At 39.5% G+C, this 60,948-nt stretch overlaps 2 pseudogenes; one reads left to right on the top strand and one right to left on the bottom strand.

Annotated features, from left to right (window-relative positions):
• Positions 1-4,100: 4,100 nt before the first annotated feature.
• LOC149991856 (SPARC-related modular calcium-binding protein 2 pseudogene) lies at positions 4,101-14,698 on the bottom strand (annotated as a pseudogene).
• Positions 14,699-18,469: 3,771 nt separating this feature from the next.
• Positions 18,470-39,499, top strand: LOC149991855 (keratin, type I cytoskeletal 18-like; annotated as a pseudogene).
• Positions 39,500-60,948: the final 21,449 nt, after the last annotated feature.

Below are 60,948 nucleotides of genomic sequence, written 5' to 3'. Positions count from 1 at the left end.
TCCTCTTGGGGCCTTAACCACCAGATGGTGATATCTGAAGGGTGCCTGGTCCTCCTCCCCAGGGCCTCTAAATGCATTGCCTCTTTTTGGTGATGCCCAGTTCCTTATTTTAAAATCCTGGCCCTACAAGCAACTCCTGGCTCTGAGATAAGAATTTATTTCTTGCTCGTATGATACTTACTGTGGAGCATGAAATTCAATTAGTGATTTCTCTTTTTCCTCCAGCCCTAGCAGCTTATAAGGCCAGAGGCTCATGTGAGATAGAATTGACCAATAAATTTGATAAACATCATTTTACCAATGTTTTCAAAATCAGGCACATTGATTACACAGATCTCTAAAATGTTTTTGACAGACAAAACTACGAGATATGTCCAGAAGGTATCCAGCCATGTACTACAAAAAATAGAGACATTTATTGAAGAAGAGACAAGATACAAGAAATGTTGCACACAGGACAATGACACCTCAGTCCCCTTCAAAGTCAGCACCTTGGGACCTCCCACAGTTCTCCCAGTTGCCATCAGCTGCCATATTGTATTTTCCTGAATCTCATCGATGGTTTGAAATCTCTTTCCTTTCAAAGGTAATTTCAGTTTTGGAAAAGCCAGAAGTCACAGGGCACCGAATCTGGGCTGTAGGGGGCTGAGTCACCTGGGTGATTTGATGTTTCACCAAAAAACTCTGCGTGAGACCTGATATGTGAGCAAGCACATTGTCATGATGAAGCTCCCAATCATCAGTTGCCCATAGCTGATGCCTTCTGAATCATCTGAATAGTTTCTGGGAGGAATGTTTAAGCTTAATGCAAAATTTGATGCAGGTTTGTTGCTCTACTTGCTCAGTCACTTTGAATGCAGTGGACACGCAGTACACATGCTCACTGACAGGTGTCTTTCACCCCCACTGACTAGTACAGTGAAGTCATCATTGTTCACGCATACACATTTCAGTCCCCTCTCCTTGGCTGCCAGGTTACATCAGTGTCTCACAAACCATTCTTATTATAAAAACAATGGCTAGACTTTTACCAGACAGACCTCATATTTCCAGGTAAAATTAATCATTATTATGTGCCCTCTTTTTATGGACATAGAAAATGAATCAGGCCTTGTGGATACAGCACTGTGACACACAGACTCACAACTGCTTTCCAGAACAACCTGATTTTGCAGGAATGTAAAGTTTATGATAACTATTTTTAGAGCACTGAAATGCTAAAGGATATTTTACATTCAGACATGACTTAGCCCCCAAAAAGTGAGTATTATTATAGTATTCTAAATTCTCATTTATCGTAAAAGAAACTAAACCAGAATTAGCTAAATAATAGACATACTTCTCAAATCGAGAAGTTATTTCCCAAGTTCTAAAAGGAGTAACTGGAAATTATGTAAGAAATATGAGTTTTAATGTGGTTATGTAAAAATGTTCAAGATAAGAATAGTTGTATTTGGGAAATAAAGACATTATGAATAAAAGATGTTTACACCATTATCACAAACAAGCTAAGTGTGGAAAAACTCTAAGAAAGAGGCATTGGTATGTACACCATCAGGAGGAAATCAGTAAGAGTGAAAAATATCAAATTGGAGAACAGTCTTTGGTACAATTTCTCCCTATCTGAATAGCCCAGAACCAAATGAAATCTTTGAGAGAGAGAGGATATGGCACTCAGAATAAATGTGAATTTATCATGACGGTTGCTTGTAATGGTACTTTTGTGTCTGTTTTTATATTATTCATTCTCACCATTGCTATATTGGACACCGGATGACACACTGGTACTCACAGGGTATATGAGCCATTATGAGAAAGCTGAAGTGAAATGATGAACAGTTGATGGCTCTTTGCATTTTTAGGTGGCAAAAGCTACATTACTTTCAGGCAGAGAGAGAAATATTGTGAAAGATATCGTATCTGTCAAAAACTTTCAGTTGAAGGTCATAGAAACCCAACTCAAAAGAAATGGGGTGCAGTAGCTGAAGTTACAAAGAAGTTAAGGAATATAATTAATCAGATCCAGGGCTCAAGTGATGTCATCTTCATTCTGTCTGTCTCTCCATCTCTTGAAATCTCTCCACATGCATAGGTCAAGATGGCACCTGAAAGTCAAGATTCATGTCCTACTAGCTCAGTAACATCAGGAATGGGAAGCAGTTTTCTCCAGTCATCCAAGGAATATGCTTATTAACCTGGCCTGGGACGACATGCTTATTCCTGGATTGAAGGACAGTTGATGCGACTGGGCCTCTTGAGAAGACATTCACACAATTGCCAGAAAGTATGGAATTTAATTATGTTTAATGAGAAGTAGAAAGAAAATTTATTATTGCTGTATAAAATAAGGCAGTTCACGGGAGAACCAAAAGTGTATGGAAGGAAAAGTAATCATATTTTACTACAAAGCTCACCCATGTGTAGAATTTCTATAGTCATAATAAGGTAAACAATAATATTGGTCTAACTGGAATTAAGATATAAGAACATGGAGAAAAGGGGAAGATGTTAAATGCTCATTTCCACAGTTGGAAGTTGATTAATTTTGCCTGAGCTAAAAAATGAAGAAGCAGCAATTATTGAGAGAAATTATTTATTTAGAGAAATAGAATAGTTAAATAAAAATAAATCAGGTAGAAGAGGAGAAAGTAATTTTCTCTGGAAGGGGCCAATGGCAGGGTGGACAATCTGGTTTTTATATAAATCTGTAAAAACATTATATATGCATTTTAGGCACATTATAATTTTGAACATAAAAAAATGTAACTTTGATCAATCTAGAACTATAGAGAATGAAGTCGTTCATTCTCTATTCTTAGAAACCAGAACTCTAAATATTTTTGGAATTGATAGTTTTCATGTCAACAAGTAGGTAAAAGAAGGTGACATCAAATGGATATGTTTTCTTTCAAGATGTAAATTTGGTAAGAGTGACATAAATCAAAAGGAGATTGAATAAAATATTGTTGACAGCAAAAGAAATCATTTTATGCTACAGCTCATTTATTTACACTAACACCAAGCCTTATTTTTTAAAAGACTGGTTTCCATATTAGATAAAAACTATTTTACTTTTCCCATGTGGGCAATCTATAATTACCTTATAGTAATTACTTAATAACTTTTACACTTTTCTGACGTAAAATCAGAACAATGCCTTCTAAAACTGATATGTATAAATCAATAACAAAATCTTTCTCAAGTGAAAGTCATTCTCAGAATCAACTCACTTTATCGGGATTATCAAAAACTGGGAAATTAAAAATAAACTATGTACGTTCTTATAGAAATAAAACCTTGAGAGCTTTCTCGTGAGTCACATATCAGTTGTACCGCTCAAGTTGCTCACAGACTGGTATTGGTTGGGGAGACAGAAATGTAAGCAGATAAAATGTAAACAAGTAAGTATAAGACAACATGGCCAGGGTTTAAATGGGGCTGTGGAATAAAACAGAGGGTATGCCTAACATCATGAGGATGGGGAGGGTGTATTTTGGGCACAGAACCCTCTTCTGAAAGGCCAGAGGGCCAGAAGCACCAAAGCATGAGCTGCAGGTGACCTCTGGCTCAGTCCACACCTGTATGAGGAGATCCAACACAAAGTAAATGCCAGTCCAAGAGGGAGCCATTTGACAGGGAAGGGGCACAGGCCTTGGGATGCAGAGGAGCAGGGTGGTCCTGAGAGATGAACCTTGAACAAGAACAGTTGAGGTACAGGCTGAGGAATCAAGGCCAGAAGGTCAGCAGATGAGAGAAAGAGTGGGTCTGAGAGAAACATCTACTGAGAGTGGGGGCCATAATGAACTCTGAGATTTCTCTATGGGCCTTCTGTGAGAATCAGGTCGGAACGGCGAGCAGCAGCAGTAAATAGGTCATCGGCTACCTCATGCATGGTCTAGAGGTCCCATTGTCTTTTTTATTTTTTTTTCACATTTCTAGAATAAAAATGAATTGTTGCGTATGAGCACACGTAAAGGGAGCAGAGGAAACTGGTCAGTGTGGACAGTCAGAAAATCCCAGCTAACGCTCTCCTGGATATTCAGGTTCTTCCGACTTTCCACTGATTCACATTATGCGGGACAGGAAAACGTAACTGAGACCTAAATGTGCCGCTTCCGGCCGCGGGCCTTGGTCTCCTCCCTCGTCACGCCCAGGCAGCCCATCAGCTCCTGCACGGAGAGGGACTTGTCATTGTTCACGTCACAGTCCTCCACAAACTTCTTCACACACTTCTTGGGCTTGGACTTTTTCCGGAGGAATCTCTTGAAGGGCTTGATCTCCTTTTTGCCGATGTCCCCGCTGGAATTTTTGTCAAGGAGTTTGAAATACCAGTGGACCACTCTCTCCTCCAGCGTGTGACTGGGGTCGGGTTTGGAGAGCCTGCCGGCGGAGGCGAGGTCGGAGACGGCATGGACCATGTCGGTGGACAGCGCGTCCTGGATGCTCGTTAGAAACTCACTCTTCTTGGCCCCAGGACAGCCCTGCAGCTGCCAGCCCTTGTGGAGGTGCCGGGGGTGGGGCGCCCAGTGTCCACCAGCACACACCAGCAGTAGCCCGTGGACGGGTGGCACTGCACCGGCTTGTAGAGGCCGCCGTGAGCGCACTCGGGGATGACCACGTTGTCGTTCTTGGGTTGCCTGGCCTCCTCCAGGGCCGACTGCTGCTCCTGGTCGCACGAGGTCGCCAGACAGGTAGGAGGGGCAGAGCCTGGGTGTAGAGGACACGGTGAGGTGGTGGCAGTAGCGGCACCAGCGGCGGGCCCTTTTTTTTTTTTTAATGTGATACAATTACATAATATAAGTTAGCCTTTTAATCTTTTTTTAAGTCTTTGCCCAAGGATATACTTACTGATTTTAGAGAGAGGGGAAGGGAGGGAGAAAGTGAGAAACACTGATGTGAGAAGCATCTCTTGGTTGCCTCTTGCACGAACCCTGACTGGGGATGGAACCTGCAGCCTAGGCAGGTGTCCTGACCAGGAATCGAACCCACGACCTTTTGCTTTGTGGTACAACGCTCCAACCAACTGAGCCACACACCAGCCAGGGCTTAACCATTTTTAACTGTATAGTTCAGTAGCGTTAATCATATTCACATCGTTGAGTACCATCTCTAGAACATTTTATCTTGCAAAAATGAAACTCTATACTAATCTTCTTCTCTTCTTAAATTTTCCCTCCATGTTGGGAGACCTATAAGACAGTTAAAGGATCTCCCACTCAAGTCCTCCCTCTTGGAAAAGTTCAGAACCCCGAGCCATGCTCTTTGAAGCTCCAAGTGTTGGAATTTTTCAAAATCTGTTAGTGTACTAGGGTTGAATTCTCAAGTTTGCTTCTTTTCCTATGAGCACATCAGCAAGGATCTGCAAGGGGCTGCATGAATCAGTATCTGTTTTGAAAGAAGATCAATACAGCTTAGTGTTCTCAATAAAATAAAAACAGGGAGCCAATTTAATTATTATGATTCTGTTGAGGTTTCTATCCCCAAAGCTAATTATTTTTTGGTAAGGATCTCCACCATTATAGCCCATGTTACATAAAATTTAGAATTCAGCAATGTTGCATCTGGCTTTGGGAGTCAGGCTCAGCAAACACATTTGTATTAGTAAACGTTCTGGCAAAGGCAGAGTCCTGACAAAAACAAAAGTGAGAGAGGGAGAAAGCGGCACAGACCGACTGGACTTCAGGGTAGAGAGTCTTTAAAAATCTCGCTATGAACAGATTTTTCCACAAATTAAAATTACAGATACAATGAGGTAAAGACAGTCTATTCAATAAATGGTGTTGGGAGAAGTGGATAGATACATGCAAAAAAAAAAAAAATGAAACTAGACCACCAATTTACAGCACACACAAGAATAAACTCAAAATGGATTAAAAACTTAAATGTAAGACCTGAAACCATAAAAATACTAGATGAAAACATAGGCAGCAAAATCTAAGACATGTTTCATAGCAGCATTTTTTTTTTTTTGATATGTCTTCTTGGGCAAGGGAAACAAAAGATAAAAACAAACAAATGGGACTACATCAAACTAAAAAGTTTTTGCACAGCAACAGAAATCATCAACAAAATGAAAAGACAACCCACTGAATGGGAGACCATATTTGCCAATGATACATCTGATAAGGGGTTAATATCCAAAATTTATAAAGAACTTACACAACTCAACACCAAAAAAACAAAACAAAACAAAAAAGCAATCCAATTAAAAAATGAGCAAAGGACCGGAATAGACACTTCTTCAAAGAGGACATATAGATAGCCAATAGACCTATGAAAAGATGCTCATCATCACTAATCATCAGAAAAATGAAAATTAAAACTAGAAAAAGATATCACCTCACACCTGTCAGAATGGCCATCATCAACAAATCAACAAACAAGTGCTGGTGAGGGTGTGGAGAAACGGGAACCCTACTGCACTGCTGGTGGGAATGCAGACTGGGGCAGCCACTGTGGAAAACAGCATGGAGATATCTCAAAAAATTAAAAATAGAACTGCCTTTTGAACCAGCGATTCCACTTCTGGGAGTTTATCCAAAGAAACATGAAACACTAATTTGAAAGAACATAAGCACCCCTATGTTCATTGCAATGTTATTTACAATAGCCAAGACTTGAAAGCAGCCCAAGTGCCCATCAGTAGATGAGTGGATAAAAAAGCTGTGGTACATTTACACAGAGAAATACTATTTGGCTCTAAAAAAGAAGGAAATCTTACCCTTTGCCACAGTATGAATGGACCTGGAGAGCATTATGCTAAATGAAACAAGCCAGTCAGGGAAAGACAAGTACCATATGGTTTCACTCATATGTGGCATCTAATGAACAAAATAAACTAACAAACAAAATAGAAACAAACTCCTGGGTAGAGAAGACTGACAGCTGTTAGACGGGATGGGGTTGGGGGGCTGAGTGGAAAAACTGGGGAGATTAAGCAAAAAAAACAAACAAGCAACCCTCATAGACACAGAGAATAAATAGCAGTATGGTGATGACCAGAGGTAAAGGGGATGGGGGAGGTAGGAGAGGGTAAAGGGGGATAAACAGTAATGGAAGGACACTTGACCTGGGGTGGTGAACACTCAATACAATATACATTGTATTATACAATTGTACACCTGAAATCTATACAACTTTATTAACCAATGTCACCCCAATAAATTCAATACAATTTTTTAAAAGTGAAAAATACTGTAAGTATTCATTAGAGCACATGTCAGCTTTACTCCACTGTGTTTCAGATACCGTGGCTTCATTCTGACTAATTGATTTACACTCCTGGAGATGCTGAGTGAATTCAATATTTGGCTATGATCCCAGTTAGCTTCATTTTGTCCATCATCTTTGGCACCATCTCCCTAGACCTTTCCTATGAATCCTTAAGCAGGTGAGGGAAGGGGGAGTAATTACAGGAGGTGACAGTACCCTCTAGCATTTTCCTTAAAGTCTGCTGTCATGGGTCTTAGGGGAAACTTGTCAACTTCTAAGGAAGGCCTGAAAAGCAGATTCTGAGGAGAGGATTAGCATGTAGGACATTTATTAGGAAATGGTCTTGAAATCAACACCTGTAAGGTAAGGGAAGGAAGTAGGCTTGGCAGGAGAGGATGGGCCCCAGACCATCACAAGGGGATCTCTTAAGGTGATCAGCTTGCCCCAGTTTGCCTGAGACTGTGCCAGGTTTAGCACTTACAGGCTCATGTACTAGGAAAACCAGGTTGGTCACCCTAGGACCTTTGGAACTGGGTTGGCCCTACAGAGATATCCTGAATCACAACCAGGGGTTTGGGCCTTTCTGTCCATGACTCAGCCATTCATTTAATAGAGCATGTCCTCCTAACCACCAAAGAAGTGTAACCTTGGATGAAGTGGCTCTCTTCAGATGAGGGCAATTTATGGAAATGGACTCAACTGTAAGATGTCACTCACCAATTTTTTCAGTAGCTGGAGGAGTGTCTCAGTCCCGAAAGGAGAACTATTAAGAGGTGCCTGCTTTTGCAATAAGTTATACTCTAGACTCAGAAAGTCTTGAACATGGATGGATCCAAATATGGGCCCAACACTAAAATTCTTGGCACTTGGTGAAATTCTGGTCACCATCTGTCTGTTGGAGGAGTTGTTCCAGCCCTTTGATGTGGGTACCTCATCATTCCAGTGATATGAATACTGGTGGCCCTAACCTATCTTCCCTTTTCATTTCAGCCACCTTGGAGAGGGACTCTAGCCAGGTCAAGGGTACACATGAGCACTGGGAGAACCATGGCTCTCTCTACCTGCTGAGGCAGGTATAATCCTCCCTATGCTAGAAGCGTGTGCTCAGAAGTAAGTCAGCCTGCATGCGTTTCCATCTATCCTTGACCTGTGGGCAAGTTGTTAATATCTTTAAACTTCAGTTGCCTCCATTACAGATGAGACTAACAATGCTTAATTTTAAAAGGTTCTTGTGAAGATTAAAGGAAATTTAGATAGCTAGCTAGCTAGACAGACAGACACATATTGAAAGGTACTGTATCTTAATGGTTAAGTACTCATATTTTCTCAGTTTTTTGGTTTTGGTTCCACTGTTCACTAGCTATATGTCACATGTCTCTGGGAAAATCATTAGTTTCTATATACCTCAGTTTCCTCATCTATAAAATGAGCTGTAGTAGGATTAAATGACTGTGATTAGAACTCAACATGCAGGTAAGCACTAAAGGTATGTTACTTCGATATTATTCAAAGTCCTAGCATAGTGTTTGGCATATATTAGAGCAAGTGTTCAACAAATTGTGTGTTATTAAGATGGCGGTACAATTCATTCAATTAGTAATGAAACGATGATAGAACACCTCCTTCTGATGATGCTTCCCGTCTCCTTTATAATGGGGCACTTGGGGTTGTGAAACTGGCAGGGGTATATGCCTTCTTGGGAGATGCCTTCAAGACAGAAGAGCTGAGAAGGCCTGGAGTAATATCCAGGTAAGAATGATGGGGGTTGTGGTTGCTTGGGGCTGGCTATGTCCTGGCCCACTGGTTCAAAAAGTGTGGTTTCAACATCTACATTATCATCAACCCGGAATGTGTTAGCAATGCAAATTCCTAGGCTTTACTCAAGAGCTACCAAATCTGAAACTCTGGGGCAGAGACTCAGCGATCTCTGTTTTAATAAATCCTTCAGGCCATTCTGATACATGCGCAAGTTTCAGAACAGATGTCTTAGGCTTTAGAGAAGAGATGAAAGTGAACTTCAATTTTCTGTTAGATGGGGAGCAGTGCCTCCAGAGACAAGTAACTTTCAGCAAATTCCTTCAAGGATGTCCATGGATGGACATCAGTCAGCCTTTGGGGCTGGCCTTCCATGGAGCAAGCAGTGAGGACCAGTGTAGATGCATATCAGCTACTCTCTGTGTGTTTGGCCCACAGCAGGTGTTCACTAAATAGTTACTGAGCTAAGGAACAAGAAAAGACATGCAGAGGACAAAAATCTTCAATATGTTCCATTGTTTAAGCCACCACAGTCTCTTGTCCACCCAAATCCTCAAACAGATAACCATTCATGTGCAGGTCTCCCTGCTACACACCTGTGTGCCTGCCTCAGCACAGCTGTTGAATTAAACAGGCATATGATTTCTTTCAGGTTGGGGATATAGCCACCCATTGCCTCAACTACCCAGGTGGCAAGTCCCCCCACCCCTTTACCCAAATTTCTAAAATGTTAGGCATTTACGGAATCAGGAGAAGACCCATTGAAAAATCTCTCCTGCCAAAGGTTTTGATGTTCATGTAGTTCATTGCTCTTAATCACATATACCTTGGAATCTTGCTGTGATCATATACATGGAAATTGTGAGAGTTGAGAAAAAATTGACACATTTGTTTCTGCATTTTTATTTTAAGATATGAAAGCATATGAGAGTCCTGTTGGGCACAAATGGCTCTGTATTTTTTACATCTCTAAAACAAAATGCATAAGTTAGAATCTTCTGCTCTAAATTCCATATGGCTTCAATTAATTCACAAAACAAGTAAATGTATTTTCCATTTAATGGGAAAGGCTTTTGGCAGTAGGACCACTTACTTTGCGCTAGTTAATGGAGCATTAAGGAAAAGACAGAGAAATGTGAATCATATTTGAAAATATGGCTAGCTTTGGGGTTTGGCTATTAACCACTTATAGCGCCACATGTAGAAATAATATGACATATTCAAAGGGAATGATCATCCTTCTATTAATACTATCTTGTAAGAAATTAATAAACTAAGATGCAATTTCTTTAAACATGAAGAAGTAGGAAACACTCTCCTGCTGCTGCATAATGCCATCTTCCTATGTAAAGCATCTTGTTTCAAACGTGGCTTTCCCAGTCACCACCTCTTCTCTAAGAAAAACTAATAGAGTAGAAATAGTAGAATTCTTGGTCACAAGATTTGTAGGAAATATTGTTGTTTGTTCTTTAAAAAGTGAGGGAAACTAAATTCCCCCAAAACAAAGTTGTCATGAATAGCTCAAAGGCAGCTTCCTTAAAAGGTACTGCCTGTTGCCTCAAAAAAAAAAAAAAAAAAGTCTTTTGTATTACTATTGATTTCTACCCACATAGTGCTGGTACTACACATAACATCAAGGTCATTTTATCCCCCAGTTGATAAAGAAGGGCTTTCAAGCTGAATACAGGGGACAATGATGAATTCTGCTTCATTCGGAGCAGATGGGAGCATCCTGGCAGAGTCAAAAATTGTACTTGACAAAGTGGCAAAGTAAGTGAGAAGAGTCCTTGAGGAACAAGATGGCATTGGATGCATTCCAAGATAGTATACACCAGCCCATTGAGATAACCAAGATGTATGAGTTTGCCAGAGCTGCCATAAGAAAATTCACAGATTGGGTGGCTTAAATAACAGAAATGTATTCTTTCACAGTTTGGAAGGCTAGAAGTCCAAGATCAGGTTGTTATTAGGTCTGGTTTCTTCTAATATCTCGCATTGCATCCTTACATGGTCGTCCTTCTGTCTGTGTTGTAAGGACACCAGTTATATTGGATTATAGGGCCATCCTAAAGTCCCGATTTTAACTTAATTATCTCTTTAAAGACCCTATTTCCAAATACAGTCATATTTTGAGGTACTGGGGGGTTACGGCTTCAATAAATGAATTTAGAGGCACAATTCAGCCTATAACAGGAGATAAAATTCTAGCTTTGGGAATGCAGCTTTTCATTATTCATTGATCTAATGCAGTTATTCATTTAATGAACAAATAATTGTGACCCTCACCTGTAATCACTGGATATAGTAAATTTGGGTTTCTGGATCCAATTCCACTGTGGAGGATGGGGTTCTCCTAGAATTCAACTCAATTTTGACACTAACTACCCAGAGAGAACATCAGATTCCATGTGTTAAGTCCTACAAGGCTGCACATTCTCTCCCACCCCACATCACACTTCAGACACCAGTTGTACTTCTGAGTGACTGGCTGTAAAACAGAGGTTCTCACAGCCCTGCTCTTGGGTTCAATTAATTTGCTAGAATGGCTTGCAGAACGCAGAGAAATATGTTACTTACTAGATCACTGGTTTATTGTAAAAGGATATAACTTAGGACCAGCCAGATAGAAGAGGTGCAGGGGTCAAGGTATGAGGGAAGTGGTTTAAATATGGGGAGGGGGTGAAGATGGACACAATCCTATTGTTTTAACTAGTGTTGAGAATGGATCATAGCAGTAGAGAGGAAGTGGGCCAGCAAGTTAGGAGGTGTTTGAGGAGGTTCGGGAGATGGTGGCGAGACAAGAGGTTGACAGGATCAAAAATAGTGAAGAGATAAAATCAAAAAAATTTTTTAATGTTACTGAACTTACTGGGGTGATATTGATTAATAAAATTATTAAGATTTCAGGTGCACAGTTCTATAGCACATCATCTGTATATTGTATTGTGTTTTTACCACCTCAAATCAAGGTAGAAAAGGGTAAGGGGGCCATAAACTGTGATGGAAGGAGACTTGACTTGGGGTGGCAAACACTCAAAACAATTTAATTAATGATGAATTAGACATGTGTTTTGGGGAATGGTGAGGAAGAAGAAAGATGAATTGAGAATGATTACTAAGTTTCAGCTGTTCAAAAATAGGTGAATAGTATCAAAATTCCCTGACATGAGAGCAATAGGACAGTACAGGGTTTGGGAGGAAAACTTATATTTTCCTTTGGATCCTCTTGAGTTTGAGATGTCTTTAAGATATCAAAAAGGAATGAAGTAGAAAATTACATATGCATGTCTGGAGTGCAGGCTAAAGGTTTGTGCTGAAGATGCAAATGTGTGTTATTCCCTTAAGGGTGAAGATGAAGATGTGGATGAAATCAGCCAGAGAGTGTATAGAGTTAGAAGAGGGGTAGATTAGAATCAAGTCTTGAGGAACTTCAACATTTAATAATCAGTTAGAGACAGATGAGACCACAAGGGAGAGCAGGCAGACACAAGAAGAGAAGTAAAAGGAGAACCATTCAAAGCGTCAAGTTGTCAAGAGGTGTATGCAGGCAATTTGTGTAATGTCACTGAGAGACTATGTAAGGATTGAAAATGTCCTTTGCATTCACTGACATGGAGGTCTTCAGCAACATGATGGGGCAGAACCCACACGGGAGTTGCTGGAAAGTGATGAGGGGGGATAAAATACAGATGGATACGTGTGTCAGAAACAGATTCTGAGACATGGACTCGACTTCAAGTACTTTGTTTGGGAGACAGTCCCAGGAAGCAAGAGTAAGGGAGAGGGGGATAAGAACGAAAGGGAAAGAAGTGAGTAAAGAAGCAAAGGGTGACATCCTGAACATATTATTGCTGTGGGAAACTGTCTGGTAGCCCAGCTGGGGAATCTCTGGGAGATGATGGAGAACACACCTCAGATTATACTCATCTCACCACAAACTAGGAAGTTTGTATTTATCCTCCAGTTCTCTTCCATCATTGGCTGAGGGATATTTCCAAGGGCATGAAGTCCCCATCACTTCTGGTGTGCCCTGCATTTCACTGGAGAGAAGTCCCCAGGTGGAGTGTCCCAGGTTCTTAAAGTAGGATGCCACTGGCCTGTACCGGAAGCTGAGTGATGAGAGGAGTTGAGTGGGACACTAACTTTGTCTGCCTCGGGGTAGTATGGATAACACATAAACTTGAAGATGAGGGATAGAAGGGGGATTTGGAGTTGGCTAGAGTGAAATAGAAGGTTAACAAATTATTTTGTTGTTTTAAAGGGAGAGATTTTAGAAGTCCATGGGAAGGAAAGAAATGACAGGTAGAGAGTAAACAAAAAATAATAATGATAATGATAATAATCCATTAGACAAACTGAGTACTCATGTTTTAGACCATTGTTGATAGATATGTCAACTTGTGTATACCATATTTCCTTCATTCCTACACCATCTACAATCATGATTACTACCTATACCTATATCAGCTGACAGAAACTTATGTGAACAAGACAGAAATTACTACATGCATTAAATGACCTCCTGCACAGCTTTTAATCTCAGACAATCTGCTGAGAGGCTAGCTGGAAAGGACTAAAGAGTAGAGCTTGGTTCCTTTAGAGGATACTTAAGTGGCACTGATGTGGGAGAATTTCATTTTCAAATGGGAGTAATAGATCAACATATTCCTCACAATGCTATATATATTCTTCTGGGTGATTGAGATATATTAAAAGATGATGTAAGCTGAATTTTTTACATCAGTTTCTTCAATTTACACTGAATTCTTTATTCTAGTCCCACTATGGAGTTTTTCCCTTGCCAAAGTACATTATGTCAAAGCCAGCAAAAGCTTTTAGTCTCTGCTTATTTGCATTCCATTTCTTAAATTTAGAATATATCTAACCATATCAAAAATGTGTTTGGCAGTTTGCAACATCTGAATACTTGCTGATCTTTGGCATTAAGATAAATTGCTTTATGGAGCAATTATCTAAGTGTGTTCACTAAGGTTTATCTTAGATCTTGATTTTTGTATTTTCACCCCCATTCATCATCTATTTGTTCAATAATTTTAATAAGTATTTATTGAGTGCTGGTCAATATGATATGTGCTTTGGATATTATAATGAATGATAACAAAAATACAATAAATAATTCAGGTATATTTATATAAATGTAGATCAGTATTCACTCATTCACTTCATTTATTATGTCTTCTTTATGTGATGCAAGTCACAGAAAACCCGACTAACATAAAGACATTAATTCTCTATTACATGAAATCTGTTGGTAGGTGGTTCAGAATTAGCTCAGCGGTGTAATAATGTCATCAAGGACCATGTCTCTTACTTTCCTTATTCTTATTGACCCAGCTCTAAACATAACATCCTTTCAAGACAGTTTTTAAAGAATGAAGGGAAGGGAGAGGTTAAAAGCGCTTTCTCTTTGCGTAGATTTTAACTTTGGCTTCTCGAAAAGCTCCTCAATATACCTACCATTCCATCTCTTTTTCCAGAACTGAGTCACAACCCACTGAGCAAAGGAGAACAGGACAGCCATTATGATTTTGAGCCATCATGGTTCACCCTCCAGTGCTGGACCCAGGGAGGGAATTTTCTTTCAGGTTCAGCTTCAGAAGACACGTCCTTAGAACAGCCTTCCCTGACCATCATGTCTAATGTAACCCTCACCCCCATCATAAAATCCCATTTTATCTTCTTCTTGGCACTGTTCACTAGTTGAAATCATCATGCGTTTATTTCCTGATTGACTTGTTGTCGATCTTCCATTGCAGTAGCCCTGGCATGTAGATCAGTACCTGGCCCATGACAGATGCTCAACCACTATTTAAAGAATGAAGTATTCAACAGATATCTTTTAAAATGTGACCCTAAAAACCCTGATCACCCTTACCTTGTTCTTCTTGCTCAGCAATTCCTTTGTTAAAATACTATTCCACAGAAAGAAGAGTACTGCAAATAAAGATACGTATGTCAAGGTTTATGGCAGATTTTTCACAGTGTCCAGCTTCTATCTACTCATTTTACTGAATTGGCGCCTCCCAGTCTGCCTTCCAACAGACAGCACACACATCTGTTTGCCTGGAGCCCCCTTAGCCACACTTACAAAGTACTGGAGAGCCAATGCTCCCTGTGAGCGGCCCACAACAAATCACTGGTGTAAATTGGTCTAAATACCCGCAGCTCTCTCATCCTTGGATAGAAAAATCGGGAAGCACAATTAAGTTCCAACTGTGTGCAGGAATAGCCGTGTAGACACTGCCCTCTCCATGGGCTGTCTTCCCTTCCCTGTCTCACTTCCCTGCTCCCCTCCTGGTGTTCCTTCCACTTTCAAGCCCTACTCTTGGGACTTGCTTAAGGGATCCCCAAAAACTAAGATAAGGGTGTAGTGGCAAAAAAAAAAAAAAAAAAAAAAAAAGCCCGAACCATAAAACAAAGTGAATAGGTCAGTGGGTCAATCGTTAAATAGATTAGATTACATCCACATAATGAGATATTAAGCAAACATCATACATAGTTAATTCATGTTATAGCCATTCATTTTGAGTTATTTTTATTAGTTGTAATTGAGTGAGAAAACAAGATGTAGAGACGTGGATTTAATATAATCTCAATTTTATAAAGAAGCAACAACTAAAACTTATATGCATGTATATATCTTGGAGTTCCTTAACCTTGGCACTATTGACATTTTGGGCCAGGTAAATCTTTGTTGTGGGGATTGTCCTGTGCACTGTAGGATATGTAGCAGTGTCCCTGACCTCTGCCCATGAAATGCCAGTAGCACCCTTCAGCTGTGACAACCAAAAATATATCCAGAACATCGCCAAATTTTTGCCCCAAGGCACAAAATGTATCATCATTTAAGAGACACACAGCTGTGTATATATAAATATGTATGTGTATATTTGTTGTGATTACCTGAGCATGAAGAAAAACTAGAGAAGGATCATATATTAGATTGTGAACATGAGTTATCTGTGAGGACGAGAATGTAAAATGAGTAGAAAAAAAAATAGAGAAGAAAAAGGAAGGAGCAAAGGGAGCAAAAAACATAAGATAAGAGACTGACAAATGTTTTTATGTAAAAAAATGATAAAAACTTAAAATACAAAAAGTTTTGTTGCTTGAAAGGGAAGGCTTTACTAAGAAGTTTTACTCATAGGCAAGGATTGGATATCATTATTTTTAAAAGCCTCACACATCTCTTTTTGGGGGGACCTGCCACTCTCCCAGCCCACGTGATTGTGATGGGACTGATAACCCCAGAAAATCACCTGGACAACAAAAGTGGGAATTTGACCCAAGTCTTGCTAATCAAGATGCCCCATCTCCCTCCCCACAGTGATTGGGCTACAGGCCATATAGATACACAAGATTTTGAACCACAAGCTACAAGGTTGAAAGGTTTGGGTTGCCTTTGACCATTTTTCTGGTTCACTTGTAGCAACAAAGAATGGAAGTTGCAGGCAAAGAATGGCACAGAGACAAGCAATGCACGGAAAGAAAGAGGGAAAAGGAGACAGAGAGCCAGGAGGAGGAGGGAGACCTGGAGGCATCATTTGAGACCCTGGATATAGCTGAGCCTGAAATTAATTTCGGCCTAAGACTTCTAAGATTTCTCCACTATTATACAAACCACTAAAGCTCCCCTTTTATTCTCTTTACCTTTAGATCACGTTTCTCTCACTGGTACCCAGAAATATCCCAACTAACCCAAAATAATAGTGAATTCATCACAGTACGCATAATAGGGTATTACTTTATGGAGATGATGTACAACATTGTTTAGCATGGGAACAAAGTGGATGGTTTTATATCATAGGTGATTCTTTGATAACTTTGAGAAATTTCTAAGGGAAATATTTAATGGAGTAGTTATGAGCTAACAAAAACACTTTTTCAAAGTAGGGATGAATCTAGGTTTAAGGAGCAGCTTGCTTTTCATAACAATTGAATCCCAAAGAAGCACAGCGTTTTGATCACATGTTCTATACTATGGTTTCCAGCAGTTTCACAAAGACGCACCCCACAAGGTCTTGCCACATGTCATGCCTTTTACTTCGTGCTTCCTGCCCGAAAGTTTCTGTGATTCCATGGCATGAGCCACTCAGAGGAACCCACTTGGCCCTCATGTAAACACAACCAGAAAGTCTGTGTAGGAATGAACATGTGTAGACTCACCTTTGGCCAGTGAGGTTGGCAACTGAAGGACCAAGGCAGCCTCTTTGTGCCCTGGGCAGGCAGTTCTGAGATGCATCTCATAAGTCTCCTAGGTGGGTCCTGGGTTATCAAGTGCAGGTACCCTCTAGTGGGAGCTGACACAGCAACACATCTTTGCGCTGGTCTTTTCTTTTTCCCTGATATATTAGCTCCCCAGGCCCCTTCTTTCTCTCCTACATCCCTGGATCTTAAACAAACTCTCTGCATACAGCCTTTTTCTCACATCCTGTTTTTGGAAAAACCACAGGCTATGATATACAGATACCTATAGATTGTCTAATATCCTTCTGTGACACCTCCACACTACCTTTACACACCTACCATAAAAGAGTTTGACAGCATTTCTTTATCATTAGGAAGAAAAACAATCCATAGCAACCTTGAAGAGGGGGGAGGTGAACTAGAAAGGGCAGAAGAGGCGCCCGTTGCAGAATTAGAGAAAAGGTCTTTGCTTACGGCTCTGAGGTTAACTGGATGATGCAACACTCTCCTGCATGACTGGACTTCCAGTGAAATGGTGCATTCCACAGGAACATGCAAATTCTGATGGGGGGCCGGGGAAAGGCCCACAGGAAACTTGAAAGCTTGTTCATGAAGAAATATAGTATGGATACATTAGACTATTGATTTTTACTAAATATAAGGAGACTGCAGACAGCTAAAGTCACTTTGATTGATGCATTTGGGAATGAAATTCATGTTCCCCAGCATGTACTCTCTCCCCCTATCTGAAAATCATTTTTGGGCCAATGTCAGAAACACTCCTTCTCGCCTGATTAACATGACTTCTGTGATGCACTAAGTGTCAAGAACGGGGCTGTGACTCAGCATGGGAGAAGTTTTACAGGAGGGAAGGGGGGCGCTGTATATCCCAACTTTGGCTTCTTTGGGGTTCCTGTTGTGTTTGTTCATTCTCTGGACTCAGTAAGCCAATTTCTGTACAGGAGGAACTAGTTGTGGAGCAAGGAGGGTAGGAGACTTGTAAGCAACAATGTCATCTTGTCATTCTCCACCCTCCCCTTTCTTCTAGAGTTCTACTTGCAGATTTGTATGTTGAGGATCAGGACAGAGGGAGCCGGCTTGGCCAACTCCGAATTTCCCTGATTCAAAAGAAGCTATGAGTGCAGCTTCAACCTGAGCCTTGGCTTCTCGCCTTTCTCCCTGAACAACACGAGCTTCAGCACACTCTCCAGCATCTCCACAAACTATGGGACGCTGGGCTCTGTGCCATCGTCCAGCCACCAGGCCTGGCTAGCCAGCAGCATTGCCAGCGTCTATGCAGGCACTGGGGACTCTGGCTCCCGGATCTCTGTGTCTCACTCTATCTGCATGCAGGGCAGCTGGATCCAGGGCCCTGGCCGCAGGGATGGCTGGGGGTCTGGAAGGCATAGGAGGCATCCAGAGTGAGAAGGAGCCTAGGCAACGCCTGAGTGAGCCTCTGGCCTTCTACCTGGAGAGGGTGAGAAGCCTGGAAGCTGAGAATCAGAGACTGGAGAGAAAAACCCAGGAATACTTGGAGAAGGAGGGACCCAAGGTCAGAGACTGGGGGCATTATTTCAATACCAGCGAGGACTTGAAGACTCATATCTTTGCAGGTTCTGTGGGCAATGCCCGCATTGCCCTGCAGATTTGTTACAGAAACAGGGGTGTTCCAAAAAACCCCAGAGTTTGCAGCTGGGGGATGGGGAGAAGGAAGCAGCTTTTAGAATGCCTCCACATGCCTGAGGCTGGTGGCTAGTGTCTTTCTTGTGCAAAATGGCTTTAATGCATCCAAAGCCTCAGGCGGATGGGAGGGGACTTGGACCAGGGGATGGTATGGAGAAAGCACACAGAACCTGCGTGAGGTTCTGTGAATGGTCAGAACTGGTTACCTCACCCACTGCATCAGAGGACGTAGTCAGGGATTTAAAAATAAGCGGCAGACATTTTAGCCAGGCTGACCGTGCGGATTGGACTGAGGCTGAGGCTGACTGTGTGGATTACAAAAGGACTCACTATACAGTTTACAAGGAGGCTGAGAAACCATGAGGTTCTGGGTTAAAAGCTGGTGGACCCCATAACACAGACGAGGTCTCCCCAGTCAGAAATGAATGATTGGCAGCTACTGGTAAAGCTGAACTGTGTTTGGAAAGTAGGGAAAGGGTTTCTCTGACTTTTCTAAAACTAGCCTGGTTTGGTAGGGGGGAGGCAAGGATGTGTGTTTATGGGTGTTTTAAAGAACATAAGACTTAACAACAGAAATCTGCAAATAACTAAATCTTTATAACTGTTAAATAAACAATTCTTTTTCTTTTCACCAAACTCTGGCATTGAGGGTTATAATTTTGGCGGCGGGCAATCGGGCCCCTAACTAAAGAGCCCGTGGGTTTGTTTTCAATTGGAGTAGCCCAGGGGTTCTGTAACAGATTGACAATGCCCGTCTTGCTGCTGATGACTTCAGAATCAAGTATGAGACGGAGTTGGCCATGGGCCCATCTGTAGAGAATGACATCAATGGGCTCTGAAAGGTCACTGATGACATCAATATCCAGGCTGCAGCTGGAGACAGATCAAAGTTCTCAAGGACAAGCTGCTCTTCATGAGGAAGAACCACCAAGAGGAAGTAAATTGTCTGCAAACCATACTGCCAGCTCTGGTTTGACTGTGGCATTGGATGGCCCCACATCTCAGGACTTCAGCAAGACCATGGTGGACATCTAGACCCAGTATAACAAGCTGGCTCAGATGAACCGAGAGGACCTAGACAAGTACTGTTCCCAGCAGATTGAGAAGGGCACCACAGTGGTCACCTCACAGACCACTGAGATAGGATCGGTGGAGATGACACTCATGCAACTGAGACACATGGCTCAGTCCTTGGAGACTGACCTGGACTTGATGAGAAATCTGAAGTCCAGCTTGGACAGCGGTGGACATGCACTATGCCAGGCAGATGGCACAGCGCAGTGGGATCCTGCTGCACCTGGAGCCAGAGCAGGCCCAGACCCAGGCAGAGAGGCAGCGCCAGGACCAGCAGTATGAGGCCCTGCTGAACGTCAGGTCAAGGTAGGGCAGCGGTTCTCAACCTGGGGGTCGAACGACCCTTTCACAGGGTCGCCTAAGACCATCGGAAAACACATGTATAATTACATATTGTTTTTGTGATTCATCACTATGCTTTAGTTATGTTCAATCTGTAACAGTGAAAATACATCCTGTATATCAGATATTTACATTACGGTTCATAACAGTAGCAAAATTACAGTTATGAAGTAGCAACAAAAATAATTTTATGGTTGGGGGTCACCGCAACATGAGGAGCTGTATTAAAGGGTCGCGGCATTAGGAAGGTTGAGAACCACTGATGTAGAGGCTGAGATTGCCACATACTGCCGCCTGCTGGAAGAAGTGGAGGATTGAAATGTTCGTGACACCCAGGATGACAGCAACTCCATACAATCCATCCTAAAGACCACCACCTGCAGAACTGTGGACGGTGTCTGAAGTCAATGACACCAAAGTTTTTAGGAGGTAAAGGCAGCAGAAATGGGGCATCCCTTCATGGGGCAGGAGGCCAATAAAAAGTTCAGAGTTCACTGAAAGCAAAAGCAAGAAGCAAAAAAAGCTACCAAGTGAACTCAGAACTCTTCCATCCTGCTGGGAGGATCCCAGTGAGGTTGTGTCATTATAACCGAGTCTCAAGATGGTACAAGTCTACAGGTATCATTTACCTACATATATTTCCTTTTTCCTGGATATTATGGGGTAATTTTAGGTGCATACACAGTACACTAGTAAGGGTAAATTCCAACAGTAGTTTTCATTTCAAAGAAATCAAAATTTTGCCTTTTTTGTTCTAGTTTTTAATCCCAAGTCACCAGTCCGTGGATGTTAAGAGCAGATTTCATAAAAGCCTGAATTTGTCCATTTTCCTATTGTATCATTTTGGATCAGGTAAAAATGTAAAATATTGAATGGATATAATATATATAGGTGAGCGAGGATTAGGAGAGTGCATACAAGGATATGAGAAATTTAAATCTCAAAACTACATTCTAAATTGGCACGCCTTAAAATATAGATTGATGTAGCAATGATAATAGCAAATACATTTCTCTCTTTGATAAAACAGTACTTGCACTGGCCTGTGAACCAAAGTGTCGCTGGTTCGATTCCCTTCAGCAAATTAATTAAATTGGTCCAGCGCCAGTATTTTTCATAAGCTGCAGCCACTGGTATTAAGGGCTTAGATTCAGAAAGCTGACATGTGACAAATTTGCTCCTCTCTTGTCTTCTTCACATCAAAGGCTCAGAAGAATTTTGGAAGACTTTCGTGCAGTAGCACTGAAATAAGCTAAACAAAATGCCGAAAAAGGAACAAGTCAAATTGGGCAGTTTTCACAGCTCACTCAGCATTATTCTGGGATTCCTAGTTGCTGCCTTTACACAAGGAAAATAAATAAGATGTATGACTATTAGAAACTATTGTGATTTGGAGTATTTATCATTATCCAACAGAAAAGCCTATCCAGTCAACTCAATCCCTAACAGAATATTTGTGTTCAGTAAATCTGCCAGATGTGAGATCGGTGTAGACAAATCAGTAGATTTGTTTCAAACCAATCACAACCAATAGGAAAATACACAAAAGAATTTGAAGAATTTATCTACAGCATTATTAGAAACTGGAATACAATTCAGGATAAAGTAAGCAGAATGAAGTAAATTCTGTAGGAGAGAGATATTTTCTGGTGTTCCTAAGCATCTTTTAATTTCGGCATTTTACATTCTGTGATCATCTGTAAAAATAATATAAGAACATTCTGGATCGTCTGTATCAGGGGTTGGCAAACTACAGGCCATGTGCCAAATATGGATGCTGTTGGCTTTGTAAATAAAGTTCTATTAAAACACAGCACAGCCCCGATCACTGTGGCCCCATGGGTTGGGTATCATTCCACAAAGCGACAGGTTGTCAGTTCGATTCCCAGTCAGGGCACATGCCTGGGTTGCAGGCTTGGTCCCCAGTTGGGGGTGCGCAATAGGCAACCACACATTGATATTTCTCTCCTTCTTTTTCTCTTCCTCCCCCTTCTCTAAAAATAAATAAATAAAATCTTTTTTTAAAAAGTACATATTCAGCTTATACGGAAAAAAATCTGATAGAAAATAGTAAATCTATATTTTATTCCTTTAAGTAAAATTATTTCCTCATGAAGGGAGATAATTTGGAGGAAATATTTTTGAAAATTTTTATTAAAACAGCATGGTGTATATGTCTTCTTATATAAAATTATCAAAAGAAAGCATTCAATTTAAATGAGATAAGGTAATTTTGTCACAATTTTTCCTGGAAAGATGTAAGTGCAATCAACAAAGTTGAAATGATTTTTAAAATATGTTTATTGATTTGAGAGAGAGAGAAACATGGATGTGAGAAACATTGATCACCTGCCTCCCATACACACCCGGAGCAAGGATCAAACCTGCAACCCAGATATGTGCCCTGATCAGGGATCAAACCCATAACTTTTTGATGTATGGGATGACACTCCAACCAACCGAGCAATACTAGCCAGGGCCAAGGTTAAAACTATTGTTTTCTGTTTTGCAAGCTATCTGTAGGTAGGGAAACAAATGTTCTTTTTCAGGGCTGACTGAAACCATAATTAAGATGAGCAAAAATTACAAATATACTATATGTTTGCAAAACTAATTTGGCTCTGCATAAAAATTTAATTGAGAAGTTGAATACAGATCCCAAAGTGGAATGTTTGCACATAAATATAAAACCCCAAAGAGTTAGCTTGTGAAAGAAGTGGCACACAATTTTTCATGTCCTAAGAATTCAGAGTAATGAAAAACATTATCATGGAACAATCCTTTACTTCAGAATAGAGACCATTTTTTTTTCCCAAGTGATTTCAAAGCTGCTCTGGACTTATGGAATTCTGAGTGCTTCACCATACAAGGTTTCTGGAAGCACCTAAATATTTCCAACAGTGGTATGGGGAGCAGAGAGCAGACGAAGAGAAAGAAGCAATGACCGGCATATTCTGAATAGATCCCTGTAGCTATAGAAAAAATGCACTCAATACTGGAAGTCCTGCTCATTGTAAGTCCCTGCCCATGTGCCATTTTCCCAGTGGAGTTTCCCAGGTCATGCCAGTCAAGAGTCAGTTTCTTCCTTGCCCACAACCTCCAAGGTGTCAACTTTCAAGACCACTTAATGAGACTGTGGGTTTACATCAACCACATCAGGCAGATTTGGTGGTGGGGATAGAAGTGGGGGCCTGGCACTAAACTTGACCAGACATAGCAGCTATTAGAAGAGGTTTGGCCACAAGTCATGGATGGCATTCAAGGGCCTGATGTCTTCTGCCTCAGCATATCACTCTCCTGTGTTCCTCCTGGCTGTCTGGTGACTTTCTTTTGCTGATCTTTCTTTATATGTTGATAATTTTCTTAGCTTGGTTCCCCTCAAAACAGAGCTCAAAAGAAGAAAGGAGGCTGTTTATGGATGAATAATAAATATCTGAATAGACAGCAGTTGAATCCCAATTTCAAATCACAGCAAAATATGAGCTTACACTGTTCTATATTAAAACAGAGTCATATTCATTAGGGATGGTGCTGACCATTCTAAGAATGGCCTATTACTTAGACTAAGGGTATTGAATATTCCAAGAACATTGTTGATTTAGTTTGACTTGTTCTTTGTGGAAAACAGAGAATTTCCTGATATGATGAGTTGATTTTAGGTTCTAATAGCATTTCTTTCATCTCCATAATTAGTACTTAAATAAAATATAAGCTTCATTTCCGATCTATTCTTATGGTTGCACAGCCCATTCGTTTGTCTCTTCACACTATTACTTTTCTAGAAATGGAAAATATCTCATTCCTTTAAAACTCTCCGATACACAATTGTGCAGGCAACAAAAGTATGAAAATCATGTATTATTCAGATGTCATTCAAAGGGGCATTTGCAGAAAAATAATTCTACCTGCCCATGAATTAGTGGAGCAAATTCACCTTTGAGCAACATGCATATTTACTAGTTTCTCTGAGAACACTTTGTTCTTCTCCCTCACTTTTACGAGCAAGAACTATAAGCTCTTTCAAATCACATTGTTAATTCTCATACTCGTCCTGTAGAAGTTTGGCGGGTGAAAATTACAATATTGAAATTTCCCAAATGGGGACAGAAAAATGCCCACTACAGCTACCACATAAGACAGATTAGATTTCAACTTCTTTGTAATGATTGAGGCTCTGCCTACAGTTTAGGGGGAAAAAATTTCCCCATTGTCCTGCTTTCCTTACCTATTCTCACAAGGCTGATATTTCTATGTCTAAAAGTTTTCTTTGTTCTCCCAGGCAAAAAGTTAGTGGTCAATCATCTTCTTTCCATCTAAGTGTTGATAGAATATATTTTAAAAGCCATTCTACCAGTATAAGTATTTAGTTTTTGTAAATCTATTTTGATGCCAACGCTTTGGCCTGAATTACTTCATTCAAAGCATGCTTACTAGAAGCCATGAAGTCTTCTGGTTAAAAGGGTTTGAAGTCTATTCAACAAAGGCTGGAATTTAACTCTATCAATACCTGCAAGTCCTTGCCAAATTATCCAAACTCACTGAAGTGTCATCCTCTTGTGCATAAATGAGAGCCAACAGTGCCCACCTCACAGGATTGAATGATGAAACCCAAGACTGAGTAATATAGTGGATGTAAAAGTCTTAACTCTGGGCATCATGCGTGGTAAGCGCTCAATAAGTGTGAGAGTTTCGTATTGCTATTCATATTTGTAATTCACGGACCTGAAAGTTAAAGTTGTTTAAATAATTTGATTGTGCCCCCTGTGCAGTGAAGAATTAACCTTACCCCAAAAGAGAGACCTTTGCCCTTGGCTACTGGGGGGTGATCTCTAGGCCCTTGGAATGTCCTGCCTGATTGGAACATCTTTGTTTGCCTGGGGGCCTTGGCATTTTCATCATCATCATCATCATCATCATTATCATCATATTTATGATGGGAGCTTTAGACTATGAGGTATCAGTTCTACTCTGAAGGGGTTCAAAAATTAGGTCAGCCACACGAGCAGTATGTAATCAAGCCCCAATAAAAAAATTTTCATATATATTATCACACATTAATGCCAGGGAAATAACAACTGTCCATGACTCTACAGGAAGAGGATAACCGAAGTTCTACATTTGGTAATTTTCCTGATCTCTGCCCTATGCAATTCAAAATCACAATGAAATATCACTTCACACTTTTTAGAGTGGCTATTATTTTTAAAAAACACAAGCGTTGGCAAGGATGTGGAGAAACTGGAACATCTGCACACTGTTGGTGGGAATGCAAAATGGTGTAACCATTATGGAAAACAGTATGGGGGTTCCTCAAAAAATTAAAAATAGAACTACCATATGATCCAGAAGTACCACTTCTGGGTATTTACCCCAAACAATTGTAAACAGGATCTTAAAGAGATATTAACTCTCATGTTCATGGTAGAACTATTCACAATAGCCAAGAGGTAGAAACAACCTAAATGTTCATCGATGAATTAATTGATACAAAAAGGTTTTAAAATATATATTTCATACAATGGAATATTATTTCACACAATGGAATATTATTTCACCTTTAAAATGAACGAAATTCTGTAATATGTGACAACATGGATGAGCTTTGAGGACATTATGCTAAGTGAAGTAAACCAGTTATAGAAGGGCAAGTCCTACATGATTCCACTTATATAAGGCATATAAAAATAGCCAAACACAGAGTAGCAGAGCGTAGAATGGTGGTTGTCAGGGGCTGGAAAGAAGAGGAAAGTGGTAAGATGCTATTTGAAATGTGTAAAGTTTTAATTATACAAGATGAATAAGTTCTAGAGATCTGCTGTGTAACATTGTGCCTACAGTTGACAGTACTGTATTGTGCGCTTAAAAATCTGTTAAGAGGGTAGATCTCATGTTAAGTGTTCTGTGTCAATAACAAACTAACAGAAAGGGGAATTAATAAAACAATCCCACTTACATTTGCTTCAAAAAGAATAAAATACCCAGGAATAAACCTAACCAAGGATGTAAAAGACCTGTACTCAAAAAAATTATATAAGACACAGAAGATAGAAATTGAAGAAGATACAAATAAGTGGAAGCACATACTGTGCTCATGGATAGGAAGAAATCACATCATTAAAATGTCCATAGTACCCAAAGCAATCTATAGATTCAATGCAATTCCTATCAAGATTCCAATGACATACTTCAGGGAATTAGAATACATATTTCAAAAATTTATATAGAATCACAAAAGGTCCCACATAGCAATAGCAATCCTGAAAAGGAAGAACAAAGTTGGAGGAATCACGCTACCTAATACCAAACTATACTATAAGGCCATAGTAATCAAAACAGCATGGTACTGCCATAAAAAGACACATAAATCAATGGAACAGAATAGAGAACCCAGAAATAAATCCACACATTTATAGACAATGAATATTTCACAGAGGAAGCAAGCACATACAATGGGCTAAAGATAGTTTATTCAATAAATGGTGTTGGGAAAATTGCAAGACAAAAGCAGAGAGTTACCTACAAAGGAGTTCCCATAAGACTATCAGGTGATTTCTCAAAAGAAAATTTGCAGGCAAGAAGGGACTGGCAAGAACTATTCAAAGTGATGAAAAGCAAGGACCTACAACCAAGATTACTCTATCCAGCAAAGCTCTCATTTAGAATGGAAGGGCAGACAAAGTGCTTCCCAGACAAGGTAAAGCTAAAGGAGTTCATCTTTACCAAGCCATTATTATATGAAATGTCAAAGGGACTTACTTAAGAAAAAGAAGATCAAAACTATGAACATTAAAATGACAACAAACTTACAACTATCAACAACTGAATCTAAAAAATAAAAACAAAAACAAACTAAGCAAACAACCAGAACAGGAACAGAATCATAGGTGTGGAGATCATTTGCAGAGTTATCAGCTGGGAGGGGGAAGGGGGAGAAATGGGGAAAAGGTGCAGGGACTAAAAAGCATAATTGGTTGGTACAGAATAGACAGGGGGAGGTTGAGGATAGTACAGGAAAGAGTAAAGTCGAAGAGCTTATATGCATGAACCATGGACATGAACTAAGGAGGGTGGGATTGCTGGAAGGAGGGGGATGCTGGGCAGAGGGGAGCAAAGGGGAAAGAAATTGGGACTACTGTAACAACATAATCAGTAATATATATTTTAAAAAATTAAATAGAAAATTCCAGAAATAAACAATTCATATGTTTTAAATTGCAAAAAAAAATAAATAATAATAATAATAAAAGACAAAAAAATTTGTAAAAAATATAGAAAAATACTGTTTTGATGCGAAACTATATATTGTCTAGAGTTCCCCCTGCCCAGTTATAAGATTCTGGCCTTTCATTGTCTTTGAGCTATTTTATTATTTTATAAAATGTAGTTAAGTGATACCAATGTAAAATATCTCTTACAGACATGCAAATTTTGTCATAGAGGTCTGACTTCTCTGTTTTGGAGAAACAAGTTTTGCGTCTATCTGCACATTCAGTTAAACATTTCTTTGTTGCATCTAAGTTTCTGCTTTTTTGACTGTTAGTGTACTTGAGCCAGTTTTAATATCTGCAGTTTCTTCATGAGTTAAAATAAAATATTCAGCATATCTTCATTTTTATATCTTTATGAGAGTCATGATTTTACCTTTTTCCAAAAATTATCTTTTAACAAAGAGTACTTTTTATGGGTACCCCTAAATATGACTGACTATCATTCTTACTGATGGTGACATATAATAGCTTTACGGTGTGTTGATTAGGAAAAAAATGAGAACTGTAACATTAACAAAAATCTTGCTAAAGCAGAGATTTACTGATTAGAGATGGCGGCACTCATTCCCAATTCTTTTGGTAACAATTCCTGACATTTTCTTTGGTGAATATCCTTCCACTACCCCAAGTCCATTGAGGTTTCTGTGAAGGTGACTTCAGAGGTAGATATTGGACACATGACTAAGCCATACAGAGAACACAGTATAGTGATTTATAATTGGAGTGAAACTACCTTGGTTTGACTTTCCACTCTACCACTTATTAGCTCTGGGACATAGTCTTTCTATGCCTCATTTTCTTCTTCAGGACAATAGACAAAATAATAATACCTATCACATGGGAGAAGAGCTTGGAAACATGACTGACACACAGTAAGTACTCAATAAATGTTAATTTTTATTATTCTTCCATGGACTGCCTACAGTACTTGTTTCAGGGATGTGACCAAGTTGAGCCAGGGAGAACAAGGACTAATGCTTCTGTTAAGGCTAGAGAGAGAAGACTCACTTTTTTTCCTGCCAATCTTAAATCAGGAGAATGTAGGCCTGAAGCCTACGCCGTGGTCCTCTATGGGAGTCTGAGCATGACCCAATGCAGAGAACAAATCAAAGATATACAAAAGGAACAACTCCCGGTGACATGGCTGAAGGTCCTGGGTTTACCAGTTAGCCGACCCTGAAACCAAATTGATCCTTGCACTCTTCCACTTTTCGTGATAGTTTAGTCCCTTTTGCGTTGGAAGCCCATTTGAGTTGGGTATTTTTAAATCACATTCAACCAGAAGAGCTTAACTGTTTCAGGAGCCAAAGATGAAATGTCTTTGGGGACAGATAGCAAAATATTTTCTGCTATCCCTCAAGCTGCATTACCAAGGTGATAACTTACATGTAAAGCACACAGCTCTGTTGTTAAGTGATGATGTGGGAGTCTTTCAGAGTACTCAACTTATCATAGCCAAAAAGCTGCTCGTTTGTTTACCAAGTCTCATTACTTAATATTTAGGGCATAAGGTCTTTAGAACCTTCTCCCCGTAATTGCTAATAATAGGTTATATGTATCAGATAAACAACAAGATAAGTATCTGTGGTTATCACTTAAATGTACCAGGTAATGAGGTTGTGTCCCCTGAAAAAGGCAATTAATCACAATGGCACCAAATGGTACCAAGCAAAATCAACCGATATAGACAAAGTCTTGCTTTCCTTCCAAGCAGCTATTAGCAGATTTCTCCAGTGAAGATATTGAAAACTCAGTTTGCTTAATTCTCAATTTAGGGACAAATTTCTTTTCTCTTAAGATTCACTAAATTTTCTACTGCACATCACTGCGCAATGGGATGTAATCAGCCTTTATTCAAGTGTAATTGATTTACATTATTAAGTCTCTGGCTCATAAGTCTGGGACAATTGAAGCTGGCACTAAAACACTGTTGAGATTAGGTGACTAATGATGCCTCCTCCTTTTATTAACTAAAAGCAGGTTAGTTCACCTCTCTGTGCAAACCCTACCTATCTTCAAGAAGGGGATAACAATAAATGTGCCTCACTGGATGTTGATGACAACCAAAATGAAATAACTCTACACAGTAAGAACTCAACACATTTATCAAAGGTCGTCATCCTGATAATCCATATTATGGTTAAATTAATACTACAATATCAAAGTAGAAAAACAAGGAGGCTTATTTTGCCCAAAGTAATGAGTCTCTAAGTATAAAACTCCATCAGTATAGGAAATGAAATCCTGTAACCTGATGCTCATTGTTTGATACATTTGCCATCTTTGTCTTCTTTACCAGGCCCTATGACATTATCATGTTGATTGTGTCCTCCTTGTACAGAGATTCTTTTAAAAACATCACTTGAAGGTGTTCCCCAGTTACTTACTATTAAGGGGCTTTATGATATGACATCAATGTGCATTTTCCTGCAAAGACAGACACCTCTGAAATCCAAGCATAAGTCATTTCCCAGAAGAGCCCAACTAATGCAGGAATTTCACAAAGGACATTCCCTTGATGTCAACAAAACCTCCGGCTTCCTTTCCTGAAAGCTAATCTAAGCTCCAGGCTGAAAGTGGGTATTGTTCTGAGACCAACTTCAATAAGGAGTTTTTACAGTTTAATGCTAAAGATTTTGACAGGGTAGATTGAAATTATAGAATTTTCTCCTTTAAGGTTACAAAACCTACTCACTGGGGCTCAAAAAAAAAAATATGACTGTAGACCGTACAATGTGTTGTATACTTGATGGTTCTAGATAAGTAAGCAATTTATTTAACACCACAAAGTTTTCTGTTTGGTTTTCTATTTACTTTTAAATTTATTTTTATTATATTTATTGAGGTGACATTGATTAATAAAATTAGGTAGGCTTAAGGTGTACAATTCTACAACATATCTTTATATTGTATTGTGTGTTCACCCCAAGTCAAGTCTCTTTCCATCACCATTTATCCCCCCTTTACCCTCTCCTACCTCCCCCACCCCCTTCTCTCTGGCAATCACCATACTTTTTATTTTTTATTAAAATAGAAAGTATTCTCCTTTATAAAAGGAATTGGTCACGGACAGTTGGATACCCTTCATTTTGCACTTGAACCGCATTTATAAGGAACTAAAATTTGCTTTCCTCTACTCTGGGGTTCAGAAACTTCTACGAATCTTGGGATTGTTTTAGTGAGGCAGGGTTTTGTTATTGTTTTGGGTCTTAATATATAATTCAGGAAATACCTACCTCAAGTTAGGCCATTTCCAAGGTATTTCTTAGAATTTAATTAAATTTCTTAGCACATGTCAGGAGCTGTGCCAGTCTGAGATGACCCATGGATCACTGAAATCCATCATTGCTTTCAAGTCATTTACAGATCGCAGGGGAGATACAAATGTTTACACATCACTAAAAATGCAAATCATTGCATTAAAAACCCAAACAGGCCACAGTTTGCAAACAAAATGCTATGCAAACAGAAAAACGGATAAAGTAATGTAAGCCAGAAAGAAATGCAGAACTTCATGGATATGGGCTTCTGCTCTGAGACTATGACTTAAAGGAAAGATTGAATTTCTGGAGTCAAAAAGGCAGGGAAGAAAGGGCAGGAAGACATCCCAGTTAGCCTGAACAGAAGAAGCAATGGTTTATGGGCAGAAAAGTTCATGACATGTTCAGTCCTAAGGAGGTAGTCAGATGCAGTTGGTATCTTGAGGTATGGAAGGATTTGGGCCGGCTTTTGGATGGTCTTCAGCAGTGAGGTAGGGATGCTGGATATTAATTTGGGGGCAGTGCGGGGAGGCTGCTGAGGGTTTCTAAGCACGAGGAGGGTGTGATTAGAATTCAGCTGCAAGAGTAATGTTCTGGCAATGGTGAAAAGGCTGGGCTGGAGTGAGGAGAGGCAGGTAGGGAGACCAGGCAGGAAGCCGCTGCAGCGGGTGGGTGTGAGGGGCTGAGGCCCTGTGTCTGAGCAGAGCACTGGAGATTTCACTGCGTGTGGAGTTGGAAAGAGATGCGTACAGTTGGCTCTTGGCCAACCGAAGCAACAGCCCTGGTCACACCTGACTTTTTTCCCCCCCCCTTTCTCATTTCTTGCTTCACTTACCTTTTCCCTGCACTTTTAATGCCCTGGGATTGTACCCCATACAGACTATATTCAGTCTATGGCACAAAGCTCATAGACTCTACTTCTTGGAGAATTTGAGCTAAAATGAGTAGCTTGTGACTACTGTTTCTGCATTACATCTATGAAACCAACTCCAACTGTCTTCTCTTCACTGCAAAAAAAGTTTGAGTTGAAACATTTGACTCAAAGATACATAGGAACATCTCTTTTAGGATAAAGGGCAGATAACATGATTGTTCACATTGTTAAAACCTCATGGGCAATGAGGACCTGTGAGTGAACCAAAAAGAATAAAATGTATTGGCTTCCCCATAATTCCTGTCCCGCAGAACATTAACTTGCCCAGGCACCATACCCCAAGGTCCGGCTCTATGGCTCTTCACCTGGCTTCCAAAGTGGAGGGAGGAATGAGAGCCTGTCAGTCCAGTCAGGCACTTAAAGTGGCTCAACACATCATGCCCTGGCTTCCCTGCAAGTGAGCTGAGCAGGTGATGGGAGATGAAGCTGACATCATGACCTCAGGGCTCTCTATTAAATGCTGAGCCAAGGACCAGTGATGCAGAAGTGGTCAAGAGAAAGTCGGAGAGTGTATGAGTTGGGTGAAATACATGACCTTTTGCTGAAGAATATGTTTTAGCCCAGAATCTTACATCTTTTCCAAACTTCATGCTGTCTTCAAATAATGCAAAAACGGATGATCAAAATTCTTCTTTGTGAGAGAAAAAGAATTACAGTATTCCCTCACTTATCGCAGGTATTATGTTCTAGACACCACCCCCCCCGCGATAGGTGAAAATCCGCGAAGTAGGAACCTCACATCTATTTTAGTACTTACTGTACAGTACCACAAGATCCTGTGATATAGCGAAAAATCCGCGATAAATAATTAAATATATTTTTAAAAATCCCGCGATAGAGTGAGGCCGCAGTAAGTGAACTGCAATATAGAGAGGGACTACTGTAGTGGGAGATTCTAAATTTTGAGCAACCCTGTGAAAATTAGATACATCGTGTACTTACCACTCCTGACTGTCCATCTATCTTTTCTTTGACTCACACCTAATGGTGCTTACATTTTAACATTAGCATATCCTAATTAATTGTCAAATACCAACAATTGTAATTCCTGGAAGGCCAAAAAAGGTGGCGAAATGACTTGTTCAATCTGGAAAGGTCAGCCCAATTATTGTAGACAAAAGCTTGTACTCTCTTATGTTCATAATGTCAGGAATCTGCCATTCCACATGTTCGGTAAAAACGTGTTGACTGTCTACCATGTGCCAGGCATGCAAGAAATGTTAAGAAAATTAATCCAAGACTCTGACCTTGAGGAATTTATAGTCCAAGGGTGCAGGGGGGAAGACATGTAAATAAATAGTCAATGCGTAGAGATAAGGAAAAGGCGTATGCCGATTTGATGGCATTATTTTCTCAAATGGGATGGCAAACCAATGCTTAATGCCCTGTACAGAACATGGAATTTAATCTGAAGGAAGGTAATATGAATGCTTAGCAGTTTCAGAAATGATTATTTCCTCCATTGCTTACAGTGCCTGTGCTACATGATAAAAAGCCAGGATTGAGCTTCTAAAGCCCACTGGAGCCCATCATATTCCATACATTGTGGACTCTATGCAGAAACAGGACCACTCTATGTCAATAACAAGTACTTAGCATTTATGTATTCAAATTCCTTACAGGCCCGCACATGGTAGGTACCAGTATCCTTCCTATTTCACAGATGAGAAAACTGAGGTTTAAGGTGGTTAGGAAATACATGCAAGGTTACATAGGAAGTGACAGAGTGAACATTGGAACCCAAATCATGTTATTCCAAAGTCTGTGTGGTCTGCAGAGTGGCTTCCTATTAGCAAAATGTTATTGATCTATGATGAGATAAGGAGCTTGTGCCAGAATGCAAATCAGCTATGTCAGTATGAACGTTGTTTAATTCATCTAATGTACTGGTATCAGAATTTTCTCGATAAAGTAAGCAGTGCATTGATTGACATTCTGGTGCAAGCTTCTTATCTTGTCATAATCAGCACTTTGTGCAGCACTGTGCTAAAACTACATCGGCTCCTAGAAAGACGGTGTGTTAGATTACCAAAGAGTCTTTCTTCTTTCACATCTATGGAGGAAGACTATCAAAATATACTTTGCTTATCTTGAGACAGAAGTAACTCAGAAGCTCCTTGCTCCAAATTCCCAAACGTCCTGGCCATTTTGAATACGCTTCTTCCTGTCTCCCAAAGAAGTGTATATTTTAGAGGAGCTTGACCATCTTAAAGTTGGGCCTGGTGAATTTTGGGGAATGGTATTATTGGCCAAGCTCGTTGGCACCTTGTGACTACTCTGCCCACATGACACCTCCTTCTGGCTGCCTCAGTGCCCCGGAAAACAGACATCATCGGGACCAGCTCTCCACCTCTGTCAGCATCTGTTCCTACATTCAGGGACTTAACCAGCGGTTTCCTGCCATTTGTCCCTGAATGCTCACAGACCTTAGGGGAGGTATTTTTGTTCTTTTAGGAAAATAATGAGTATAGGGATAGCAACATCACTGACAATATATTTTAATGACTCCAAGCTAATTTTCCCAGACGCCTCAGCATTCTGAAGTTATCAGGTCAAAGCAAGCCTACACGCTTTGTTGCAAAATCCCTATAAGGGATAGCTATAGACAGCTGAATTTCTCCCAGTGGAGAAAGGTAACTATGGTGACTATTTTTATCTACTAACATTAAAGTTTCATGTTGGCTAAAGCTGCCTACAGCTTTATTTGTAATGGCTATTAAGGAAATCCTTGCAAACACTCTTGTAGAAGCACTGGTCTCTCTGTTCTTCCGTTACCTGCTAAGTAGCCATTAAAAGAAAAGTACAAAGGCAAAACAATCTAGTTAGACTTTTCAAAGGGCTCTGAGCCATTGTTTTAGATGTTGGTGGGTGATTTGTTTTAATGAACCTTATTAGTATTATTTTTGCAAAACGGACTTTTCTTAGACTGTCCACACACACACATACACACACACACACAATCGTGTAATACTAAGATATTTATACTACATTGTGTACTCTATTTTTAAAAAATACACTGGGGAGTCACCTAGCTAGCTGCTGTTTTTTTTTTTTGTTGTTGTTGTTGTTGTTGTTGTTGTTTTTCCCTGACTTAAAGCCTTTGAGTTTGGTGTTGAGGTGATCAGTGTTAGGGGTCAAACTTGATAACACAAGCTATTGAGGCTGGAGGCAGGGGGAAGGAATGAATGCACGCTACTAGCTGTCCTTTCCTCCCCACAGAGAATGTCTGTGGTGTGTGTGTGTGTGTGTGTGTGTGTGTGTCTGTGTGCACATGCACGTGGTGGATGTTTGTATAGTGGTGAGAGTGGAGGAAGATGATAATGGTCAACCAGAAAAGGCTTTAAGGTCAATTGGCAAATTGTGATTTATTTGCAAGAAACTCTGCTCTACCAAAAAATATCTAAACCGAAAGGCCAGCAAACATTTCTGTAAAGGGCCATGTATTAGTTTCCTGAGGCTGCCATTAACAAAGTATCACAAACTTGATGGCTTAAAATGACAGAAATTTATTTTCTGACAGTTCTGGGAATCAGAAGTCCAAAATCAAGGTGACTGTAGGACTGTGTTCTCTTCCAAAATACAGTTCTTTAAAAAGGCTTCTTAACAAATAACTATTTGTTGCATATTTACTAGTATAATTACTGAAAATAAACCTGCTGGTCACTAAAAAAAAGAAAAACCAAAAAATGATATTCACATCCCATATGATCACAGGACAACAAAGATGCTCACCATTAGGATATGGTGGTTTCTTCTGCGTTTGTTCTGCCTATGTTAGAGAAAGCCATGCAATGACGCAGTTCTCCCACCAGTATTCTTCTGCAAGACCTTTGCATGGACATACACTGTGACATTATTAGGCAAAAAGGTAACATTTTTGTCTTAAGTAGTCTCTATATTTCTCTTTATCCTATAACAATCAAAGGAGCATATTAGTCATCTCTATTATGTTGATTTTATTATAGCAAACCACTTTGGATTTACTAAAAAGCTTATAAAACAAGTCTTATTCTATGCAAGTGTTACAAATGCAGATTATAACTGCGAGAGATAAGTTTCATCCTTGTCACTATTGATAGAATTAAACAAGGGCCCAATGGTGGACAGAAAATGGTTGTTTCCATTTTGACTTAAGAATATTACAAACTGGAGGTAGTTGGATCTGCTTATCAGGCAGCATACTGAGAGTTAAATATTGTTACTTCAAGCTCTGGTGCGATTAGAAACACAAATGCAAATATAAACCAGGCCCATTTATAATGTGATCATACAATTCAGAGGTTAGGAAACATTTTCTGTAAAGGACTAGATAATAAATATATTCACTCTGTGGGCATTGACTATACAAGGTCTGTCCAGAAGGTATCTAGCCATGTAATATGAAAAATAGAGACATTTATTGAAGAAGATACAAGAAATACTGTACATAGGACAATGATGCCTCAGTCCCCATCAAAGTAGTCACCTTGGGATCTCACACAGTCCTCCCAGTTGCTGCCATCAGCTGCCCCATCATGTTTTCCTGAATCTCATCGATGGTTTGAAATCTCTTCCCTTTTAAAGGCGATTTTAGTTTTTGGAAAACGAGAAGTCACAGGGTGCCAAATCTGGGCTTTAGAGGGGCTGAGTCACCTGGGTAATTTGATGTTTTGCAAAAAAACTCTGCACAAGATGTGATGCATGAGCAGGTGCATTGTTGTGATGAAACTGCCAATCACCAGTTGCCCATAGCTGCGGCCTTCTGCATCATCTGAATAGTCCGTGGAGGAATGTTCAAGCTTAACGCTAAATTTGATGTAGATTCGTTGCTCTACTTAGTCATTTTGAATGCAACAACCACAGAGTACACATGTTCACTCAACAGCGTCTACTGCCCCCACTGACTAGTACAGTGAAGTCGTCATTGTTCACACATGCGCATTCCAGTCCGCTCTCCTTGGCTGCCAGGTTACATTGATGTCGTGCAAACCATTTTTGTTACATTAACAATGGCCAGACTTTTCCGGACAGACCTTAGTATGTTGTAATTATTGAATGTTGTCATTGTAGTGCCAAAATAGCCATACAGCATATATAAACAAATTTGCTGTGTTTTGGAAAGCTTTTTTTTTTTTTTTTTAGATTTTATTTATTTTTAGAAAGAGTGGAAGGAATGGAGAAAGAGGGAGAGAAACATCAATGTGTGGTTGCCTGTTGCGCACCCCCAACTGGGGACCAAGCCTGCAACCCAGGCACGTGCCCTGACTGGGAATTGAACTGACAACCCGTCGCTTTGTGGAATGATACCCAACCCATGGGGCCACAGTGATCGGGGCTGTGCTGTGTTTTAATAGAACTTTATTTACAAAGCCAACAGCATCCATATTTGGCACATGGCCTGTAGTTTGCCAACCCCTGATATAGACGATCCAGAACGTTCTTATATTATTTTTACAGATGATCACAGAATGTAAAATGCCGAATTAAAAGGTGCTTAGGAACACCAGAGAATATCTCTCTCCTACAGAATTTACTTCATTCTGCTTACTTTATCCTGAATTGTATTCCAGTTTCTAATAATGCTGTAGATAAATTCTTCAAATTCTTTTGTGTATTTTCCTATTGGTTGTGATTGGTTTGAAGCAAATCTACTGATTTGTCTACACCGATCTCACATCTGGCAGACTTACTGAACATGAATATTCTGTTAGGGATTGAGTTGACTGGATAGGCTTTTCTGTTGGAGAATGATAAATATTCCAAATCACAATAGTTTCTAATAGTCATACATCTTATTTATTTTCCTTGTGTAAAGGCAGCAGCTAGGAATCCCAGAATAATGCTGAGTGAGCTGTGAAAGCAGCCCGATTTGACTTGCTCCTTTTTTATCATTTTGTTTAGCTTATTTCAGTGTTACTGCATGAAAGTCTTCCAAAATTCTTCTGGGCCTTTGATGTGAAGAAGACAAGAGGGGAGCAAATTTGTCACATGTCAGCTTTCTGAATCCAAGCCCTAATGCCAGTGGCTGCAGCTTATGAAAAATACTGGCACTGGACCAATTTAATTAATTTGCTGAAGGGCTTATAAAACTCTTAGGTTACATGTAAAATATGAGGAACTCACTTCTGTATCAATCATTAGCAAGGGGTATGAATTTTAGCTCAGACAAATCACTAGGGTCCCTTGGATGAGGCGGAGTCAATTAGGCAGTCCTTTGATTTCATAAGCAGCTCATGCTGTAGATGGGGTTACTTCTGCAAACTTAAGTGCCCATTAACAAACTATCATTACGCAGCCCCAAACCTGCCCTTCTATACAAAGGGTCCCCAACTTACAATTTTTTGACTTTATGATGGTGTGAATTTTGAAGTTCGTTCTTTTCCCAGGTTAGCAATATGCGGTATGATGCTCTCCCATGGTGCTGGGCAGCAGCAGCCACAGCTCCCATTCGGCCACGTGGCCATAAGGGTAAACAACTGACACTCTAGAGTTTCCTGTGTTGCCAGTGTTTTTTTGGATACTGTGGTTTGACATCCCATGTCATCTGGAGAACGCTATAGTGTTCTGTAGATTAGGTATATTAGATGCATTTTGATTTCCAATAGTTTCAACCTACAATGTTTACTGAGATGTAACTCATTGTAAGTTGATGGGCATCTGCAGTACTGGGGCAGGGACCCCACAAAACACATATTTATGTTGCCAGTGGGGCCCTGTTAGGTTCTCACAGGGGCTGCCAGGGCTAGGCTGTAAGGCCAGAGAACAGGGAGGGGCTTGGTTTTGCCGGTTTCTTGTTTGCTTGTTTCTTGTTTGCTTTCTCTGGGCTTCCTTTTGGATTCTTGTTTCTGTCATCATTAGGCCAGCTTCACTTCTTTACCTTGGCAGTGGCAGGGCTTCCTGTAGCAGCAGTTAAATCCTGTTCTCCCTTTTTTTCAACAAATGCATAGCCAGTCTCATTGCACCACCTTATCAAACCCTGAGACACCAGCACCTACAGCAGGCCTTTCTCAGGCCTCCGAGTTTTAACTTTCTGCCCCCCCACCCCCGCAAGCTTCCAAAATTTTACAGTCCCAACCTCCTCCCTCTACTCCCTCAGCGGGGAGTAGCTGCATCTGGCAGTTGCTATTTCCAATAGCTTTTTCAGTTACCTAGTTAACAATTCTTGATATTAAATTTTCTCTAGAGCACACAATGCAATATACAGATCATGTAGCACAGAAATGTGCACTTGAAACCTATGTAATCATATTAACTAATGTCACCCCAATAAATTTAAACATTTTCTCTATTAAAATGACTGGTGTGATTGCTGTCTCCTGACTGGGCCCTGACTGATACTGACCTACAGAAAAATACTTCCTTACTGATTCTGTGAATTTACATTAGCTCTCACACCAGAGGGCTTTTCTTGATGTTACCCCTAGTTCTGAGGATCCTTTTGTTTTTTGAGAGCAGAAGATTCTAGCTAAGGATCACATTACCCATGATTAACATAAATAAATATCCCCATTTTTAATTCATTTCACATATACCAAGTTCTTCCCTTTACTCTGCAGACTTTTCTGTAAGCAAAATCACCTTTGTGTGAAAAAGAAATGATTTTGCTCCCATGGGGTCAAAGTGTAGAGAAGTCATTAAAATAGTTCAATTAAGCTGGATGAGAGTGAAATAGCAGTATGCTGGTGGGTGTCCCCTATTTTCCTCAGGTACCAAGACCCAAGATGATATTTGAAGTACAGCGCTTAACGGAGATACTTGGCATCGAGAACCGTCAATATTTATAATAAGTTTAAATTCCCATAGGGAAACCCAGCATACATTTAAGCTGATGGGGACTGAGCCTGTAGACCCAGCACCTCCTAATTCTCAGTGTTGTAAAACATTGAGATTGAATGTGAGGAGCCAGAAAATTGAGCAACTTCCACCCAACTGCGTGCATTGAAGTAAATAACAATTTAGTTTGTGCTTAATTAGTGCTTCAATTCAATTCAACAGTCCTACCATATAGTAGATAGATGATGGATATAGGTGATAGATACAGATATAGTTACAGATATAGATAAAGGTATAGATATAAATATAGATAGATATAGATGTGTGTTTGCACAAAGATCCTGTCTTCTATGTCTTTTTGTCCATTCATGTAACCATCCTTCATCCCATCTCATACATACGAATGAGCTATAGACACTGAAGAGTCCCAAAATAATTCCATCTGCTCTCATCCCCTTGTCTCCTTTCTTATACTTCGCTTGCGGTAAATACCAGTGATGAGGGGAAGAGCAAATTCTGCATGGACACACAAATACTCTGCAAAAAAGTGTTTCTGCAGCACTCTATTTCACACTTCAAGAGCCACTGTTGAAAACTTTGGTGAAAGAAAAAAAAGGAACCTAATTTTTCTTCAAACACCAGGAAGTGCTCCTCCTCGGGACCTTTAGCTCATGCTTTTAATTGTGCCTACAACAATCTTCTTTGTCTGGCTAATGATTACTTGTGCCTCAAGATGCCATCCATCCTGAGTCCCTCTTCTGTGCCCAGTAGCTCTCTTATGACACATTTGCCTTAGACTAGAATAATTCATTTAAGTACTGTCTCTACCCGTAGCCCAAGGCAAGGACTTTGACTTGATTTTACATCACCTGTGTTTATGTCAACACCTGGCACATGATGGGTGCACAATAAATGTTCGCTACTCTGAACAAGTTCACTGGCAAGTTAGAAATTAAGACGTGCAAACATGAGAATGTCATCAGAAATGTCTGCCTGTCCTGTTTCACACACTTGTGTCTGTTTCCCCAACTAAATTTAACAGTGTTTGATGGCAGAGCCCATATCTAGTCATTGCTTTATTCAAATTTTTTCTTCCCTATTTCTTACCAGTGCTAGGACAGTGTCTTTCTAGAAACTGAAAAAATCTGTATTGCAATTTTTCATTTAGGCAACACAGTTGTAAACTTTTTTTCAGTCATACCCAAAGATGAATACTTTTACTTCCCTAAAGCAAATACCTCGCATTGTATAATGAAATATACTATTCAGAACTATTTTTCACCCAATGGCCCAAGTCTTTACTGACATTCACTTTTGAATTTCAACAGCTTTCCAGGAACAACTGCTAATGTTTCCTTCTGGGCTATAGCAAAATCTTCAAGGCAGGTTGAAACTGCCAACATGTGCAGAGAACAGGCTCTTTAGTATAGAAAAAGAAATAGAAACTCAACAAGCTGAGTTCAATCAACATTTCTAACTTTTATGTATGCAAAGCAGTTCATAAGAATGCATATATTTCCTCTGGTTGCAGGTTGATTTCCTTCTACATTTCCTTCTCTCAAATTAGCATTACCAGCCAGTCCTTTAATTGGAGAGGAAAAGGCTGGAAACCAAGCAACCAGAATAAATAACAGTAAAGAGTGTCTGGTGTGTGTGTATGTGTAAACATGGCAACTCTGTGGCCTCCTCTAAGCTTGTTAGCACACTATACAGCAAGCAGGTGGCATAGTCTCATGGGAAACATTTATTGTCAGATGCACACCCTCAAATTCAAGGCTAACCATTGTCATCCCTACTTCTATCCCAGAGGGCAAGAAGCAGGTTTAAAACAGCCCTGAATAATATTGCGTGTAATGTAAGTTTTATGTATGCTTCAACTATTTAGAAATATTTTTGGTTATTCTTCTACTGTTCTGCTACAGGTGTAAAGAAAAATAATAAGAATGTAATCCCCAGGAAATATATTTTGGTGATGTATAAAAACATATTTGTCTAATTTTGTCTAGAAGTACAAAACATTTTGAAACATAAAGTATAAAAATCATAAATGTACTTTTGTTCCTCCACCAAGATTAAATAGAAATGTCCTACATTTTTCCATCTTTTTAAATAAAATGTTACAGGTACAGCTGTAGCTACTCCATTCCATCCCCTGCTGCCTGTAGTTGATGTGTATTCTCCTGTATGTTTTTAACTTTAGCAAAATGCATATATCCATAAGCAAGTCACATTGTTTTCTTTTGGTTTTATGTTTTACATAAATGATATAATAATGCATATTGTGTGCTTTGTTTGATCGTTTCATTCAACATTTTGTTCTTTAGATTTAGCCATGCTAATATATAGAGACCTAGTCCATGCATCTTCCCAGTTGTATCATATACATTTTCTTTATACTCCAATTATCCATTGTCCTATTGAGGGATAGAGTTAGATTATCTCCAATGTTCCACTAAATTATTTTGCATTTTAATACTTGCCTTCTTGTGCACAGGTGTAAAAGTTTCCAGAAATGGCACTGCCCAGTTCATGTGCATGTTTACTTGCTTCTTTATTAAATATTGGATAAATGGTTCCTAAAAGAAGTAAGCCAATTTGTAATCTACCACCAATGCCTTTGAGTTCCTCTTTTTCTATGTTCAACTCCTGCCAACATTTGGTGTTTTCAGACTTGAATATTATTTGCCAGCCTGAGAATGGTGGAATAATATTATTATTTGAATTTGCATATATGAAGCTGAGGAACTTTCCATATGGCTTATTAGCCATGGATAATTTCTCTTCTCTGGACTATATGTTCATCCTTTGGTCATGTCTTTTTCTGGATTTTTTTTTTCTTTTTTAGTAAAACTCGCCTGTAAAACCACTTGAGCGTAGTACTCATTTTATAACTAGATTTTATATGATTGATTCTATTTCTTTAGTGGTTTTTTTTTTTTTTTAGTCAATTTTATAACTTTAAAAATTTATTAAGAAATCTAGCTAAGTGCTGGAAACAGCCTAAGCGCCCATCTGTAGATGAGTGGATCAAAAAACTGTGGTACATTTACACAATGGAATACTATGCAGCAGAGAGAAAGAAGGAATTCCTACCTTTTGCGACAACATGGATGGAACTAGAGAGAATTATGCTTAGTGAAATAAGCCAGGCAAAGAAAGAAAAATACCATATGGTATCACCTAATACAGGAAACTAAAGAGCAACACAAACAAACGAACTAAGTAGGACAAAGAGCAGAATAGCAGTCAATAGGGGGGAGAGGGAAGGGAGAGAAGGGGGATAAGTAAGGGAAGGCTTTAGTCAAGGAATGTGTATAAATGACTCATGGACACGGACAACGGGGAGGGATTGTGGGAGAGGGGATGGGCTGGGAGCGGGGAGCAATGGGGGAAAAATGGGACAACTGTAATTGAAAAGCCAAAAAGTAAAATTAAAAAAAAAAAGAAAAGAAATCAGTCATTCTTTTTAGTCTCCATTTTTGCCTTTAATTTTGAATGCTAATTTTAGTGGAGTTCAAAAATATAGAAGACAGTTAATTTCTTTCATTATTTTGAAAATATTATTCCAATGATTCCAGTGCTATTTGGTCTATATTATTAATGTTTTGAGGCCCACTGCCTGTCTTTCTGTTAGTATTTTGGATAATCTGGCTTTTCTTTCTTGGTTCCTTTTAAATGTTTTCTTTGTCTCTTTGGTTACAGTTTCACTACATATGTCTGGATGTGGGTTCATTTTTGCTTATCCTACTCAGGGCATGTTATATATTTTTTAATTTTGGAAATCATGTCTTTAATTCATTATGAAAATTTCTTAGTTATTATCCTTCAAATATTCCTTCCTACCAATCTCTCGATGTCTCTTAAGCCTTCTTTCATATTTTCAATGTCTTTATCTCTTCATGCTTCATTTTGATAACATACTCAGATTTACCTCTTGGTAACTGAACCTCTCTTTGGCTATATATAATTCACTGTTTAATTTGTCCAGTGGGTTTTTATTTTCAATAATCTTTTCTTTTATTCCAGAAATTCTGTTTGGCTATTTTTCAAATGTCTGTTCTTCTTTCATAGCATCTTGTTCTTTTTCTGATTTTGATTACTGCTTTTATGTTTTTAATTATATTAAACATACTTTATAGTCTCCAATAAATTGCTCTAGGATTTGAAATTCTTTGAGTTCTGATTGTCCCGTTTGTTAGATATGTGTACACTTCTTGGCTCATGGTGAATTTTGTCTTCAAAGGTTATCATTAATATTAAGTTTTAAAATTATCAATAATACATCAGCCAAATTTCTGGCAGGAAAGAGATGGCACATCAAATAGAGTAATCATGAAGAATTTAATAAAAAGGACTATTTCTAAAGGTGTGGGCAGAGCTAACTAAGAGCAGGCAGAAGATAAACATGATGCTCTTGCTATCACAAGCCTGAGTGGCACAAGAAGGCAGTGACTACCAGACCTGTAGTTGGAGGACAGGAGCCATGGTCATTGGTAGAGGCAGGTTGACCCTACCAATTAGCAGCTCACAGTGGATGTAGTTGGGGGAACAGATACCATGACATTACTAATCTATTGTCCTTCAATTTCCTGCCATTACCTCCCACTGGTTGAACCCAGTGAAAAGACAGGGATCCAGGTGATGCAGTACATAGAGGTCAATCTGCTGGGGAACAAAGCAGAGTGGAGAAGGATGGAGCAAAGATCTGGAGGGGCAACTGGGGGACATTTGGCTCATGTTCAGTGTTTCCTTATCTGTGGGAAGCCCCTACTGCTTGGGGGAAGAGCATACCCATCCACAGAAATTTTACATTTTCTTCCTGCATATACCTTAAGGTTACCACTGGTCTAGACCCAAGTTCTGTATTAATTCTCAATTTTTCAGCTCAAGCATTCCTGACCCAGAATAACAGTTTAAATTCAAGCCCTAAATTATGGGAGACATGAACCCATAACTACACAAACTAAAGGAGGACAACTTTTATTTCTACCCATGGCCCTTTTATGAGTGGAAAAGGGTCTTTGTTGCATTATGCTAGTGGATGGCACTTTTGAATTCTTTCCCTATATATGAGGAGGAAAACCCCCAAATCAAATTTATTTATAAAAAAGTGTGTATTTATTCTTACATGTTTAAACTTCAGTCACCTTCAAAGTACTCTCCATTTGATACAATACACCTATCGAGACATTTTTCACTGCTCAAACCAGTTTCTGAACTTGTTGATTTAGATTCCTTTTAGTGCTTCTGCTGTTTTTCATTTCACCTCTTCCACATTGGCAAAATATTTCCCTTTGAAGATTTTTTTCACCCAGGGAAACAAAAAAAAGTTGCTAGGGGTGAGATCAAATGAATAGTGAGGGTGGGACACAGGGTCATGTTGTCTTTGTTCAAAAACTGCTGAACCTCAGTACGGTGTGGGCAGCTGCACTCATAAATCACCCATCGTGAAATGGGCAAACCTGTTGAAAGAATCTTCAAAAAAATTCACTGAAGCCAAACGCAGCCTCTCACAACAATGCCAGCTGGTCCACCGAGACAGATGGGTTCCTAGAACACTCACCTAGCAGAGGAAGCCTCTACTATAAGGGGCCTGTCCTCCAGAAGATAACTCTGGTTTTTATAGGGCCCCTGCTCGTATGCGGCCCTCTAAGAATCTTGGATTTATGCAGGGATCTTGGTTCCTATTATCTGCCTTGTATAAATTGAAGACCTTGTCTCCAGCCCCTGCAAGATGGCAAAATCCATACCCCCAGCTTACCAAGACTGAAACCTCCTTACCCAGTCACATCCTTACCACTCTAGCTATAATTCCCATCATAGAGACATAGGAATCAACTTTTATTTATCTATATAAGAAATTAAACACCACTGACATTTTATATAAATACTGACACTGGCATGTTCATTTACTTATATGTCTGATGGTAACAGTAGTCAGTCTGTAATACACCCTTGAAGAAAGAAGGGGACATCAAGATATGGAAGAATTGACAGTCTTTTATCCAGTATTGGCACTTTGTGACATTTCAGTTTATGTACTACAAGATGTCATCAAGTTTTCTTTTATAAAAACAAGACCTATAGCATGCTCTCCCTCTCAGGAGCATGCCTGCACCTTTCCCTTCTCCCTTTTCTTCCCCCAGGCCCATTACCTTTGTCTTTTGCTCTCCTGAGCTCCAAGGGCCCTTCTTTTGCTTCTGTAGCTTCTTTCCTGAGCCTATGAAGCCCACGTGGTTCACTTCTACTACCTTTGTAACTTTCTTTCTAAATAAATTTTATCTTATAATTTGAACAAAAAGGAACTCCATTACCTATAAACAGTGGAACCTTTATAAGTCTTTGTAACAAAATGGATTAACATTCCATTTTGTTTGCCACAGAACTTTCCAGTTATCTTGCGACAAAGTTCTTAAAATAGTTATCTACTTAAAGATGAGTTATATATTTTTCCTTCATTAAGAAAAGTAGTGTCCTCATGTTCTGGCAAAGAATAGAAGCTTTACATGATGACAACTGGCTGTCAATAGTTGGCAATTCAGCAGACTTAAAATTAATGCACTAAAGTGTCTCTTCAAGGTACATATTAACATTTTTAGCAAAGTGTACAAAAGTTACTGATTTTTCAAGGAGATACTTTATGGACAGAGCATTTTCAAAATAAATGTTTGGAAAACCTGAAAATACCATGCAATTTTGTTATAATATTAATGTATCACTTATAGAAATACTATAATAAATATATACAGAAAACCCTTGAAGTAGAATATTCTGACCCAAAAACTATTTTTAAAATGCAAAGACTTACTGGCTTTTAAATCCACTAAAACATATTTAAATGCAAATTTTTCATAAGCTGTCAAAAACAACTGATTTGTATCATAGAAAATGGAAATGAATAACCAAATTTCAACAAAAACCTTGGCATAAAAGGCGAGTGGAATTTTAACATGAGAATCATGACTCAGAAGCAGTGGACAATGAAGCGCTTCATATAAAATGTAGTGACGGATTTCAGAGAGCAGGGGCTGGGCCCAACACTCTGCAGATGGAAACCTAAGACGTGAATTTTCATGGTCACAACAGCAGTACCACGACTCAGCTGCCAGGTTTTGTGTCAGGTTCAGGGTCACCAGGATGGGTGAGGTCATTCTGGCCTTCCAAGCAACTGTAAATAAATTTGCCAGCCCCAGCCTGTATCAGCATCTTCAGTGCCCACCCACCAGCCCACCCACCTGTCTGCTGAGTATGGAGGGATGTCTACACAGCATATCAACAGTGAGGCCTGAGGGCACATATCATTCATTAGCTCACTGTGGGGATAAATGGGAGGCTGAACAAAAGAAGGAAAATCCAATTTCACAGATATTTCTCTCAGATGCTTTTCTCTTCCTGTATTTCATCAAATACTTGCTCTATCACCAAATATTATTTGGAAACTGGAAGGCACATATGTTCCTACAAGTAACCAAACACAATGCTAGAAATGATGACATCACCTCTATGAGGTGCTTCTGCTGGGAAAATGTTCTGTTTGGCGCTACATTCCACAGTTGAATTTTTATTAAATTTTATCCCATAGGCTATGCTCTAATTGGCTTGCACACAAATTTCCTAGCTCTAACTTCATTTTGTTGATTAATGATTTCAACTTTCAATTTAATTATCAAATTTGTTGATGTGAGAATTAAAAAACACATACAGTAGGAAGTCTAAAAATCCTTAGTATCAACCATATGCTAGAGATTCCCAACATTCATAAGATAGTTTCTAATGCTGTAAGTTTCTAATACGGTAACTATATTGGATTTTATAATACATAACTTCTACTCCACCTTATCTACCATTTTAAAAAAGTATTTTGTATCATCTATTTATTTGGAAAAGTAAATTCATTTTAAAGTTACATTTTTAGCATTTGATTAGTCTTTAAAATAATCAAAGACACGTGAAGGTATATAAAAAACAGAGGATATATACATTTATGTCACTTTCTTTTGTCAAGTATAATATAGCACTGGGCTAGACCTATACTATACTATGCTATACTATACTTTACCATTCCATTACCCTAGTAATATATCTCTAAACTATGGTGCTATACTATACGGACCAATAGAGGGGATCCATATATTAGTTAAAATAATGCCAACTACTGAAACCAATAAATGTTTAAACTATTAAAGCCATAAGAATTAAGTTATATACTCATGTCCAGTCCAGTCAGTGGTCAGAAGGAAATACAGGACAGTGGTATAACGATTGGGAGAGTGGTGTCCCTTGCGAGACATCTGCATTTGAATCCACAACTCTACTATATAACAACTGTGTAACCCCTTAGGCATTCCATGTCATAGACTGGCAGACACTAGGAAGACAACTAAATTGAATGTGAAGTCAGGACCAGATGAAGGACGTTAGTGGGGAACCTGGAGAAAGGCACAAAAGAGTGGTAAGTTAGTCAGTAGCGCTGCGTCAGTGTTAATGCCCTAGTTTTAATCATTGTGCCATAACGCTGCCATGTGTCATCATTAGGGAAAGCTGGGGAAAGGCTTTGTCGGGGAACTCTCCATACTATTTTGGGAGCTCTTCTTTATGTCCAAAATTATTTAAAAGTAAAAAGTTAAAGAAAACCATTTGAAACCTTTTTGTGTGGTGGTATGTTGTCTAACACTGGCATTGTAATGTGGTAGAATGTTGTGGGCATGATACCTAACCTATAACTGTCACTGCAGCTGATTTATTGGTTACTTCACCACAAGTGGCCTCAGTGAATCTGGCATTTCAGGACAACACTCCGAGGATTGTTTTTCTAGGAAAAACTAGCAGTGGGAAAAGTGTGACAGCAAACACCATCCTTGGGGAACAAATATTTGTTTCTTTTCCCAAGCTTTGTAACTCATCCTCAGGCATGGAAAGATCTCTATACTATTATACATGAAGGAAGAACGGTGAACAGCAAAAACTTTTTGAAGGAAGAAATGATGGGTAAGTCTTACTACTTCACAATCCCCCAAATGAAAGAGGACATAGAGGACATCTATCTTCTTCACAGCAGGAGTTAGATATCAATTTGATATCATTATTATTATAATTAATAATAAGAGAAAAACACAAGAAAAGAAAAAGCTTCTATCTACCATGGAGACATTTTTAAAAGATTTTTATTTATTTATTTTTAGAGAGAGGGGAAGGGAGAGAGAAAAAGAGAAGCATTGCCTCTCGCATGCCCCCACCTCGGGACCTGACCCACAACCCAGGCATGTGCGCTGATGGGGAATATAAGCAGTGACATTTCGGTCTGCAGGCCGGCACTTAATCCACTGAGCCACCTCTGCCGGGGTCACCATAGAGACATTTTGAGAAGATAGTGCTATATTCACAGTTGAAGCTACGTGACCCACTTGGTGATGTGCATGGTTCTTTTCCCTTCTCCTTTGTGCCGTCTGCCTTGCTTGTCCTGAATACCTGAGCTCTGAAATGTTGCATGAGCTTCTCTTCTGTCACTGCTGCGTGGCTTTCAGAACAACGGAAAGGGCGAGGCAGAAAGAGGTAATTGGTTTATGTCTCCTTTCAACAGAGAGAGATCTGTTCTCTGCCGTTGTCCACGGGAGGCTTCTCCACAGTGGTTGGCTTTGATGCGAGCTTCATCTGGCAGCACAGGAAGGACTCCAGGGAGGCTGGAATTTATCAGCACAAAACGAACTGACATGAAGAGTGAGCAGAGAAAGGAGGGAAGCAATTAAAATGGGAAGCCAGGCTGGGACTTAACTGCTTCCCTAGACCTCAGGGGGTTTTCTTCCTCTTCTGACACTGGAATAGAAAAGAAGCATTTCCTGCCTAGGCTGTTTCTACTTGGCGTGAATGGTGCTTTCACACTCTAGGAACTGCCTTGAGATTGGTTATTTGGGTCATTCTCTGTGCCTCGGTTTTTTCTTCTGGAAAGTGGGGATGACAAGAGGACATAGGCCTGTTAGGAAAGATGAATGAGTTCACCCCTATAAAGGACTTAGTGCTGGGCATCTTGTAATGCTCAAATCAATATTAGCTGTTGTTGTTTTTACTGATTATGTCATCATTACTATTATCTCTTTCAGAGAATTACGTGGGAAGGAAGCTTTTTTTTAAGATTTTATTTATTTTTAGAGAGAGGGGAAGGAAGAAAAACATCAATATGTGGTTGCTTCTCACTTGCCCTCAACTGGGCACCTGGCCCACAATTCAGGCATGTGCCCTGACTGGGAATCGAACCAGCCACCCTTTGGTTTGCAGGCCAGCGCTCCATCCACTGAGCCACACCAGCCAGAGCAGAAAGAAGCTTTTGAAGTTAAAGAATAGAGGCTTTGCAGTCAGAACACATGGATCTGGGCAATTTGGGGGAGATTAAGTCTCAGTGGCCTTAACTATAAAGGAGCAAGAGTGTCTTACTTTAGAGGTGTTGAGGTTTACGTGAGAAAAATGAGAAATGATTCAATATAAAGTAACCATTATTTTTATTAACATTAAATCAGTGACCATCAGGACTTAGCGATGCTCTCAGTGTGCTCACCTCAAAGGCTACATCTGTCACCATTGGTCCTTTTATTTGTGATGAATGAGTAGATGGCCTTAGACATACCCTGGAAAGCCAGAAGTGGAAGGATCTTGGAAACCATAAGGATTTCTTGTTTTAAACAATTTCAACATGTTGTTGGTGGATAGCAAGCTGTAGCCAAACTTCATTTACGGCCAAGGTTCCGGACCAACTTTCTCCCAGTTTCTGAGATCAGGCTGAATGCAAGTAAACAAGCACAGGCAAGGTGGTTCAAGTCATTGGGATAAAACTTATAGGATTTTCCCCATTGTATTCGTTTACACAGTCTGACCATTCTTATTTAGAGATTATCTGACAGCTTTGGCGTACACACACAGATAAAACTGTGAAGCCCAGAGGATAGCCTTTCTCGAATGATTTTGTGCCAGGGGTCAACAAACTATAGCCCTACGGGCCAAATTCAGATCGCTGTCTATTTTTATAATAAACATCTATTGGCACACAACCATGCTCATTTGCTTATGTACTGCCTGTGGCTGCTTTCATGCGATAATAGAGTTGTTGAGTAGCTGTAGCCAACCTTCTATGTCCCATAAAGCCTAAAATATGTACTATCTGGCCCTTTATAGGGAAAGTTTGCTGAAACCTGTCCTTCGCAGACTCAGCGCACCAACTAATGCAGTAGACAATAGCACTAAACACACTATTTGCACATATGGGTACCTTAAAGAAATGTGGACACCAGGCTTACAGAACTGAGCATAAAGATCGTCATTCTCAATACTTCTGAAAGACTGAATGCCACTTAGTAATTATTTTCCAACATCAGGGCAATAAAAAGAAAATATAAAACAACTCAAATATGCCCGTCCATTCTGAACACCACAGAAATGTAATAAAGACATAGTGAAATATTCCCACTCCTTGCAAAAAAAAAAGATACTATAAAGAAGCACAGAGAAACAGGTAAATAGGCCATGTGTCCTATGCTTCAGAATAAAGTGTCTAATGCCAGTAAAGTTATCCTCTTATAGTTCTCTTTATTACTGACTATCAAAAGGCAGTGGAAACTTACAAGCATAATGGAGCAGTGCAGGTGAAAATTACTAGGTCAGAGACACAGGATAGATGTTATTTTGATTATTAGCATTCCTCTCCTCAAATTGACAGAGAACTTTAAATAAGTAAATGATTACAACCATCAACTAACCTATTAAAAGTATAGTTAAACCACCCAAAATTATCTTGGCAGGCTTTCTAAAACTCTTCCTGAACCGTCAGCCTTCCTCAGATAAGCTCTGAGTTAAGTGCCTCACTTTGAATTTGAGGCAGCAGAAACATATTTTTAGCCCTGGGAAGGTAATGGTCTTTCTGATTTGTGTGACCTGTGGAAAAGCTCCTGGTTGCCACTTAGATTTTAAAATGATGCATTCCCCTTCCAACCTCAAACTTCCCATTCACATATGAATTGAATTTCCCAATAAGTGAAGAGGCCTGGACAAAATGAGGAAACTGGACCATCTAGTGTCATGACTGACATGTGCTCTGGAGTCTGGCAGCTGCTTCCTCCCTAAAATGGATACCATAACAGCACTACCTCATAAATTTTTTGTGCGAATTAAGTGAGATAAAGCATAGGAAGTGCTTAAAAAAGTACCTGGACAGAGGAACTGCTCAATCATTTTAACTGTTTGGTTAAGCATTATCTTTAGCATCATTTTTTTTTTTTTTTGGTTATTCAATTGCAGTTGTCCCATTTTCCCCCATTGCTCCCCCCAAGCCCATCCCTTCTCCCGCAATCATATCCCTCCCCGTTGTCCGTGTCCATGAGTCATTCATACATGTTCCTTGACTAGTCCCTTCCCTTACTTATCCCCCTTCTCTCCCTCCCCCCTCCTCCCTAATGACTGATATTCTGCTCTTTGTTCTATTTAGTTCTTTTGTTTGTGTTGTTCTTTAGTTAATAAAGTTAAATTTAATAGCATGACTATACTTATAACAGAAAAGTATGAGATAAAACGCTGAGTGGTGTGTATAAGTTTGTATATGCACACGTGTATGTGTATGTGTGTATGTGTGTGGGGGAGATTCTCTCTCCAAACAATTCCTTTAATCTTGTTAAATTTTACTGCTTTTGTTATTACACATTGGACTGTCCTGTTGACCTTTAAATATCCTAATGCTAAGGCCACACTCCAGACCAATTCAATCACAGTCTCTAAGTATGGGGTCTGAAGCATCAGAATCTTTTCAAGTCCCAAGTTATTCCAATGTGCATCCAAATATCAAAACTATTGATCAGAAGTGATTTTTCTCCTGGGAAATTAGGGGGATGTTGACATTACAATATGGCTGTTAACTGAGATACAAAATGGAATCCAATATTTCCATCAGCCCCCAACCCCCCTAAAAAAACCCACAGATTTCATTTCAATGCCCAGCTCTTACTTAGATTTCCTATTACTGACTGACGCCACCAGGATCACACTAAATTTCTTCTTTTTCGTCACTCCTCATTCCTCGCATGCGCTGAGGCTCTGAATTCCATCAACTGGCATCTCATATCCATTTCTTCCTACCACCTCAGCCTCATCTGAGGTTCAGATTATCTTCTTTGTCTCGGATGGACAATATTATCTCATAATTGGTCTCTATATCCCTGGGGTGTCCTCTTCAACTCCTCCATATTAGTTTAGATTCCCCAGAAGCAGACCCAGGTCAAGGATTTAAGGGCCAGTAGTTTATTCAGGAGGTAAACGCAAGAAACATCCGTAGGGCAGCAGTTTTAACCCACAGAGGGTGGCATTTAGTCCCCTAGGGATACTGGACCATATCTGAAGATATTTTTGATTGATACGATTGCGCAGGGTGGGGGTTGGGGTGCTGCTACCAGACTGTACTGGATCGAGATGAAGGATGCTGCTAAACCTCCTACAATACACAGGACATCCCCTCAACAACAAGAACAACAAAGTACTAACCAGCTTCAAATGTCAGTAACGCCCACACTGAGAAACCCTGCAGTGGAGAAGTAAGGAAGTCAGAGAGGGAAGAGAAAGAAGCCAAATACAGGTACATTATCAAGCGAAGTTAGCACTGTGGGCAACCACAGCTCAGTCCTGCTACTCTGGGAGATAGTACAGACCACATGCCTCAGAGTTACCCGCTCAAGGGGTATTCGAGGTAGGGGATTTATACACCGACCCCTGAGTCATCAGTGGCTAATTCAGCAGTGGAAATGTGAGTTGTCTAATTCTCCCAGTCTGCTTCTAGTCTGCTGTGCACAGGAGTAGAAAAAGAATAGGGTTTCATCAGTCAGAGAAGGCTGTCAGGCAGTTAGTCAGGTCTATAATGGTAAATTCCAAGGTATATGGGTGAGACAGCATCTGTTAAACATCCTTCACATATATACCAGAGGAATCATTCTAGGGCTTAATCAGATCATTCTCTTGTTGGCTTTCCATTATCTTTAAGATAAAAGCCAAGTTCCATAAGGTGGCACAAGAGACACTTCGTGATTGAGCCCTATCCATCCCACTGGCTCTGAATCCTCTGTATGAAACAGAATTGGATTTTACCACTCTTGGTTTCACATCTGACTTACTTCTAGAAGAGTGACTTTCAACTTGGGTGCACATTGAAATTACCCAGGGTGCTTTAAAGCAACACTTTCCAGAGGTGTCACTCCCAGAGATTCTGATGTAATTGACCTGGGGCATGGCCTGGATTGGCATTCTTTCTAGCTCCTCTGCTGATTCTAAGATGCAGCCAAAGTTGAGAAACAACGTGGTAGAATTTTGTTTCCTGGGGATGTTACTGAGCAAACCAGGGCCCATTCACACGGTGCCTTGGTGTATGACCCGACAATTAGTGTTGAGAAAAGCAGGTGTTTATTTACAATGTTACAACCTTGCTGGGTCTGGGAACGCTCCCGTTCAGAGCCCTATCCTCCCATGACACCCAGCGCTTCCCTTGTTCCCCAAAAGGCTATAAAGCAAAACCAAGCCCAATAATTCCCCATCCCTTATCTGTCAGCTGTCTCCTTCAGGATCTGGGGTATGTTGTCTTCAGCCTCCGTATAATAGTGCAGGAAAGCATGTGCCATGTTACACTGGGTCATGGTGAAGACCAGGTCCTAAAAGAGTCATTTCCGCATGTCCCGAGTTCCAAGAGTCCAGACAGAATCTGGTCTACAAGGCAGACCCCTGGTGGCTTCGAGTCAGCTGGAACGGGCAAGGTCAAAGCAGCAGCGGGTGAGCTTTCCTACTCGCCGAGGCTGCACGGCCGGATCCTGACTACAAACTGCACAGCTGCTCGCTGCTTCCCACAGGGCTGCCACGACCTGCTTCTGCATCATGCCACCCCTCCATTGTGCTTTTCAAAACATGTTCCTTCATCATGGCACACCTCTGTCATGCTCCTCTTCCTCAAGGCTGCAGCCCTTCCTTTTAAATCCTGAAAGTCCCTATATCTTTTGCCCTGGGGCAGTAGCACAGCTATTATCTAGCTATCAGCCTGCCATAGATATGCAAAGTACCTTAAATACTGTGTTATTTCCTCCTCCATCCCTCAAACCATGGGCTGTGGGGACTTTGGGGATCCCTTCCCCATTCTGTTACAGGGATAGGACTGCCTTATTCATCTTTGTATTCTCCCCATGACTTTCCACAGAGTGAATTCCATAATAGAGGTTCCATTGATGTTTATTGAATTACTATAATATTTTATTTTATTTTATTTTTTGGTTTTTCAATTGCAGTTGTCCCATTTTTCCCCCATTGCTCCCCCCCACCCAGCCCACCCCTCTCCCGCAATCATATCCCTCCCCGTTGTCCATGTCTATGAGTCATTTATACACGTTCCTTGACTAGACCCTTCCCTTACTATAATAGAGTGAGAGAGGCCAAGCTTGTGCAAAGAAGAACAAAGCTTATAATCAACCTTGGTTGAACACCTACTATGATTATTAACATTTTACATGTTTTAGTAATTTATTGCAGCAACCTTCTGTTTTAGTTCTTAGAAGAGGAAGTTTATAGTCAGAAAAGTTAAGCTGACTCATTCAAGACCAAAAAGCAGGGCTCAAACTTTTACAGAGCTGACTCAAAAAACTAGGTCCTTTTAAATACACCATCCTGTCTCAAATAGGAAATAAAAGGTGGGAATCCCATAAGAGTTTAATTCCTTTCCTGTTACAAGGATCTGAAAGGGGTGTTCAGGAGAATTCTGGAAGCAGCAGAGAAGTAGAAAGAGGCCCTCATGGTTCTGGGACCACAAGGTCCTCCTACTGACACTCTACACACTCAAAGGTAGAGATCATACATTGAACATCAGTGTCATGGTAGGCAGTGACAAATCAGAAACCATCACCTCTTACAGAAGTCAAGTCAGCATTACTGAGATGTGACCATAGGATCTTCAATGAAATCCAAGTCTTATGCAAAATGGCTTTCCTGTAGTTTGGGCCATGGCAAATGTTGGGATTGCCCAGTAAGCAAGAGGAAGGGCAAATAACTCTGTGGTTCCAGCCTCTGAATCAAAAATAATATACACGAAAGCACCATGAAGCGGAAATAAATTTGTGATTATTGTCAGATAGGCTGTAGAAAGTGCCTAAATAAACAGGTGATGTTCTCTTTTTTGAACATCAACAGTTGAAAAAATAAAAACATGATGGATGGACCCTGTTATGCCTATAGCTCTTCTCATTTTAGAAAAGATGGTGAGAGAGAAAAGCTACTAGTCCACATACGCATAATTAAACTACGGAAGGTTTCCAATAGGCTTAGCATTAACTTTTCCCCCATCATATTCACAAAAGCATTCATGTTAATGGATAAGCCTTGAGTAGAATGGTACAAATCAAAAATATAAACTCCAAGTGTATTTACTGGGTTACAAATTTCCAGCTACTGTTCAATATACTTTGTGGAGAAGCAAACAACAGTGACAACACACCAGCTTTGATTTGAAAGACTTAAATATTGTGATGTACAAATGGAGACACTTTGAACAATATAAACACAACCTGGCTATGAAATGTAATACTAGAAAACACTGCTATAAAAGGAAGATTTCTCCCACTCATACTGCTAAGCTTTTCTTCCTGTGAAGACTTGACGAATCTGACGGGGACTCAAAAATGCTACATTCCATCCCTAAAAGTCTGTGTCTCTCAACTTGATGACAGCCTTCCAGTGATGTGTGAAGTACCGAATCTGAAATGCATGGCGGATTTCAGAAAGGCAGCTATCTCTCAATCTGGCTCACGTGCCGTGGAATATATCTATGCCTGAGAGCTGCAAGAGCAACTCGATTTGTATGTGCATTTCAGTAATGCTGTCTTTCAGAAAGAAGACCAATATAAAGCTTTAGAGTCCAACACAGTCATAATCTCAATGAAATGAGAAATACAACATTTAAAAAGTCAACATATGGCCAAGAAAATGGTAACTTTTAGGTCAGTGCACAACCATGTATCCCATTTCAGCAGTAATTTGTCCATTAGAAAATTCTCACATCTATAGTTAATTGTCCTGTGCTTGCTGGACCACTATGTACTCGGAAACCCGAAGCCTTACAGGCAGGGTAATCAATAAATGTTATGCTCCCTAATCAAGCTTTCTGTGAAGACCAGACTCTACACACGTCTGTATTTATGTCTATTTATGGTGCCAAAATCAAAAGACAAAAATGCTGTAAACAAGCTGTTGAGTCAATCGCAGCACAAATGGAACACAGAGGACATTTACCATAACAAATATGAATAAATCACCTCCCAACTGTCTTAGTTAGGCAAGCCAAAACTTGTTTTGCTTTCCAGTACCGAAATATCTACTATTAGGAATTTTTTCTATTTTCCCCAATCTTTATATTTAATTTATTGTTTTTTTATTAATACAAACATATATATAGTAGCAATCAGCCATAAAGTTTAAAGGAATACTTATGTCAGAAAATCCTTGGTGTTAGAATTCTTAATAGTTAGAATTTTGTGTGTTAAGTTTTTTAACATTATATTTCATAAAAAGAATGTGAGTATGGATATAAAAGTCACTTTCTTCATTTGTGATACTATTTAAATAGGTAAGCTTATTAATATAGATAAATCCCAGAGGAAAAAAAACAAAAGATTCATGAGTGAGTATTGGGAACACCCAGAATCAATAAGAAAATAAAGATTTGGAATCAGCAAAGTATTCATAAAAAGAGGCTGGGAAGCAACGCAAGATATCCTTTGGATCTTACTACCTGGCCTAGGGGTTTTGTGGAGAGGACAGAACCCCCATTTCTCAAGGATGTGGACATTCTCACTCTTTGCTTTCCCTCCAAGTCTTGTACTCTCATTTACCTGGTGAATTTTCATTTAGTCTGCTTGGCCGGAAACCTAGTTCTGTCTTATCACTATTTTTCATCTGTGCTCTGAGTCCCCTCAAGACCTAAGGTTATGAAACTCATCTTTTTCCTGTCCCCATGTTGTAACACTTTTTCATATGGTATAGCTGTACAAATGATTAAGAGAGCCAAGGAGGATAAGGAATATACATTAAAAAGAAGCGTGTGTGGTGGGGGTTGGGGGCGGAGCTGGCAGCCCTGAGTACAATTGCCTCTGTTGAATTCTATTCCTGGAAATCTACCCATAGCTTCATCCAGGTCCCATACTAAATCTATGAGATTTACTGAATACCAGTGGTTTCTCTCTGGGCATGTGCTTGGTAGTGAGAAAAAAGATTTCCTTGTAAAATGTTATGGATGTATTTATTTATTGCTTTTTACTGAGGTGTGACACACACACAGTAAGCTGTATACACTGTGTGACCAGCACCCAGATCAAGATCTAGAAACATATCCAGCACCCCAGGAAACTCCTTCATGCCCCTCCTTGTCAATAGACCCCTCCCTCCCCACACCCCAGAGAAGTAAAACTATTCTGACGCCTGTCACCACTGCTTGTTTTGACCTCTTCTTTAATATCATGTACAGCCTGGCTTCTTTCCTTCACCATATTGTGTGGGAGAGTTCTCCATATTGTGGTAGAAATACACCACAATTTATTTTCCATTATGGTGGACATTTGTGTTGTTTCCAAGTTGGTGCTATTATGAAAGAAGTTGCTATGAACTCCTGGGCCATGCTTTTTTGATAGGCATAAGCACTCATTTCTCTTAGGTATTATGCCTGCGAGTGTAGAATTGCTGGGTCATAGGATAGGCATTTTTTTAGGTTTAGTAGATACTAAAGGGAAGTTCAGATACCCTTGTAGCTTCAAGCCTGTGAATCAGAAATAACATAAATGAAAGCCTCACTAAGCAGAAATAAATTTAGGATGGCTGTTAGGTAGGCTGTAGAAAGTGTGGATACCCCTTGTAGCAATAGGTTAAAGCTCTTTACAAATCTCCGAGTCATTTGACTTTGTAATGCTGTTGTCAACAGTAAAGACTTATTCTATTGAATAGAAGTCAGGCAAAAAGTTATCATGCATGTTTCTTTTAGAAAGTAAGCCATGTTTATTTTCCACCAAATGTATGCATCTATAGGTTTATCTCCAAAGAGAAAAATTAGAATTTTAAGCATTGGGAATTTTATCCTCCCCAAATCTCAATCTAATTATGCAGTATACCAAGTTTGCAAACAAGTTTCAGCTACATGTCAGTTCATCAAGATATTTAATTAGCTGTTCCTCTTTTCATTGTTCTATTCTCTCTGGATATATAATGAATTAAACATTCTTTAATATTCACTTGGCAAAATGTGTCATTCAGCCTACAATTAAGTGAATGGTTATATATGAGACTGGTCAGCATATACATGAATTTTTCCTCAAAATCAATTGTGATGTTGCACTATGGGGTACTCATATAGATTTGTCAGACAACCTAAACTGGTCTCATGTTTACGAAAATTTTTTAGGTCTTTGTAATCCTATGTGGAACTGCAGAAAGAAGGAACGGAGGGAAGAAGGGTTGGTCCATTTTTTGTGTAGCAATTCCGTTACACTCACATTCCATTTCTGGCTGCTTCCAGCCCGATCGGTGTTGACCCACATTATCATGAAAGTTGGAAGGACCAAGTTTGTCATTATAATCTTTGTCCTCAGAAATCTCAATGGCTTTTGACACATTGTGACTAGAATCACATCCTTGTGAATTCTAAAATGATTCCTAGATAAATAATGGTTACCTCAAAATATAGAAACAATATATTAATAGATTAGACAAATACTCAATTGACTTAAATCTTACATATCCCCCCCCACGGAAAAGTGAAAAAAAGTTCCCAGATAGAGGCAGTGTAGATTTTTGCTGACTCACACTATTCAGTAGGTGCAGAAGAAATACAGTAAGCTGATAGAGATAAAAGTTGCAAATCATGGACTAAAACGTGATCTTTTAGAAGTTGTGTTAATTTCATAAACCAAACAATAGAAAATATAAACTGGGTGACTGGAGTTGGGCTTGCATAAGGTGGGATAAAGGAAAAAGATCATGGACTGGGAGAGACTTTAGATATCACCAAAAATGAGGAAATTCTTGGGCAAAAGGTGAAATAATTTGTCTAAGGGAATAGGGAGAACAAAATTAATAAAAACTGAATGGAAAGAAGATAATTAAAGAAGTACATACTATGTGTTAAATATCTCTACATATATGTGTTTGTGTGTGTGAGTCCATATGTCCTGATATATAGGTATGTAATTATTCCTAATTTCTAAACCAGGAGACAATTAATAATAGTTATCGTTGAGGCTAGGGGGCCAGACTGGACAGTATGGTATTATTTTAACTTCTTTAGTTTATAAACCTATTTATTTATGAATTGGTTTTTATTTTTATTTTTTATTATTAAAATTAATTTCAATTATTTTTTACATTTTTAACATGAAAAATTTTAATTATATGTGTGGCTAGCATTATAGTTCTATTAAACATGTCTGAGCTAGAACATTACTAAAGGCAACAGGATGATAGTTACCAGAAAGAAAGGTAGGTGGGGGTTGGGTTTGTAGAGGGTAAAGGGGGTAAATATACGGTGATGAAAGATGATTTGACTTTGGGTGGTGGGCACACGATGCAATATATACATCATGTATCATAGAAATGTACACTTGAAACCTATATAATTTTGTTAACCAATATCATTGTAATAAAGTTAATTAGAAGTTTTAGCCCTGGCTGGGTAGCTCTGTGCGTTAGAGCACCAGCCTGGTACGCCCAGGGTTGCAGGTTCGATCCCTGGTCAGAGCACATACGAGAATCAACCATGATGCACAAATAAATGGAACAACACATCGATACTTCTCTCTTTCTCATGCTTCCTCTCTCTGTAAAAGCAATAAATAAAAAATTTTTTAAAAAGTTTTAAAGAAGAAAATGAATAGCAAGACACAGACTGAGTGAAAAATAAAATAATTGGTATTTATTAGAAAAAAATTGAATTGATTTTTTAAATTGATTGCTTAAGGATAAGAATAAGGTATTATTTTTAGCTTAAAAACTTACTGAGTCTGAAAGAAAGTTACAAAATTCAGACTCCATAAAAGATTGTTATATTTGACTGTTAAAAAAAAACCTCTGCATGGGGAAATTACCAACAGAAAAAATTTAAAAACAGCTAACTGGGAAAAATATATACATCATTTATATTATGGCATCGATTTCAAAGGGCCCATTCTAAGTAATAGGAAAAAGCAGAACAAATAATATAAAATAGAAAAGGGACGTGAACAGGCAGTTTCCAGAAAACAAATTATATAGAGACAATAAACATGTGAAAATACGCTGAAATCCACTTGTAATTGAAAACATGCAGATCAAAAGAGAGTAATATTTTTCATGCACTAAATCAGCAGAAACATCATAGATTTGTTAATACCCAGTGTTTTTGATAGTGTGGGGGAAATGTGAATTTTCATACTCTTACCTGGAT

The sequence above is a fragment of the Furipterus horrens genome, unplaced genomic scaffold, assembly GCF_987537825.1.
Source record: "Furipterus horrens unplaced genomic scaffold, mFurHor1.1.pri manual_scaffold_17, whole genome shotgun sequence".
Lineage (NCBI taxonomy): Eukaryota > Metazoa > Chordata > Mammalia > Chiroptera > Furipteridae > Furipterus > Furipterus horrens.
This window is presented reverse-complemented; position numbering and strand designations above follow the sequence as displayed.